Source organism: Pseudophryne corroboree, chromosome 5, assembly GCF_028390025.1.
Source record: "Pseudophryne corroboree isolate aPseCor3 chromosome 5, aPseCor3.hap2, whole genome shotgun sequence".
Lineage (NCBI taxonomy): Eukaryota > Metazoa > Chordata > Amphibia > Anura > Myobatrachidae > Pseudophryne > Pseudophryne corroboree.
The window spans coordinates 673,940,672-674,012,760 of record NC_086448.1 but is presented as its reverse complement, the minus strand read 5'-3'; positions in this window follow the sequence as shown (position 1 = coordinate 674,012,760).

Genomic DNA, 72,089 nt, shown 5'->3' with positions numbered 1-72,089 from the left:
ATCCCAGGTGCAAAAGTCTCAAGTGAATTTTCAGCAGTGTCTCAGCAATTTTTCATTTCATGTAAGAAAAAAAAAAACCCCCATAGCATAATACATATTTTTTCACTTTTAATTCAAAACATATAACACTGGACAAAAATGCACATAGGGATTCAACATATACGATTCAGTAGAACTGATAGAATAGGGGTGGCTGTATAGGAATAATTTCACAAGTTCAAGAGAAGAAAATAAATGCCAAATCTGCAGTGCACAGAATAATTCACAATAATTAAAATGTAGCCTTTATTGGTATTCTAATAAAAGGGATTTTTTTTAAAAAGTGAAAATTAAATGTTTAATAGTAAAGTAGTGTTAGAGAAAATCAAGAAAGTGTATTAAAAATGTGCTATCTGTGAAAAGTCTCCATTGTGCTCTTCCATGACTTATTCAAAAAGGGGAGAAGAAAATCTGTGTTGAATATTATAAATAAGATAGATAAGATAAATACTTTATTTGTCATTGATCAAACAATAGAATATTGTACAGAAAAATGAAATTCCCTCCAAAGCAACCATATATGCATATCAGTCAGAACAGAATAGATATTAGAACGCCCCAGTCAGGTTCATCCTTACTATAACTGAAGGAAAAAAACTGTTTCTGATCGGTTAGGTTCTGGATTTAATACAGCGGAAACGCTTATTCGAGGGTAGTAGAGCAAACAGACTGTGGCATGGATGTGCACAATCCTTTAAGAGGCTATTTCCTTTTCTCATACTATACTTAATATAAACCTCCTCTACTGTGGGCAATTCATTGCCAATAATATTCCCTGCTGTCCTAACCACTCGTTCCAACAGCTTACGATCCACTGTGGTACAATTACGGTACCAAACAGTTATGCAATAAGTTAAAACACTTTCAATTACACAACAATACAAATTCAAGGGGTACCAGATTTTTGAAAATCGGTCTTGGGGAATTGGAGATATCCATCTTCAAAGCAGTGGTCCCCATCCAAGCCTGTTAATTGCTCTTCCCAGCTAGATATCTCGGGTTCTGTCTGACTTAAGAGTTTTTGTGAGGGTATAATCCAAAAGCTGGGACTCTCCCCTTTTGGTGGACACTGGCAGCTCATATCTACTGTGCCCAGAACTAGAGATATCAGCCTTCAAACACTGGTACCTGCTCTAGATCCACACACCTAATATGCAGTTTTATATTTTCATCAGTGGATTGCTCTGGCTTCGGAACTCTGATCCCCATGACCCCAGTACCTCCTGAAAAATGGGACTCTCTAGTTTTTTATCCCTTTCAAAGTTAAGAAATCTATTTTCAGGAACTTGAGAAATCTGCAGTCAAGCAAGCTGCCCTCCCACCAGAAAATGATGAATATTAAGCCCACTCCACTATCCACCCCTCCCCTACGTATTAAACAGGGACGTGCAGTCAGGGGAGGCAGGGGAGGCAGTGCCTCCCCGGTCATACTCCCTGTCATTCCCAAGAGTTTTTACTATAAAATGATTAAAATAATACAAAGAAGATATTTATAACAAATAATCATCTTCTTTGTATTAAAGTAATCATTTGTATAGTTAGTACTCTTCAGATTTTAGGGTCTCTGTGGAACTACAGTGGGAAACTAGACATGAGGCAGCAAAAGCTCTGCCTCACGTCTCATAGATGGGGACTGCTGCAGCGCTGCCTATAGAGTGAGGCAGGTTTACACAGAAGCCCAATCACACCTGTTAAAATAGAGCCAAGTGAGGCATGCCTCACAGTGGCTTGAGCGGTGATTGGAGACCCCTCGGATGTGTCATGTGACCATCCAGGAAGAGAGAGAGCGAAGCACTGCGTTAGGAGCGTAATGGCCGAGGCTGGCCATTTTCTGCAGCCCGGACCATTGTTATAGTGAGTGCTCCGCCACTGCAACGCCGGGACCCGCTTACCGGCGGAAGCCTGGCCGTATACTGGAGGAGAGGGGCGCAGCCGCAGACCCGAGTCCCTGGACCGCCGCAGACACCGAGCTCAGTCTCTCCTTTGCCGGCTCATAATTCCAGTGGGCGAGGGACAGGAGAGCACCCCAGCACTGGCAGCAAAAGTTGGGGAGGAAACGTGACCAGCAGGTAACTCAGTAACGCATGCAGGAGAGGTTTCTGGTTGCACAGAACCCCCACCCCCCCACCCTACCCATGATGGAGTGAATTTGCTTTTTAGAGACATTCGCGATCGAAGCTACCGCTGCAGCCTGCAGGGAGCTCTTGCCAGCAAAGTCTCCCTACAGTGCCTGTGAGTGAGTGGGAGATGCTGCTCATACACAACATCTCCATACAGTATTGTCCTTCTCCCTGTGCCGCGGCTGTCAGGAACATAGATTATGCTCCACTCGGGCACTACTTTAAAGATGTTGTTGTTTTACATCTCTCTGTGTTGTTTTACATCTCTCTGAAGGTCAATTTAAAAACGTAAAGATTTAAGACCTAAAATGTTCTCCCACCTTAATTATCTGTGTTTTTATAGCTATGAGGATAAATAAGGCTTCATTACCAAAGTGTGCCTATCAGGAGCAGACTGGACACTGGGGAGATTCAAATGTTCTATGGGTGCCCGTATTTGCACATCCTCCATCACATTAGAAGTGGAGATACGGAAGGAGAGGGGACTGCTGCAGCGGCGCTACCACCAATGACATATAGCTGCTGCGGCTCCAGTCCCCCTCCCTCCTCCTCCTTCCCTGCCTCCGGCGCTGCTCTCTCCTCCAGCGCAGTGCACAGCAAAAAACTGGCGGCTTGTAATGAGTCAATTTGACTCATTACAAGCCGCTGGCCGCGTGCCCTCAGGGCAACTGCGCTGTGTGCCAGGCACACCTGGCACACAGGTAGTTACGGTGCTGATCAGTATATCTCCACTTCTAATGTGATGGGGATATGCAAATACAGGCACCCATAGAACATTTGAATCTCCACAGTGTCCAGTCTGCTCCTGCTGCGGGAGAGATGGTATTTCTATCTCTCTCTCTCTCTCTCTCTCCTGCCACAATGTGTAAAAAGGGGGACTGGCTGCCGTAATGTGTGAAAAGGGGACTCTGTCTGCCGTAATGTGTAAAAATGGGGACGCTGTCTGCCGTAATGTGTATTAAGGGGGACGCTGTCTGCCGTAGTGTGTAAAAAGGGGGACGCTGTCTGCCGTAATGTGTAATAAGGGGACTCTGTCTGCCGTAATGTGTAAAAATGGGGACGCTGTCTGCCGTAATGTGTAATAAGGGGGATGCTGTCTGCCGTAATGTGTAAAAAGGGGGACGCTGTCTGCCGTAATGTGTAATAAGGGGACTCTGTCTGCCGTAATGTGTAAAAATGGGGACGCTGTCTGCCGTAATGTGTAATAAGGGGACGCTGTCTGCCATAATGTGTAAAAATGGCGCCAATGCCGTTTCTTGCACACAGCACTAAAATGCCTAGTTACGGCACTGATACTGATGCTTGTTGCGGCACTGAGTGCTCAGGATTTTTCACACTTATCACACCCATTAGCACCAAAGCAGCTAAACCAAACTAAATTATTGGGAAAGACAAAAGAAATGTGTGAAAATCCGGACTTTGTACACATTTGTGCTCGCCCCCTCATGAGGGGGCAAGCAGAAATAATGGATGCCTGTGGTATGCGCAACCGATCAGAGCAACAATAGAATTACTCCGTTGGGCGCAGGGCACCCCAAAAAAAATTTCAATCACCCTCCTCAAATCTAATGTATATTTAGCTGGCATGTTGCAGTAACTGCTCTTTCTATTTCCAATATTATTTAGTGGCTAGTTTCAAATGACTGTTGAATAGTTTAACTTTCACCTGAACAAAGATGTTAGTAAGGAAAAGTAGCCCCTCTCAGTCTGGTTAATTCCTATATTGTAGTTTTCTGCCTTTAATGGGCAGATAGGTGGTTATATGACATCATGTGTCTCCTCTGTGGCTTTGTGACATCATATGTTTCTTCTATTGGCAGTGTGACCTCATGCAGCTTTACAGTTTTTGCCTCTGGCAGTGTGTCCTTCGCAGCCCCCGGGTATGTGTGCGCTGCGCTGTGCAGTGCGCTGTGCAGTGCGCTGTATTTGTTTGTTTAAAGATACAGTGTGTTGTGTTATATATGTTTGTGTGTCCAGTCTGTGTCTGTGAATGATATATGTGTGTGGATATATATATATATATATATATATATATATATATATAATATAGGAACCCCCACAGTAAATCCTGCGTTTGCCCCTGTACCTGGCTGATATAAGGCAATGAGTGGGCTTAGCTCTCTCATTACCTAGGTGAGAGGGCTTATAGTGTGTGTGTGTGTGTGTGTGTGTGTGTGTGTGTGTGTGTGTGTGTGTGTGTGTGTGTGTGTGTGTGTACATGTGTACCGCTCTGTGTATATGTCCATACTTCATTATTCAATTGTTATATGAGTACAGTGCCTTTTTTTTCTTTAATATATATGATCTGGTTGGGATCCTGGCAGTCACAATACCGATGCTGGAATACCGACATTACTCAGAATGCCGGCACCGGTATCCCAGCGTTTATCACTATCACGGCGCTGGGATCCCAAATGATGCTGTCACGGGCTGTTGGAGAGGTAAGTTGGGAGGAAGGGGGGTGCTAGGTTTACCCTGCAGAGCAAGGGTTAGGGTTAGGCTGCGGGGGGTGGGGAGGATTAAGGGTTAGACGGCAGGGAAGGTTAGGGTTGATCTGTGGGGGAGGCATGGTTAGGGTTAGGGGGTTCAGGGATCAGGGATAGCCTTTAAAATCAGCCAGTGTCGGTATTTTAAATATTGGAATGTTGCTGATGCATCACGACCGCTGGGATCCCATTACCAATGTATAGTGCCTCCCCAGTCATTAACCTCACTGCACGTCACTGATATTAAACACCCCCTAACACCCTGGAAGTCATGTACCAGGGCCCCTTCATCCAGCCCAATGCCCCCTTCTACAGTGTAGTGCTCTCCCTCCTGCCCCATCTGTGCAGTAAAGGAGTAATTAGCACAAATGACTGCTCCAGGTCCTACATGCTGAGCAGAAGATAGAACACCCCCTACTTTAGCGGGATATCAAAGCTGCCACTTATAGCACTCCCCTACCCCTACCGCTGGAGGATGGGTATGGGGCCCAGTGCATTGCTGTGTCCAGGGGCCTACACTGCTGTTACGACTGCCCTGTTTATACCCACTGTTGGGGTGCAGCGGGCAATCGTTTTTTGGTCTCAAAAGAACCCTCCTATCATCAATCGTCATGTCATCTTAATCTCACCTCATTCCCTTGACTGACAGGAGTTTACGAAGCTAGGGACCTGATGATGCATCTGTTGGGAGAGTGGCTCACGTCACTGATCCCATCTTTACCAGCCTAAAGTAATCGGGTGATCCAAACAAGCTGTTCGGAATCTGGATGTATGCAAGGACTAATCTATATTAGGTCTCTTATATAGGGGTAAATGTAATAGGGAGTGAGAATCAGAAAGTGAGAGATTTTGGTCAAATTCGCCTGTTTTTTTTAAAGTGGCAATCATTTACATGGCAAAACCAGGTTGATTTTGCCATTTAAATGATTGCCACTTTAAAAAAAACTGGAGAATTTGACCAAAATCACTCACTTTCCGATAGTGGGCCTAATTCAGACCTGGTCGTAAGCAGGCGTTTTTTGCACTGCTGCGACCAGGTAGTCGCCACCTACAGGGGGAGGGGGTAATCGCTGTGCAGAGGTGCGAATCGATGTGCAGAGAGCTGCACAAGCAAAAGTTTGTGCAGTCTCTGCACAGCTCAGGATTTACTCAGCCGCTGCGATGATCCGGCCTGGAGCTGACGTCAGGAACCCTCCCTTAAAACGTCTGGACATGCCTGCGTTTCTTCGGACACTCCCTGGAAACGGTCAGTTGACACCCACAAATGGCCTCTTCCTGTCAATCTTCTTGCGATCGCCGGTGCGATCGTTTTCTTGGGTAAGTCCGTCGCTCTACGGTGTTCCCCGTCGCTGGGGGGCACCGCACCTGTGGATTGCAGAGCATATGCATGCGCAGTTCTGACCTGATTGCAGCACTGCAAAAAAAGTAGCGTGCGATCAGTGTCCCTTCTCAAAGTTTGGTCATCGGACTCAGCATCCACATAGTGAAAAACACGGATCAAAATCCAAGTTCTATGTTATGTGACCCCGACTCCCATTCTATGTATAAGTATATATCAGACATTTTTGAGGATTGTAGGTCCCCTTTAGGAAATATATAGATTAAGTATCCCAAATGTGACAATAAATAGAAAGAAAATAGTTTATTGTATATACTTAATTATTAATATAAAAATATAATAATAACATCAAACAATATAATAATAATTAGTAATGTATAGTGTGTGACAATAACAATGTCCCAAAGAGGAGGTGTGTTTAATGTTAGATATTATATATTAACGACATACAATAATATCCAACACAGATTTTCTTCTCCCCTTTTTGAATAAGTCATGGAAGAGCACAATGGAGACTTTTCACAGATAGCACGTTTTTTAGTACACTTTCTTTATTTTCTTTAACACTTCTTCACTATTAAAATTTTAATTTTCGCTTTTAAAAAAAAACAACTTTTATTAGAATACCAAAAAAGGCTACATTTTAATTATTGAGAATTATCCTGTGCACCTGTTATGAGCCACGGCTGTGGCTCATTCCTGTTTTGCATGTCGGTTAGGTATTTTATGTTATACTTCTGTTTATGTTCCCCGTGGGTGTCATGGGGTGCTTGGAGCTCTCCCTTAAGGAGAGGATACTGTTATGAACCACAGGTGGTGGTTCATTCCTATTTTATGTTTATAGTTCTCTTGCAGGCCAGGATTTCCCTTTGCTCTGGTTTAGAGGATTATTGTTTGCTGTCAGTGGTCAGTCTGTGTAATTGCAGTCTGTTCCCATGTGTTCAGCCTCACCTGGCTGCTAATTGCATCTTGTCAGTTTGGAGTCATGCAACAGGGCAGCTGCATGATATAATTAATTAGGCCTCTCTGTTATATGCTGGCTAAGTGCAATTCACAGACGCTGGTGATATTTCTAGGTTTCCAGTCTGCTTGAGTTATGAGCTTGTCCCTGCTAGTTCCTGAGCTCCTGTGTAGCCGTGTCTGTCAAACTGCTTCCTGTGTCGATTCCTGTGTCAGTCCCTGTGTCGATTCCTGTGTCTGATCCCGTGTCCTGCCGTGAAGTGTTCCTGTCCAGAAGTCCTGTGGCTTTGCCTATGCCTGGTCGAGTTTCTGGCTTCTTGGTGTCCACCGGTCTGTCGTTTGGGATTCTGCCTGTCCTCCAGTTCTGAGAGTCTGTGTCGGCAGCATTGGGGGTTCCTGTCCGTTTGCCAGTATTCGTACCGGTTCCGTGAGTAGCGGCTCTGCCGCATCCGTCGGCCTAGGCCGCTGTATTCCGTTATTATTTCTGTCACTGGTGTTTTGCAGAGGGTTCTGCTTATGCTGTCACCGCCGGTACACAAAAGTATTGTGTCGGCGTGTGGTCAGCATTTCCTTTGTTGTTCTTTTCCTTTGGCGGCAAGCCGCACATACTTTGGTTTTAGGTTTGTTAGTAGCCCCTGGCCTTGTTGTTTAGTTAGAGGGCCCCTTGTTATCACCCTGTCTCGGTTCACTCTTTGTCTCTCATTAAGACCTGAGGGGGCATCGAAGTTGGGCAGACGTAATCCGCCCTTCAAACGCGGCTGCCATGGGCTCAAGCAACCATAGTCTCGCAAGAGTGTACTGACAGCACGGGCGAGACAACGGAGATAGGGCACCAGGGGCTATTCCCTTTCCATTCCCCTTTCCCAGCATTACGTCCTGGTGCTCTGGACTCACTTCATAACATCTCCCTTGTTCTGAGCACCAGGAACCTAACAGCACCGCAGATTGGACATTTCTTTTCTTCTCTTCAACTATGTGTCCATAGTAGCACCCCCACCTGTTATAATTAAACAAGTACTTGATAAATAATTTGGGGGGTTTTCAACCTTTATACACATTATCCATATGAATCAGCTTGTGTGACCCAACCCCTAGCAATGTATAGGAATATTTGCCAGGCTCAATTGGACTAGTTTTTAAGCAGTTCAAAAGGGTATGTGAAAGGTGGTGTTCACCCTGCAGCGTCCCAGGTCACTGGTTGGCTTCACTCCCCTCTGGCAATGTTTTCTTTCCAGACTCCATTTTATCTATCCTGCCAACGCGTTTCAATACCCACTGGGATCTTTGTCAAGGCAGATTCTTTGCGCTTTGTGATTTTTCCATTTTCTTAACTATACTGTTCCACAAGGGGCTGGCAACTACCAGTGCAGGGGAGGCTGGGTTTTCCTTTGTGATGAGAGTTCAAGTAAAAATAAGAATTATAGAGTGGCAGGCTAGGTACGTAAATGTATAATAAGACATAGTGTGCAAAGGTTGGCAGTACTATGGGGGTCATTCCGAGTTGTTCGCTCGCAAGCCGTTTTTAGCAGCTTTGCACACGCTAAGCCTACGCCTACTGGGAGTGAATCTTAGCATAGTAAAATTGCGAACGATGTATTCGCAATATTGCGATTACACACCTCGTAGCAGTTTCTGAGTAGCTTCAGACTTACTCGGCATCTGCGATCAGTTCAGTGCTTGTCGTTCCTGGTTTGATGTCACAAACACTCCCAGCGTTCGCCCAGACACTCCTCCGTTTCTCCGGCCACTCCTGCGTTTTTTCCGGAAACGGTAGCGTTTTTTCCCACACGCCCATAAAACGGCCTGTTTCCGCCCAGAAACACCCATTTCCTGTCAATCACATTACGATCGCCAGACCGATGAAAAAGCCGTGAGTAAAATTACTAAGTGCATAGCAAATTTACTTGGCGCAGTCGCAGTGCGGACATTGCGCATGCGCATTAAGCGGAAAATCGCTGCGATGCGAAGATTTTTACCGAGCGAACAACTCGGAATGAGGGCCTATATGCATAGCATAATAGACCACTGTAACAATTGGAAAATTAGATGTAGCAGGACAAAATTGATATGTAAGAGATAAATGATGATCACATAGAGAGGAGAGGTAGCCCAAAATGATGTACAGTAATAGCGGTATATACCCTGATACTTGGCTCAAGGATACATAGTAACATAGTAACATAGTATCTGAGGTTGAAAAAAGACAATTGTCCATCGAGTTCAACCTATTTGTGGTGTCCTATGCATGATGATTTGACTAAAATTTCTGACTGATGCTGCTGTCAGCCATTGCATTTTATCCCTATTTATAGTAACTATAATGCATGACTATGCACCATACCCCTGGATATCCTTATCCATTAGGAATTTATCTAACCCATTCTTAAAGGTGTTGACAGATTCCGCCATTACAACTCCCTCGGGCAGGGAATTCCAAACACGTATTGTTCTTACCGTGAAAAAGCCTTTACGCCGTATTGTGCGGAATCTCCTCTCCTCTAACCTGAGCGAGTGTCCACGAGTCCTCTGTGTTGATCTAACCAAAAACAGGTCCCGCGCAAGCTCTGTGTATTGTCCCCTTATATATTTGTAGATGTTGATCATATCCCCTCTTAGTCTCCGCTTTTCCAATGTAAAGATGCCTAGTCTTTCAAGCCTTTCCTTGTATTCCATCGTCTCCATGCCCTTAATTAGTTTGGTCGCCCTCCTCTGTACCTTTTCAAGCTCCAGGATATCCTTTTTGTAGTACGGTGCCCAGAATTGTACACAGTATTCAAGGTGTAGCCTCACTAGTGATTTATATAACGGGAGTATAATACTCTCGTCCCTAGCATCAATACCCCGTTTTATGCATGCTAATATCTTATTAGCCTTCTTTGCTGCAGTCCTGCTTTGGGTACTACTGCTTAGCTTGCTATCTATGAGAACACCTAAGTCCTTTTCCAGTACAGAATCCCCTAATTTTACCCCATTTAGTAGGTAGGTGTAATTTTTGTTCTTGTTACCACAGTGCATTACCTTACACTTGTCTGTGTTGAAGCGCATTCTCCATTTGGCTGCCCATGCTTCTAATTTAACTAAGTCGTTCTGAAGAGACTCGGCATCCTCCTCTGTATTTATAGCCTTACACAATTTGGTATCATCTGCAAAAATTGACACCATGCTCTCTAGACCTTCTGTTAGGTCGTTAATGAAAATATTGAACAATAGCGGTCCTAATACTGAGCCTTGCGGCACACCACTTAGCACTTCAGTCCAAGTTGAAAAAGATCCATTAACCACAACGCGCTGCTTCCTATTATCTAACCAGTTTTTGACCCAAGTGCATATTGTGCTTCCTAGCCCTGATTCTTGTAGCTTGTAGATAAGTCTCATGATGATGTCGTGTGATGTCGTGTGGTGAGGCCTTTATTCTACAGTACTCTGTATTCCCAGGTGATCTCCCATCCAAGTACTAACAGGGACCAATATAGTATTGCTTCCAATATCGGACAGAATTGGGCTTATTCAATGTGGTAAGACTGTAGGTAGATGCACTCCCCATATGCATTGGAAGAAAAATGTTGTGCCAGGTAGAGGAAGGCTGTGCAAGAAGAGCTCTCACTCACTAAGGACCAAATTCAAATTTGTACAATGGAAGTACAGTGTGATGTGGACTTATGCACATAAAGAGTCCTAAAGCACCTCTACATACTGTAGAAGGAAAATTCTCATAGGTGCTAACCGTGATATGTGTTACAACTTACTACCAAGAGGGATTCAGGTACAATTGCACAGGTATATAAAAATTAGAAAAATACATAGTTTACCAGGAGTTGTGCTATAGACAGGTCCATGTACGGACCGAGGTCAAACTGGACATGCGTTTCGCCATATGTTGGCTTGATCATCATATGAATGCGATCCCACCCACACTAGCACTGTGCGAAATCAAACCCTTCCTTGCTCACCTTCTGGAATGTCTAGTAGACTCCCATATTTTGCTGAGGTCTCCTGGACTACCAAAATAGTAGCGCAAACTCCCAGATCCTGCCTGTTTTCCCAGTGAAATGGGTGATCCATGCGTATAATGATGCGGTTCATGGTGGACATTATTATAATATCATGACCATGTCATTGTGAGCAGGGGGTGGAGTTGTGATAACCTGAATCACAACTGTCACTCACCGCGGGCAGCGGCGGCCGCGCTTGTCCCTGCGGGTGACCTGGTCTGCCCGGCGCCTCTCTTCTCCCGGCGATCTCCAGTTCCAGCGGCGGGTCGGCGCGTTCCTCCGGCGGCTTCCCGGAGCGAGGGCGCCGCCATCATAGTGAGGTCAAGGAGGCGGAGCAGGACTGACGTCACCTGCCTGCTCCGCCAATCAGGCAAGGGCGGGGAATTCAAAACCAGACGCCGGGCAGAGATCCGGTGCCTGAGTATCTTCGTTTCTCCCGCAGAAGCTGTGATTCCAGAGCTCCCACGTTCCTGTGATCTCCGTGCCTCCAAGCACCCTGTGCCTCCAAGCACCTCCGTGCCTCCAAGCACCTCCGTGCCTCCAAGCACCCTGTGCCTCCAAGCACCTCCGTGCCTCCAAGCACCTCCGTGCCTCCAAGCACCTCGTGCCTCCAAGCACTTCCGTGCCTCCAAGCACCTCGTGCCTCCAAGCACCTCCGTGCCTCCAAGCACCTCGTGCCTCCAAGCACCTTCGTGCCTCCAAGCACCCTGTGCCTCCAAGCACCCTGTGCCTCCAAGCACCTCGTGCCTCCAAGCACCTCCGTGCCTCCAAGCATTCCGTGCCTCCAAGCACCTCCGTGCCTCCAAGCACCTCCGTGCCTCCAGCACTTCAGTGCCTCCAGTGCCTCAGCATTCAGTCTCACTGTGCTCCCGGCACCTGTGTGTCTCAGTACCTGTACTACCAGCACCTCAGTGTCTCCAACACCACAGTGCCTCCAACACCACAGTGCCTCCAACACCTCAGTACCTCAGTATTCAGTATTTCTACAAGTCTTGTCTTTCAGGAAACCTTCAAGAAATTCTTCCGTGCTTCCTGCCTGCCGTCTTAATCCTGCATGAGGAAGACCTACATCCGGCCATCTCTACTGCGACCCAGTAGCGGTTCCTCTTCCCGGTCATCGGAAGAAGCCCCGAGTCCACAACACTCCCAAATCAGGTCAGCGACAGTATACTCAGGCCAGATGGACCCGGGGAATCGGAACACGGACTCAAGTGCCATCCAGAATCTGGCTTCCCGAGCACAAAGTCAGGAAGCGGCGCAAGGCCAGGTGATGCAGTACCTCCAGCAGTTGTCCGGGCGTCTGGATCAGATTCAGGCGTCTCTAGCCTCTGTAATTCCGGCACCTGTTCCAGTAGTCGCACCAGTTGCCGTTGCCAGCAATGTTCAACCATCGGCCGGTATCACCCCACGCCTTCAGCTGCCTACTCCGTCCCGCTATAATGGGAATCCTAAAAATTGTTGCGGTTTCTTAAACCAATGCGAGGTACATTTCGAGCTACTTGCACACAACTTTCCTACAGACCGGTCCAAGGTAGCATATATTATTTCTCTGCTGGAAGGGTCTGCCTTGGATTGGGTGTCTCCATTATGGGAACGATCTGATCCCATGGTTTCCAACTATACCAACTACATCACGTCCTTTCGAAGAATTTTCGACGAACCAGGCAGAATGACCACTGCTTCTTCCGACTTGCTCCGTGTTCGACAGGGCGCCCGTTCCGTGGGTCAGTACGTGGTTCATTTCCAGACCATTGCCTCCGAACTACGCTGGAATAATGATGCCCTGAGAGCTGCTTTCTGGAACGGTCTTTCCGACCGGCTGAAAGATGAGCTGGTTACTAGAGATCTGCCGGATCCATTAGAAGATTTGATTTCCCTTTGCGTCAAGGTGGATCTTCGGATGCAGGAGCGTGGAAGAGAACGTAGCCGTTCGGATCGTTCCAGGTTCCGGAATCCTACTCCTAGACCGGTGGCCTCACCTAGCTCGGACGAGCCCATGCAAATTAACCGATCCCGACTGTCTCCGGAAGAACGACAGCGTCGTCGTGAGGGTAAACTCTGCCTTTACTGTGGAGCCGCAGATCATTTTCTTAAATCTTGTAAATCCCGTCCGGGAAACGGGCAGGCCTAGCTTGTTCCGGAGGAGTCAAGCTGGGAGTTACGACAAAAGCTTCTCCAACTTCGGACTGTTTGCTTCCTGTAACTCTAGTCTCCGATTCAGTCTCCAAGTCTTGTGAAGCCCTGTTGGATTCCGGGGCTGCGGGGAACTTCGTATCTTCCTTCTGTGCCCAAAGCTTGGGTTTAAAGTTACGGCCTATCGAGCGGCCAATTTCACTGACGGCTATCAACGGGACTAGAATTTCCAAAGGTCTTATAATGTGGCGCACGGGGCCAGTTAAGCTGCAGGTCGGGGCTCTACATCAGGAAGGTCTGGAACTCTTGGTAATCCCAGAAATGCACCATGATCTGGTTCTTGGAATGCCTTGGCTAAAAAGTCATAATCCCCACATCGACTGGAAGTCTTCACAAATTCTGTCCTGAAGTTCCTTTTGTCACACTAATTGTCTCACTCCTGTTTGTCCGCTCCGTGTCTCCTCCAAGACGGATGAAGAGCACATTCCGGAGGCGTATCAAGGGTACAAGGACGTATTTTCGGAACAAGCAGCTGATCTGTTACCACCTCATAGGCCTCGGGACTGCCCTATTGACCTTGTCCCAGGGAAGACGCCACCCCGTGGTCGCACATATCCTCTGTCACTTCCCGAGACTCAAGCTATGTCGGAGTAATATTAAGTCCAATCTGCTCAAGGGATTTATTCGCCCCTCTTCCTCCCCTGCTGGAGCGGGCTTCTTTTTCGTGAAGAAAAAGGATGGGGGGTTGAGACCATGCATCGACTACCGCGGCTTAAACGATATTACTATCAAGAATAAATACCCCTTGCCACTAATCACAGAGTTATTTGATAGGGTTCGTGGTGCCCGCATTTTTTCCAAACTCGACTTGAGGGGAGCTTATAATCTTATACGCATCCGAGAAGGGGATAAATGGAAGACTACCTTCAATACCCGAGATGGGCATTACGAATACTTGTGTGATGCCGTTCGGTCTCAGTAATGCTCCCGCTGTTTTCCAGGGATTTGTCAATGAAATCTTTCGTGACATGTTATATCAGAGTGTTGTGGTATATTTGGACGATATACTGATCTTTTCCAAGAATCTTGTCGAACACAGGACTCAAGTCAAAGAGGTGCTCCACCGTTTACGAGAGAATCATCTCTATGCCAAGCTTTCCAAATGTACCTTAGAAGTAACATTAATTCTGTTCCTCCGTTATATCATCTCGGGGACGGAGCTTCGCATGGATCCGGAAAAGCTGTCTGCCATTCGTGACTGGACTCAGCCTCTTTCTTTGAAAGCAATACAAAGGTTTCTGGGCTTTGCGAACTACTACAGGAAATTCATTAGGGGTTTCTCCTAGAGATGAGCGGGTTCGGTTTCTCTGAATCCGAACCCGCCAGAACTTCATGTTTTTTTTCACGGGTCCGAGCGACTCGGATCTTCCCGCCTTGCTCGGTTAACCCGAGCGCGCCCGAACGTCATCATGACGCTGTCGGATTCTCGCGAGGCTCGGATTCTATCGCGAGACTCGGATTCTATATAAGGAGCCGCGCGTCGCCGCCATTTTCACACGTGCATTGAGATTGATAGGGAGAGGACGTGGCTGGCGTCCTCTCCGTTTAGATTATAAGAGACTGAGAGAGATTTACTGGAGCTGACTAGGAGGAGTACTGTTACTGTAGAAGTGTAGAGACTGAGTGGAGAGAGTTTACTAGTGAGGACAGTGCAGTTTACTTTATAATCCGTTCTCTGCCTGAAAAAAGCGATACACAGCACACAGTGACTCAGTCACATACCATATCTGTGTGCACTGCTCAGGCTCAGGCCAGTGTGCTGCATCATCTATTATCTATATATAATATTATATATATCTGTCTGACTGCTCAGCTCACACAGCTTATAATTGTGGGGGAGACTGGGGAGCACTACTGCAGTGCCAGTTATAGGTTATAGCAGGAGCCAGGAGTACATAATATATTATATAGTGAGTGACCACCAGACACACAGTGCAGTTTATTTAATATATCCGTTCTCTGCCTGAAAAAAGCGATACACACAGTGACTCAGTCAGTCACATACCATATCTGTGTGCACTGCTCAGGCTCAGGCCAGTGTGCTGCATCATCTATTATCTATATATAATATTATATATATCTGTCTGACTGCTCAGCTCACACAGCTTATAATTGTGGGGGAGACTGGGGAGCACTACTGCAGTGCCAGTTATAGGTTATAGCAGGAGCCAGGAGTACATAATATATTATATAGTGAGTGACCACCAGACACACAGTGCAGTTTATTTAATATATCCGTTCTCTGCCTGAAAAAAGCGATACACACAGTGACTCAGTCAGTCACATACCATATCTGTGTGCACTGCTCAGGCTCAGGCCAGTGTGCTGCATCATCTATTATCTATATATAATATTATATATATCTGTCTGACTGCTCAGCTCACACAGCTTATAATTGTGGGGGAGACTGGGGAGCACTACTGCAGTGCCAGTTATAGGTTATAGCAGGAGCCAGGAGTACATAATATATTATATAGTGAGTGACCACCAGACACACAGTGCAGTTTATTTAATATATCCGTTCTCTGCCTGAAAAAAGCGATACACACAGTGACTCAGTCAGTCACATACCATATCTGTGTGCACTGCTCAGGCTCAGGCCAGTGTGCTGCATCATCTATTATCTATATATAATATTATATATATCTGTCTGACTGCTCAGCTCACACAGCTTATAATTGTGGGGGAGACTGGGGAGCACTACTGCAGTGCCAGTTATAGGTTATAGCAGGAGCCAGGAGTACATAATATATTATATAGTGAGTGACCACCAGACACACAGTGCAGTTTATTTAATATATCCGTTCTCTGCCTGAAAAAAGCGATACACACAGTGACTCAGTCAGTCACATACCATATCTGTGTGCACTGCTCAGGCTCAGGCCAGTGTGCTGCATCATCTATTATCTATATATAATATTATATATATCTGTCTGACTGCTCAGCTCACACAGCTTATAATTGTGGGGGAGACTGGGGAGCACTACTGCAGTGCCAGTTATAGGTTATAGCAGGAGCCAGGAGTACATATTATATTAAAATTAAACAGTGCACACTTTTGCTGCAGGAGTGCCACTGCCAGTGTGACTGACCAGTGACCTGACCACACTGACCACCAGTATAGTTAGTAGTATACTTATATTGTGATTGCCTGAAAAAGTTAAACACTCGTCGTGTGACTTCACTTGTGTGTTTTTTTTTTTTTTATTCTATAAAAATAAAACTCATTCTGCTGACAGACAGTGTCCAGCAGGTCCGTCATTATATAATATATAATATATACCTGTCCGGCTGCAGTAGTGATATATATATATTTTTTATATCATTTATCATCCAGTCGCAGCAGACACAGTACGGTAGTTCACGGCTGTGGCTACCTCTGTGTCTCTGCACTCGGCAGGCAGTCCGTCCATAATTGTAATACCACCTAACCGTGGATTTTTTTCATTCTTCTTTATACATACATAGTTACATAGACATCTTCTCTTTATCAACCAGTCTATATTAGCTGCAGACACAGTACAGTACGGTAGTTCACGGCTGTGGCTACCTCTGTGTCTGCACTCGGCAGGCAGTCCGTCCATAATTGTATACCACCTAACCGTGGTTTTTTTTCATTCTTCTTTATACATACATAGTTACATAGACATCTTCTCTTTATCAACCAGTCTATATTAGCTGCAGACACAGTACAGTACGGTAGTTCACGGCTGTGGCTACCTCTGTGTCTGCACTCGGCAGGCAGTCCGTCCATAATTGTATACCACCTAACCGTGGATTTTTTTCAGTCTTCTTTATACATACATAGTTACATAGACATCTTCTCTTTATCAACCAGTCTATATTAGCTGCAGACACAGTACAGTACGGTAGTTCACGGCTGTGGCTACCTCTGTGTCTGCAGTCGGCAGGCAGTCCATAATTGTATACTAGTATCCATCTCCATTGTTTACCTGAGGTGCCTTTTAGTTGTGCCTATTAAAATATGGAGAACAAAAATGTTGAGGTTCCAAAATTAGGGAAAGATCAAGATCCACTTCCACCTCGTGCTGAAGCTGCTGCCACTAGTCATGGCCGAGACGATGAAATGCCAGCAACGTCGTCTGCCAAGGCCGATGCCCAATGTCATAGTACAGAGCATGTCAAATCCAAAACACCAAATATCAGAAAAAAAAGGACTCCAAAACCTAAAATAAAATTGTCGGAGGAGAAGCGTAAACTTGCCAATATGCCATTTACCACACGGAGTGGCAAGGAACGGCTGAGGCCCTGGCCTATGTTCATGGCTAGTGGTTCAGCTTCACATGAGGATGGAAGCACTCAGCCTCTCGCTAGAAAAATGAAAAGACTCAAGCTGGCAAAAGCAGCACAGCAAAGAACTGTGCATTCTTCGAAATCCCAAATCCACAAGGAGAGTCCAATTGTGTCGGTTGCGATGCCTGACCTTCCCAACACTGGACGTGAAGAGCATGCGCCTTCCACCATTTGCACGCCCCCTGCAAGTGCTGGAAGGAGCACCCGCAGTCCAGTTCCTGATAGTCAGATTGAAGATGTCAGTGTTGAAGTACACCAGGATGAGGAGGATATGGGTGTTGCTGGCGCTGGGGAGGAAATTGACCAGGAGGATTCTGATGGTGAGGTGGTTTGTTTAAGTCAGGCACCCGGGGAGACACATGTTGTCCGTGGGAGGAATATGGCCGTTGACATGCCAGGTGAAAATACCAAAAAAATCAGCTCTTCGGTGTGGAGGTATTTCACCAGAAATGCGGACAACAGGTGTCAAGCCATGTGTTCCCTTTGTCAAGCTGTAATAAGTAGGGGTAAGGACGTTAACCACCTCGGAACATCCTCCCTTATACGTCACCTGCAGCGCATTCATAATAAGTCAGTGACAAGTTCAAAAACTTTGGGTGACAGCGGAAGCAGTCCACTGACCAGTAAATCCCTTCCTCTTGTAACCAAGCTCACGCAAACCACCCCACCAACTCCCTCAGTGTCAATTTCCTCCTTCCCCAGGAATGCCAATAGTCCTGCAGGCCATGTCACTGGCAATTCTGACGAGTCCTCTCCTGCCTGGGATTCCTCCGATGCATCCTTGCGTGTAACGCCTACTGCTGCTGGCGCTGCTGTTGTTGCCGCTGGGAGTCGATGGTCATCCCAGAGGGGAAGTCGTAAGCCCACTTGTACTACTTCCAGTAAGCAATTGACTGTTCAACAGTCCTTTGCGAGGAAGATGAAATATCACAGCAGTCATCCTACTGCAAAGCGGATAACTGAGGCCTTGGCATCCTGGGTGGTGAGAAACGTGGTTCCGGTATCCATCATTACTGCAGAGCCAACTAGAGACTTGTTGGAGGTACTGTGTCCCCGGTACCAAATACCATCTAGGTTCCATTTCTCTAGGCAGGCGATACCGAAAATGTACACAGACCTCAGAAAAAGAGTCACCAGTGTCCTAAAAAATGCAGCTGTACCCAATGTCCACTTAACCACGGACATGTGGACAAGTGGAGCAGGGCAGGGTCAGGACTATATGACTGTGACAGCCCACTGGGTAGATGTATGGACTCCCGCCGCAAGAACAGCAGCGGCGGCACCAGTAGCAGCATCTCGCAAACGCCAACTCTTTCCTAGGCAGGCTACGCTTTGTATCACCGGTTTCCAGAATACGCACACAGCTGAAAACCTCTTACGGCAACTGAGGAAGATCATCGCGGAATGGCTTACCCCAATTGGACTCTCCTGTGGATTTGTGGCATCGGACAACGCCAGCAATATTGTGTGTGCATTAAATATGGGCAAATTCCAGCACGTCCCATGTTTTGCACATACCTTGAATTTGGTGGTGCAGAATTTTTTAAAAAACGACAGGGGCGTGCAAGAGATGCTGTCGGTGGCCAGAAAAATTGCGGGACACTTTCGGTGTACAGGCACCACGTACAGAAGACTGGAGCACCACCAAAAACTACTGAACCTGCCCTGCCATCATCTGAAGCAAGAAGTGGTAACGAGGTGGAATTCAACCCTCTATATGCTTCAGAGGTTGGAGGAGCAGCAAAAGGCCATTCAAGCCTATACAATTGAGCACGATATAGGAGGTGGAATGCACCTGTCTCAAGTGCAGTGGAGAATGATTTCAACGTTGTGCAAGGTTCTGATGCCCTTTGAACTTGCCACACGTGAAGTCAGTTCAGACACTGCCAGCCTGAGTCAGGTCATTCCCCTCATCAGGCTTTTGCAGAAGAAGCTGGAGGCATTGAAGAAGGAGCTAAAAGGGAGCGATTCCGCTAGGCATGTGGGACTTGTGGATGCAGCCCTTAATTCGCTTAACAAGGATTCACGGGTGGTCAATCTGTTGAAATCAGAGCACTACATTTTGGCCACCGTGCTCGATCCTAGATTTAAAGCCTACCTTGGATCTCTCTTTCCGGCAGACACAAGTCTGCTGGGGTTGAAAGACCTGCTGGTGACAAAATTGTCAAGTCAAGCGGAACGCGACCTGTCAACATCTCCTCCTTCACATTCTCCCGCAACTGGGGGTGCGAGGAAAAGGCTCAGAATTCCGAGCCCACCCGCTGGCGGTGATGCAGGGCAGTCTGGAGCGACTGCTGATGCTGACATCTGGTCCGGACTGAAGGACCTGACAACGATTACGGACATGTCGTCTACTGTCACTGCATATGATTCTCTCAACATTGATAGAATGGTGGAGGATTATATGAGTGACCGCATCCAAGTAGGCACGTCACACAGTCCGTACTTATACTGGCAGGAAAAAGAGGCAATTTGGAGGCCCTTGCACAAACTGGCTTTATTCTACCTAAGTTGCCCTCCCACAAGTGTGTCCTCCGAAAGAGTGTTTAGTGCCGCCGCTCACCTTGTCAGCAATCGGCGTACGAGGTTACATCCAGAAAATGTGGAGAAGATGATGTTCATTAAAATGAATTATAATCAATTCCTCCGCGGAGACATTGACCAGCAGCAATTGCCTCCACAAAGTACACAGGGAGCTGAGATGGTGGATTCCAGTGGGGACGAATTGATAATCTGTGAGGAGGGGGATGTACACGGTGATATATCGGAGGGTGAAGATGAGGTGGACATCTTGCCTCTGTAGAGCCAGTTTGTGCAAGGAGAGATTAATTGCTTCTTTTTTGGGGGGGGTCCAAACCAACCCGTCATATCAGTCACAGTCGTGTGGCAGACCCTGTCACTGAAATGATGGGTTGGTTAAAGTGTGCATGTCCTGTTTTGTTTATACAACATAAGGGTGGGTGGGAGGGCCCAAGGACAATTCCATCTTGCACCTCTTTTTTCTTTTCTTTTTCTTTGCATCATGTGCTGATTGGGGAGGGTTTTTTGGAAGGGACATCCTGCGTGACACTGCAGTGCCACTCCTAGATGGGCCCGGTGTTTGTGTCGGCCACTAGGGTCGCTAATCTTACTCACACAGTCAGCTACCTCATTGCGCCTCTTTTTTTCTTTGCGTCATGTGCTGTTTGGGGAGGGTTTTTTGGAAGGGACATCCTGCGTGACACTGCAGTGCCACTCCTAGATGGGCCCGGTGTTTGTGTCGGCCACTAGGGTCGCTAATCTTACTCACACAGCTACCTCATTGCGCCTCTTTTTTTCTTTGCGTCATGTGCTGTTTGGGGAGGGTTTTTTGGAAGGGCCATCCTGCGTGACACTGCAGTGCCACTCCTAGATGGGCCCGGTGTTTGTGTCGGCCACTAGGGTCGCTAATCTTACTCACACAGCTACCTCATTGCGCCTCTTTTTTTCTTTGCGTCATGTGCTGTTTGGGGAGGGTTTTTTGGAAGGGACATCCTGCGTGACACTGCAGTGCCACTCCTAGATGGGCCCGGTGTTTGTGTCGGCCACTAGGGTCGCTTATCTTACTCACACAGCGACCTCGGTGCAAATTTTAGGACTAAAAATAATATTGTGAGGTGTGAGGTATTCAGAATAGACTGAAAATGAGTGTAAATTATGGTTTTTGAGGTTAATAATACTTTGGGATCAAAATGACCCCCAAATTCTATGATTTAAGCTGTTTTTTAGTGTTTTTTGAAAAAAACACCCGAATCCAAAACACACCCGAATCCGACAAAAAAAATTCGGTGAGGTTTTGCCAAAACGCGTTCGAACCCAAAACACGGCCGCGGAACCGAACCCAAAACCAAAACACAAAACCCGAAAAATTTCAGGCGCTCATCTCTAGTTTCTCCACCATTGTTGCGCCCATTACTGCCCTGACGAGAAAGGGTTCTAATCCAAGTTTGTGGCCTCCGGAAGCCATTGAGGCTTTTTCCCACTTAAAGTTAGCTTTCATGACGGCTCCAGTTCTCCAACAACCAAATTTCGATGAACCTTTCTTCCTAGAGGTTGATGCATCTTCAGTCGGGGTTGGGGCTGTTCTCTCTCAGTACTCCTCTGATAAGAAATTACATCCGTGTGGCTTCCATTCTCGTAAATTCTCTCCGGCCGAACGAAATTACACTTTTGGAGACCAGGAACTCTTGGCAATTAATTCCGCCTTGGAAGAGTGGAGATATCTTTTGGAAGGGGCTAAACATGTGTTTACCATCTACACGGATCACAAAAATTTGCTGTACATCAAATCCGCACAATGCTTGAATCCTCGCCAAGCGAGATGGGCACTTTTCTTTTCTCGATTCTCGTTTGTTATCAAGTACCGGGCTGGGACTCTCAATATTAAAGCAGATGCGCTTTCCCGTTCACAAGCTTCCACAGACGAGGATGAATCTCCTGAGCGGGGTTTAATTCTAAATCCAGTTTCTGTCTCTGCTGCTTTAACTACTCCAGCTCCTCCTCCTGGAAGAATGTCCGTACCAGCTAGATTCCGGCCAAGAATACTACAGTGGGTACATAACTCCAAGTTTTCCGGTCATCCCGGTGCCCAGAAGATGTACAAGTTTCTGCAAAGGTCTTACTGGTGGAACACCATGAGGAAGGATGTACAAGATTGCGTTAATTCTTGTCCACAATGTACACAACATAAATCTCCTCGTCTGCCTCCTGCAGGGTTACTTCGTCCTTTGCCTATCCCTGTGAGACCCTGGACTCACATTTCCATGGACTTCATCACTGACTTGCCCTGTTCCAAGGGTTGCAACACCGCTTGGGTAATCGTTGACCGTTTTTCGAAGATGGCACACTTCGTGCCTTTGACTGGTCTCCCGACAGCTCCGAAACTGGCTCTACTGTTCATCCAAGAACATTTTCGATTGCATGGGTTGCCACAAGAAATTGTTTTTGACCGTGGAGTACAGTTCACCGCCAGGTTTTGGAAAGCCCTCTGTTCAACTCTACAAATTAAACTTAAGTTTTCGTCCGCTTATCATCCCCAAACAAATGGTCAAACGGAACGAGTCAATCAAGATCTAGAGACTTTGCTTCGTTTGTATCTCTCCCCTTCACAGGACAACTGGGTGGAGTTGTTGCCTTGGGCGGAGTTTGCCCATAACCATTTGTTTCATTCTTCCACTGGGGAATCACCATTCTTCGTCAACTACGGGTTCCATCCACGTGTTTCAGAATTTCCAAGCCTTCCGATAGAAGAGGTTCCAGCTGTAACGTCCACTCTACGACACTTCGGACAAATTTGGAGAAAGGTTCATGCTAATCTTAAGAAGGTTTCAGTCCGGTACAAGTTCTTCGCAGATAAGAAACGGCGAGCCGCACCTCAATATAAAGTTGGGGACAGGGTATGGCTGTCCACACGTAATCTCCGGTTGAAGGTGCCCACCATGAAGTTTGCTCCAAGGTTCATCGGTCCTTACCCTGTGCTACAAGTCTTAAATCCTGTGGTCTGTAAACTGGGTTTGCCTTCCCACCTTCGAATACCTAACGCCTTTCATGTTTCTCTACTCCGTCCCCTCATTCTGAATCGGTTCCACTCAGCATCCCCTAGGCCAACGTCTGTAGTGACAGAAGCTGGAGCGGAGTTTGAAATCAAAGCTATTCTTGACTCTCGTTATCTTCATAAAAAATTACAGTACTTGGTGGACTGGAAGGGTTATGGTCCTGAGGAGAGAAGTTGGATTAAGGCTACTGAAGTAACGGCTCCTCGACTGGTTCGGATCTTCCACTCCAGACATCCAACTAAGCCCGGAAAGTGTCCAGGGGCCACTCCTGGAGGAGGGGGTACTGTCACTCACTGCGGGCAGCGGCGGCCGCGCTTGTCCCTGCGGGTGACCTGGTCTGCCCGGCGCCTCTCTTCTCCCGGCGATCTCCGGTTCCAGCGGCGGGTCGGCGCGTTCCTCCGGCGGCTTCCCGGAGCGAGGGCGCCGCCATCATAGTGAGGTCAAGGAGGCGGAGCAGGACTGACGTCACCTGCCTACTCCGCCAATCAGGCAAGGGCGGGGAATTCAAAACCAGACGCCGGGCAGAGATCCGGTGCCTGAGTATCTTCGTTTCTCCCGCAGAAGCTGTGATTCCAGAGCTCCCACGTTCCTGTGATCTCCGTGCCTCCAAGCACCCGGTGCCTCCAAGCACCTCCGTGCCTCCAAGCACCCTGTGCCTCCAAGCACCTCCGTGCCTCCAAGCACCTCCGTGCCTCCAAGAACCTCGTGCCTCCAAGCACCTCCGTGCCTCCAAGCACCTCCGTGCCTCCAAGCACCTCGTGCCTCCAAGCACCTCCGTGCCTCCAAGCACCTCGTGCCTCCAAGCACCTCCGTGCCTCCAAGCACCTCGTGCCTCCATGCACCTCGTGCCTCCAAGCACCTCCGTGCCTCCAAGCACCTCGTGCCTCCAAGCACCTCGTGCCTCCAAGCACCTCCGTGCCTCCAATCACCTCGTGCCTCCAAGCACCTCCGTGCCTCCAAGCATTCCGTGCCTCCAAGCACCTCCGTGCCTCCAGCACTTCAGTGCCTCCAGTGCCTCAGCATTCAGTCTCACTGTGCTCCCGGCACCTGTGTGTCTCAGTACCTGTACTACCAGCACCTCAGTGCCTCCAACACCACAGTGCCTCCAACACCACAGTGCCTCCAACACCTCAGTACCTCAGTATTCAGTATTTCTACAAGTCTTGTCTTTCAGGAAACCTTCAAGAAATTCTTCCGTGCTTCCTGCCTGCCGTCTTAATCCTGCATGAGGAAGACCTACATCCGGCCATCTCTACTGCGACCCAGTAGCGGTTCCTCTTCCCGGTCATCGGAAGAAGCCCCGAGTCCACAACACTCCCAAATCAGGTCAGTGACAACAACGTACTATCAGCTGGGGGTATGTTTACTAAGGTGCCGGTTTTTAGAAGTGGAGACGATGAACATAGCAATTAATCAGATTCCACGCAGAGGCGGAACTACCGGCAGTGCAGGCAGTGCACTGCACTGGGGCCCGCCTCTGTCCAGGGGCCCAAGCATGTAATGAGTCAAACTGACTCATTACATGCCGCTGTGCGCTGCGGGCAACCGCTGCCCGCAGCGCACAGCCGCCCGGCGAAGAGAGGAGAGGAGAGGAGCAGCGGTACTACAGACGGGGGAAGGAGGAGGAGGGAGGCTGAGAAGGGAGCCGCAGCAGCGCTTTGTTACTGGTGGAGGCGCTGCTGCTGCTGCCCCTCTGCTTCCCTATAGGCTGTCTTCCGAGAACAGCCTATAGGGAAGCAGAGGGGCAGCAGCAGCAGCGCCTCCACCAGTAACACAGCGCTGCTGCGGCTCCCTTCTCAGCCTCCCTCCTCCTCCTTCTCTCCAGCCCGGGAATCGTCTCTGACGCTGCACCGAGGAGCCTGAGCCAGCGGAGAGGGTAAGTATAATTCTTCTTTCTTTCTTTCTTTCTTTCTTTCTTTCTTTCTTTCTTTCTTTCTTTCTTTCTTTCTTTCTTTCTTTCTTTCTTTCTTTCTTTCCTTCTTTCCTTCTTTCCTTCTTTCTTGTGCCTGCCTGCCGCAATGTGTAAAAATGGGGGACTACCTGCTGCACTGTGTAAAAAGGGGGGACTACCTGCCGCAATGTGTAAAAAGGGGGGCATACCTGCCGCAATGTGTAAAAAGGGGGGACTGCCTGCAGCAATGTGTAAAAAGAGGGGATTGCCTGCCGCAATGTGTAAAAAGGGGGGACTGCCTACCGCAATGTGTAAAAAGGGGGGACTGCCTGCAGCAATGTGTAAAAAGGGGGGACTGCCTGCCGCAATGTGTAAAAAGGGGGGACTGCCTGCAGCAATGTGTAAAAAGGGGGGACTGCCTGCCGCAATGTGTAAAAAGGGAGGACTACCTGCCGCAATGTGTAAAAAGGGGGGCATGCCTGCCGCAATGTGTAAAAAGGGGGGACTGCCTGCAGCAATGTGTAAAAAGGGGGGATTGCCTGCCGCAATGTGTAAAAAGGGGGGACTGCCTGCCGCAATGTGTAAAAAGGGGGGACTGCCTGCAGCAATGTGTAAAAAGGGGGGACTGCCTGCAGCAATGTGTAAAAAGGGGGGACTGCCTGCCGCAATGTGTAAAAAGGGGGGACTGCCTGCCGCAATGTGTAAAAAGGGGGGACTGCCTGCCGCAATGTGTAAAAAGGGGGAATCAGCCTGCCGCAATGTGTAAAAATGGGGGACTGCCTGCCGCAATGTGTAAAAAGGGGTAATCTGCCCGACGCAATGTGTAAAAAGGGGAATCTGCCTGCCGTAATGTGTAAAAAAGGGGGACTGCCTGACGCTATGTGTAAAACAGGGGGACTGCCTGACGCTATGTGTAAAAATGGGGAATCTGCCTGCTGCTATGTGTAAAAATGGGGAATCTGCCTGCCGTAATGTGTAAAAATGGGGACGCTGTCTGCCGTAATGTGTAACAAGGGCACGCTGTCTGCCGTAATGTGTAACAAGGGCACGCGGTCTGCCGTAATGTGTAACAAGGGCACGCTGTCTGCCGTAATGTGTAAAAATGGGGACGCTGTCTGCCGTAATGTGTAACAAGGGCACGCTGTCTGCCGTAATGTGTAACAAGGGCACGCTGTCTGCCGTAATGTGTAACAAGGGCACGCGGTCTGCCGTAATGTGTAACAAGGGCACGCTGTCTGCCGTAATGTGTAAAAAGGGCACGCTGTCTGCCGCTATGTGTAACAAGGGCACGCTGTCTGCTGTAATGTGTAAAAAGGGCACGCTGTCTGCCGTAATGTGTAACAAGGGCACGCGGTCTGCCGTTATGTGTAAAAAGGGCACGCTGTCTGCTGTAATGTGTAAAAAGAGGAATCTGTTCGCTGTAAGGTGTAAAAGGGTCTCTACCTGGTGTAGTGGTGCTACAGTGCGGCGTAATTTGAATAATGGAGACTACTGTGTTGGTATTATTTTGTGGCCACACCCCTTCCCCACGAAGCCACGCCACTATGTATTTTTGCGCGCGCCTACGGCGCGCACTGCCCCTGGGGTGGACTTGGATGGGGGGGGGGGGCCCAAAGCATTTTGTCGCACCTGGGCCCACCGCTTGCTTGTTCCGCCACTGATTCCACGTATCATTTATCTAGCACTTTCTAGAATATAATAGCTAGAATCTGATTGTTTGCTATGAGCAACATCTCCACTTCTAAAAACCATCACTTTAGTAAAATACACCCTGGAGGGGTTATGTGAAATCAGACAGAAGCTGCCAGATAGAGCTGCTAACAGTCATCATTATCACTCTGCATAGTTGTATCAGCTGTCCAGCACTTGCAAGAGATATGCCTAATTATGTTATAGTTACTCCCCTACTATCCTCATACTTGCTATTCTTACATGCCTCCATTCCTCATCCTCAGGTGTATGAGAGGTAAAAGTCAACTGGTTACATACAGTACATGGATGTATGAATGGCTACTTTTGAAAAAGCACTTAAGGGAGATTGTGAAAGCAATACCTAAGAGCGTGGCAGTAAAGTGGATGTGAGAGGTGTGTCTTAAAAATAGAGATGAGCGGGTTCGGTTTTACTCGGATTTACTCGGTTCTCAAAACGGCATCTTATTGGCTCACAGATGCCACGTGTTTTGGATAACCGATAAGAAAAATCTGGATAAAACCAAACTGGTGTTAATTCTGGCATTACATCCGAACCCGCTCATCTCTACTTAAAAGTGACCTACATCCAAATGTAAACAAACCCCAAAGCAGTTATAGATTTGCAGCATATTACATATGGGTCTGGTATGCAAGGTCGACATTAACTAGGTTGACAGGGTCTCTATGTTGACAGGGTCTCTAGGTCGACATGGTCTAGGTCGACAGGTCAAAAGGTCAACATGCGGTTTTTATGTTTTTTTGGTGTTGTTATCTCTGTACAGTGACCGGGAACCCCAATTAGAGCACCATGTCCCTTCGCATGGCTCGCTCCGCTACTGCTGGAACATTAACTGTGAAAAAGGTAAGAGAAAGAAAAAAATTGTGAAAAACTCATGTCGACCTGTCAACCTAGAGACCCTGTCAACCTAGAGACCCTGTCGACCTAGTTACTGTCGACCAATAGTGGTTGACCTAGTTACTGTCGACCTAGTTACTGTCGAGCTAGAGACTGGATCCCATTACATATATTGCAGTTGTTGCTCAATAAGATCTAGTTGATAATCATATAAGTGGTCATGTGAAAACCTTATTTGATAAGGTATGTAGCCATAGAGATCATTTTTGTCTTAAAACCAAAGCAGAGACATGGAACTGATGACCACATTTGAACATGTTTACCTCTGGTTTCTTTTTTTGTGTGCAAATTTCCCATTAGGGGGGTAAGGTGCAATCAGGGAGATTCCTAAAATTTTCAGGGAGTCAGGGAGGTTACTGCTATTTCAGAGAGTCTCCCTGACATTCAGAGACAGTTGGCAAGAATAATCTTTTGTAGTAATAATAATAATAACTACATTTGGAGCCCCTTAATCTTCTGATATAATGAGTAACTGAGCCCCTTATAATACTCAGAATATACAAGTGATGCCAATATATGTACATCGTCTTACAATAATACAACAGTATAAATGTTGAGATATGTTGTCATTGCTTATGAACAGTGAGCAGTGAGCACTGATTAACAGCAGTCGTTTTAGTATTCATAAGGTAAACCTGTGTGTGTCATAAGTAGAGATGAGCATGTTCGGTTCTCAGAGTACCGAACCCTACCGGACTTCACCATCCGAGCCCGGATCCGAGTCAGGCTCGGGTTTTCCCGCCTAACTCGGAAACGAGAATGAGGCAAAACGTCATCATCCCGCTGTCGCATTCTTGCGGGTTTTGGATTCCATATAAGGAGCCGCGCGTTGCCGCCATTTTCACTCTGGCATTGGAGAGTGTAGAGAGAGGATGTGTCTCCGTCCTCTCAGTGTCCTCAGTGTCCGTGTCTTCTGCTGCATCAGTCCAGTCACTTTGGTTGTATCTGCCATATGTCCAGTGCTGCTGTATAAGTCACTTACAGTGTTGCTGTGTTGTGCTGCATCAGTTCAGTGGTGGTGTATTGTGCTGCATCAGTGCAGTCACAGTGGTGGTGTCCTCTGCTGCCATATGTCCAGTGCTACTGTATAAGTCCAGTCCATTGCATTGGTGCTGTGTTGTCCTGCATCAGTCCAGTGGTGGTGTCCCTGTGCTGCCGTATATGTCCAGTGGCACTGCCGTATATGTCCAGTGATCCTGCCGTATATGTCCAGTGATCCTGCCGTATATGTCCATTGATATGGCCGTATTTGTCCAGCGGTACTGCCGTATAAATCCAGTGATCTTGACATATAATTCCAGTGATCCTGCCATATAATTCCAGTGATCCTGCCTTATAATTCCAGTGATCCTGCCATATAAGTATAGTGATCCTGACGTATATGTCCATTGAAACTGCCGTATATGTCCAGTGGTACTGCCGTATATGTCCAGCGGTACTGCCGTATAAATCCAGTGATCCTGCCATATAATTCCAGTGGTACTCGCGTATAAGTCCAGTCCAGTGATATTGCCGTATATATGTCCATTGATACTGATGTATATGTCCAGCAGTACTGCCGTATATGTCCAGCGGTACTGCCATATAAATCCAGTGATCCTGCCGAATAATTGCAGTGGTACTGGAGTATAAATCCAGTGATCTTGCCGTATAATTACAGTGGTACTGGCATATAAATCCAGTCCGGTGATACTGCCGTATATGTCCAGTGATACTGCCGTATATGTCCAGCGATTCTTCCGTATATGTCCATTGATACTGCCGTATATGTCCAACGGTACTGCCATATAAATCCAGTGATCCTGCCGTATAAGTCCAGTGATCCTGCCGTATAATTCCACTGATCCTGTCGTATAATTCCAGTGATCCTGCCGTATAATTCCAGTGGTACTGGAGTATAAATCCAGTAATCCTGCCGTATAATTACAGTGGTACTGGCGTATAAGTCCAGTCCAGTGATACTGCCGTATATGTCCATTGATACTGCTGTATATGTCCAGCGGTACTGCAGTATAAATCCAGTGATCCTGCCGTATAATTTCAGTGATCCTGCCATATAATTCCAGTGGTACTGGTGTATAAATCCAGTGATCCTGCCGTATAATTACAGTGGTACTGGCATATAAGTCCAGTCCAGTGATACTGCCGTATATGTCCAGTGATACTGCCGTATATGTCCATTGATACTGCCTTATATGTCCAGCGGTACTGCCGTATATGTCCAGTGGTACTGGCGTATAAATCCAGTGATCCTGCCATATAATTACAGTGGTACTGGTGTATAAGTCCAGTCCAGTGATACTGCCTTATATGTCCAGTGATACTGCCATATATGTCCTTTGATACTGCCATATATGTCCAGCGGTACTGCTGTATATGTCCAGCGGTACTGCCGTATAAATCCAGTGATCCTGCCGTATAATTACAGTGGTACTGGCGTATAAGTTCAGTCCAGTGATACTGCCGTATATGTCCAGTGATACTGCCGTATATGTCCATTGATACTGCTGTATACGTCCAGCGGTACTGCCATATAATTCCTGTGGTACTGGTGTATAAATCCAGTGATCCTGCCGTATAATTACAGTGGTACTGTCATATAAATCCAGTCCAGTGATACTGCCGTATATGTCCAGTGATACTGCCGTATATGTCCATTGATACTGCCTTATATGTCCAGCGGTACTGCCGTATATGTCCAGTGGTACTGGCGTATAAATCCAGTGATCCTGCCGTATAATTACAGTGGTACTGGTGTATAAGTCCAGTCCAGTGATACTGCCTTATATGTCCAGTGATACTGCCATATATGTCCTTTGATACTGCCGTATATGTCCAGCGGTACTGCTGTATATGTCCAGCGGTACTGCCGTATAAATCCAGTGATCCTGCTGTATAATTCCAGTGATCCTGCCGTATAATTGCAGTGATCCTGCCGTATAAGTCCAGTGATCCTGTCGTATAATTCCAGTGATCCTGCCATATAATTCCAGTGGTACTGGCATATAAGTCCAGTGATCCTGCCATACAGTGGTACTGGCGTATAAGTCCAGTCCAGTGATATTGCCATGTATGTCTAGTGATACTGCTGTATATGTCCAGTGATCAGTGCCGTAACTATGTGTGTGCGCAGTGGGCATTGCACACAGCGCACTAAACCTAAGGGCGCATCGCGTGCGCTGTGACCCCTAATTGGCCACCCTATATGCATTGCAGAGCTGTCTGCTGTAGGCAGCGTCAGCGGACGGACTTTTAAATTTTATTTATAATGCAGAAAACCGCCGGCTGATGCTGCCCGGACAGGACTCCACAATACAGTACTTAACTGCCAGGTGCCGCGTCTCATTTGTGTGGTGGACGGCTCCCTGCATGCTGCCCAGAACTCCACCTCCCACACAGATCCCTGGCCAATGGCAATGGGGTGGGTCGGCCAACGAATGTCAGGCATGGACTGGAGGATTGTGCGGGAGTTTGGACAGAGGAGGAGGTGGACAGAAGAGGTTTCAGCAATTAGCAGTGCAGGTAAATGTCTCTTCTTGCCCACATGCACACCCCCCCCACTCCCCGCAATCACCCCCCCCCTCCAGAGCATCAGCACCATCAGTATCCCCATAACAATCACCCTCCCTTCAGTCACTGCCCCCTAATAGCACTCCATCTCCCCCTTAACTCTGTGATGACACAGATGATATGCCACATATTATATGTAGTTTAGGGACACATACTCTATAGTTGCTGTGATCACCTTATGGGGTTGTGTAGAGAATGCCTGCGGTCGGGATGCTGCAGTCAGATCCTGACGATCAGAATCCCAATAAGTATACTTACCTTCTCCAAATGTTCCCCTAATCCTCCCTGCAGCCTTAACCTAACCCTCCATGGTGGTGAGTGACCTAACCCTCCCTCCCTACAGCCTAAACCTTGCCCCCCTCCCCGCAGCCTAACCCTAACCTTCCTCCCAGCAGCCTAAACCTAACCCCCTGGGGCGCAACCTAACCCTTACCCTCCCCCCGTAGCCTAAACCTAATACCCCAAGCCACCGTCTCTCCCCCATGGCTTACACCTCCAGTGTCCCATTAATTGCTCGTTCAGGATCCCGGCAGTCTGGATTCCGGCACCGGGCAACTGACCCTACTTGGGATGCCAGTGTCGGCATTCCAAGTAGTGTCGGGATCCTAAGGTCAGTATGTCGGGATCCTGACCACCAGGATCTTGACTGGATCCCCCTCATGTAGTGTATTGGCTTTTACTATATTATTTGAATTATTATAAATATTGTACTCTGTATTAATAAAAATTGCTTGGCCCTGCATTTTTAATAATTCTAACTCTGCCTGGGGGGGGGGGGGGCGCCAATGCTGTTTCTTGCACACAGCACTAAAATGTCTAGTTACGGCACTGCCAGTGATACTGCCGTATAAAGATGGGTCCACGGTTATCTTGGCTAGTTTGCTGCGCCTAGGCACAACATGGTTTATTAACATAAACCCTTCATCTATTGTTCTCAGCTGCAATACAATACAGAGGACAATACAGCAGGGGAGTAAGTCATTACAGCAGGGGATCAAATCCGACCGCCCAGTCTCAGTTAATCCTATTAAAGGTCAAGATAAACATGGACCCATCTGTATGTCCAGCGGTACTGCCGTATATGTCCAGCGGTACTGCCGTATAAATCCAGTGATCCTGCCGTAAAAGTCCAGTGATCCTGCTGTATAATTCCAGTGATCCTGCCGTATAATTTCAGTGGTACTGGCGTATAAATCCAGTGATCCTACCGTATAATTGCAGTGATCCTGCCATATAATTCCAGTGATCCTGCCATATAATTGCAATGATCCTGCCGTATAATTCCATATAAATCCATATAATTCCGTATAAATCCAGTCCACTGGTGCTGCCATGTAAATTCAGTGGTGCTGTCCTGTGCTGTATATTATTTACTCCAAATAAAGGGGTTATTAATATTTAATCCAAATAATGTTCACATGGTTTGCCCTGTGTGGTGTAGAGGTACGCTCTCCTGTACCGCATATTGTTATATAACTCCAGAAAAATAATGGAGAACAAAAATTTGTAGGATAAAATAGGGAAAGATCAAGAACCACTTCCTCCTAGTGCTGAAGCTGCTGCCACTAGTCATGACATAGACAATGAAATCCCATCAACGTCATCTGCCAAGGCTGATGCCCAATGTGATAGTAGAGGGCATGTAAAATCCAAAAAGCCAAAGTTCAGTAAAAAGACCCCAAAAAAGAAATTTAAATGGTCTGAGGAGAAACGTAAACTTGCCAATATGCCATTTACGACACAGAGTGTCAAGGAACGGCTAAGGCCCTGACCTATGTTCATGACTAGTGGTTCAGCTTCACATGACAATGGAAGCCCTCATCCTCCTGCTAGAAAAATGATAAGAGTTAAGCTGGAAAAAGCACAGCAAAGAACTGTGCATTCTAAGATACTATCACAAATCCCCAAGGAGAGTCCAAGTGTGTCGGCGGTTGCGATGCATGACCTTCCCAACAGTGGACGGGAAGAGGTGGCTCCTTCCACCATTTGCAAGCTCTCTGCAAGTGCTGGAAGGAGCACCCACAGTCCAGTATCTGATATTCAAATTGAAGATGTCACTGTTGAAGTACACCAGGATGAGGATATGGGTGTTGCTGGCGCTGAGGAGGAAGTTGACGATGAGGATTCTGATGGTGATGTGGTTTGTTTAAAGCAGGCACCTAGGGAGACACCTGTTGTCCGTGGGATGAATAAGCCCATTGTGATGCCTGGGAAAAATACCAAAAAAGCCACCTCTTCGGTGTGGAATTATTTCTCCACAAATCCGGACAACAGGTGTCAAGCCGTGTGTTGCCACTGTCAATCTGTAATAAGTAGGGGTAAGGACGTTACCCACCTAGGAACATCCTCCCTTATACGTCACCTGCTGCGCATTCATCAGAAGTCAGCGTTAAGTTGTGAAACTTTGGGTAAGAGCGTAAGCAGTCCATGACACCTAAATCCCTTCTTTCTCTTGTACCCAAGCTCCTGCAAGCCACACCACCAACTCCCTCAACATCAACTTCCTCCTCAGTCAGGAACGCCAGTAGTCCTGCAGGCCATGTCACTGGCAAGACTGACGAGTCCTCTCCTGAACGGGATTCCTCCAGAGGATCCTTGAATGGTACGCCTGCTGTTGCTGCTGCTGTTGTCGCTACTGGGAGTTGATCGTCATCCTAGGGGGAAAGTCGAAAGACCAGTTGTACTACTTCAACTAAGCAATTGACTGTCCAACAGTCCTTTGTGAGGAAGATGAACTATGACAGCAGTCATCCTTTTGCAAAGCGGATAACTGAGGCCTTGACAGCTATGTTGGTGTACGACATGCGTCCGGTATCTGCCATTAGTTCAGTAGGACTTAGAGAATTGTTTGAGGTACTGTATCCACGGTATCAAATCCTATCTAGGTTCCACTTCACTAGGCAGGCGATACCGAGAATGTACAGAGACATCAGAAAAAGTGTCCTCAGTGTCCTACAAAATGCAGTTGTACCCACTGTCCACTTAAACACAGAGATATGGACAAGTGGAACAGGGCAGACTAAGGACTATATGACCATGACAGCCCACTGGGTAGATGTATGGCCTCCCGCAGTAACAACAGCAGCGGCACCAGTAGCAGCATCTCGTAAACGCCAACGCGTTCCTGGGAGAGTGGGGAAGTACGATTCAAGTGGCTACGGTTTTGTTTTGCCACATTAAGCATTTCTACCATATTGGAATAGATGTTTTGTTTTATGCCCATTTCAGATGAAAAGGGTAAAAAAAAAATAAGGAAAATGTTCACTTCCACTACTGCTTATACAGTAGTTACAATAACAAAATAAATGTTTCTACAAGAAGTATCAAGGGACCAACTGGAATATGCCCTACAGCCATAGTAGTTATTTTTGGAGACATTTATCAGTCATCTTTCATAAACTTTGAGTCTTGGAAAAGATCTCTAAAGTTATGGACCACAGCTACTTCCCAATTCATCAAGTTGAGGCTGGTTATTTTGCAAGACAAAAAAGCTGATCAGAAAGGCTATAGAAGGAAAGAACTGGCCATTGACAAGCTGTGTAGTAGGTATGTACCAGGTAATGTGGTCTCTGCTGGTGATGAAAACTAGGACATTTTCTGCAAGTAATTTATATGATACAATATGGGGTAGATTTACTAAAACATCTAAAAAAGAAACTGGAGGTGTTTCCCACAGCAACCAAACAGATTGTAGAGGGTATATTTACTAAACGGCAGGTTATTAGAAATGGAAATGTTGACCATAGCAACCATTCAGATTCTATTTATCTAGCACCTTCTAATCTAGAAGATAATAGCTAGAATCTGATTGGTTGCCCAAATGGTACTGAGGTCTAATGTGTGCGAAGAAAACTTCCCCACAATAATACATCACCACCAGGAGGAATTGTTGACACAAAACATTATAAGGCCATGGATTCAGGTAGTTTACACCAAATTCTGTCCCTACCAACTGCATTTCACAGCACAAATCGGGATTTGTCCGATGTGGAGACATTTATTCTGATCTTTAATTAACTAGTTTTGGTGACCCTGTGCACACTGTAGCTTCATGGCCTGAGTCAGATATGTATGCTATTCCGATAGTTGGCCAATGTATGTATTACTGCACATGCATCTGTGTCTCATGGCGCATGCATCCCGATGACTCTGCGATATTGCTCACAGCGAAGATTTGCCACAGACTGACAGTTAGGGATCGTTTGTGAGTGGTAAAAGGTGTGTGGGCCTAATTCAGAGTTGATCGCAGCAGCAAATTTGTTAGCAGTTGGGCAAAACCATGGGGGTCATTCCGAGTTGATCGAACGCTGCAACATTTTGCAGCCCGTGCCATCAGATAGACGCCGCCTATGGGGTAGAGAGAGGTAGATTTGGGTGGGGTGTGTTCAATCTGAAATCTAAATTGCAGTGTAAAAATAAAGCAGACGGTATTTACCCTGCACAGAAACAAAATAACCCACCCAAATCTAAAGGGCCCTACACACTGCGTGATGCGCCGCCGAGGTGCCCGACGGCGGATACAGCCGACGGGCTACCCGGCAATGCTGGGGGCAGTGATGGGGGAGTGAAGTTTCTTCTCTCACCCCGTCACCCGTCTCAATAGCAGTGCAGGCAATTATGGTCGAGATCGTCCATATTGGCCTGCATGCACAAGCGACGGGTCACCAGCGATGAACGAGCGCGGGGCCGCGCATCGTTCATCGCCAGTGCCTCCACACTGAAAGATATGAACGGTATCTCGTTCATTAATGAACGAGATCGTTCATATCTTTCACTCATGTCGCCCAGTGTGTAGGGCCTATAACTCTCTCTGCAAATGTTATATCTGCCACACCTGCAGTGCACAAGGTAGTAATTAAGACCTGATCGAAGCAGCAAATTTGTTAGCAGATGGGCAAAACCATGTGCACTGCAGGGTAAAGGGGGGGGGGGGGGCAGATATAACATGTGCAGAGAGAGTTAGATTTGGGTGGGGTGTGTTCAATATGGAATCTAAATTGCAGTGTAAAAATAAAGCAGCCAGTATTTACCCTGCACGGAAGCAATATAACCCACCCAAATCTAACTCTCTCTGCACATGTTATTGCTTTATGGAATCATATTTATGAATATTAATATTTAATATAACATATATGGTTATTAATATATGGATATATTTAAATTAATATGCGTTATCATATATATCTGCAAATATATTATGTCAGGCTTACAAATTAATTGGCTGATAAATATATGCAGTCCTTATATATATATGACTTATGAAATTATGAAGTTAAGATTCCTTAAAGAGAGTTCAAGCTTGAATATTACCGCTCTTTTTATATGATTCTTTATTTACAGGCAGATCAAATCGTACAGAATAAGATATACACAGTAGTGATATATATACTAATTATAATTATATTAAGCTATGCTATGTTTCCTTCGTTACATAACATAAAACAACATGACATAAGTTTCACAAACAGTTTCAATTATTATCATATTTATACTTGCAAGTTAAAGATTGCCATCCCAAGAATCATTCCTTCTGCATGTTCTCCATGACTTCTCCTCCTGACTGACTTCCTTCCTTCTCCTTCTTCTTCTCCCTCTCCCTCTTCCTTCTAACTCCTAACTACAAGTCTGGTCCTTTTATCTCATATTTTACCAATTCAAACTATCATATTCTCATAGTTTCCAATGGAATAGGTAATTATAGGTTTGTCAGATTCCAAGGTGTAATAAAACAAACATTGAACTGGGCTGTCGTGTCCTGTTCATGGAGGCATGGTGTCATAAAAGTGTGGTGTCCACACTGCCTTAAGCAAGTATAGTATTGTAAAATCTGGAATGTCTTTTCATCCAAAGTTCTGTTGTATTGACAAGTTTTCCTGGGGTCGGTTACACAATGTTTTATCAATGGATGTGATCTCTTTTCATAGTAGTTAATTTATGCTCCCTAGCTTTTAACATTCACTGGACAATAGACAAACCAGTAGATTCTGATCTACTGTAAGCACACCTGTGAATTCCAATGACCAACAGAGCTCTGTCACATACCTATTATCATTTATGGCCTAATACCTTTTCTCTACAATGACTCTTGATCTTACTGTAACCTCTCTGGCCTTATTTATGACTAGAGCAGAATAAACCTGTTCCCTACACTATTTTATTACCATCTTGCAGTAAAACACAAATATACAGTATATCTATATAAACACATACACAAACCTAATCTCTTAAATCAGCTAAACATTACCTCATACATTCAAACTTATTTCATATCTATTCCTTACTATATATATCCACTATACTGTCCACTATGGTAACATCGCCTATTTATAATGAATTATATTTTGATTCAGACAACATCTATTGCCCTAATATTAGACTAAGTGCAGACAATTACCTATAAGGCAACAGTCGCCCCCTTGTGGCCATGAGAAATTATTTTGATTGGCCACACATTAAACTAGCGTAATTGCTTCCAAATACATTTCAAAATATTTCTTCAAAACATAACTTTTGTTGTAACCCTAATATATACCATAAGTGTAATAATAATAACCATTATGATTTTAAAAATCTCTAAAAATTCTTAGCTTACCTAACCTTATTCTACTTTTAACTAAAGCAGACAAGACTGAGGTTTTTATTCAGTATTCATGAGGAAAACTAATTTCTACAGACATTTGGAATACCATAGCCCAATTGTAGACCTTTTTTCTGTATCTGGATCAGTACGTTTGGACATTTTTGCTGTTCTTGGCTGTAGCAATTTACTGGGAGAGTAATGTCATCTGCGTGGTTTGCTTGCCATTGGAGACGTATTACGTTTGCATCATGAAGGCAGTTGAAGTAGAATTCTTCATAGCAGCTGCTCCTTTGCTTGCCATTTCGCTGTTTGAGGCAGAGGGCTGTGTACGTCGAGTGCTGTGTCTTGAACATTCAGTACTTGTGACGACCCTCAGTAATGGTCTTTAGCCTTGTGCGTCCTTTAAATGTTTTTCCAATGCCGCAGTTGTGACAAGTGTCCATATTGCTTTTGCACAAACAGGTTGTGATTTTGAATAGAACAGGCATATATGAAACAGTCTTTTTTTTTTTTTCTCTTTCTTTCTTTCTTTCTTTCTTTCTTTCTTTCTTTGCTTGTTAATAGTAGGTCTTAATTGTCTTCGGGCAATAGTACCACAAATGGCTGTGAGTAGTACACCTACTCTGTTCTGTATTTCCTCACTGAATAAATTACCATGCAGTCTTAAGTCTCCTTATTCTACCTTGAACCTATTTATACATCTCAATCTTAAATAACCCTATACCAGTTTAACCCATATAAAGGCGTTTTCTATCCTACCTATATTTTGACTAATAATTATTTAAAATGCTTTTGATGTGTATATAGTAACATGCTATCAATACAATAAATGAATACAATTTTGCTTCAAATAGATATTAAATATCATTTAGGAATGGCTTTGACTAAATCTAATTCCATCCAGTATTATTTTAATTACTTCTGAAGCTTTTACGAAGGAAGCATAGGTAGTATCTACTGTGTAATATAAAAAAAACCATAAAATATTTACAAGGTATATAATACAATGATATCAAATATATATATATATATATATATATATCAGACAAATGTCTACATATATATTTGATTAAGGTATATGAAGGGATGAGACAGTTCTGTATAATCACAGTGATGAGAGGTGCTGTACACTGTTGTGGGGGTGTACATGTAGTTTGAAAGACAAGTAATGATTACTTGTGATGAAAGGGTTAATGAAAACCTTCCCCTTTCTTGTGAAACTGGAAAACTCCTTGAGGATTTGTCCATATATCAGTCTTTAGGGATGCTATGTAGATTTTGCTGGATAGCAGCGATGAAAGGGTTAATGAAGACCTTTTCCCTTGTAAATTGGAGTCTTTTTTGGAGTCTTGCACCATTCTGTATACAGGTTGCCAGGATTACTATGAATCAAACAAAAATACATACAATGACTATCACAGATATTTATACAGTGATTTAACATAGCTTGCTATGCATTCTGTCCTATCTGCTGCATGTTATCAGGTACAGAATTTACAAATGTGTCTTTAAAGATTGAATAACAAACAAACAATTGTTTCTGGCCTGTGCCAATCTTTCCTGTCACATTGTGTGTCAATGACAGCACAATTGTCGCTGCAGATATGATGCAGGTTTAATTTGGAAACTGTGGCTGTTTGAACATCAAAGCAAACAATGGCTACATTGGATCTAACAAGTAAAGGAATGATACTACCGTATTCACTTGTGACCATACTCCCTTGTGACGCAGTCTGGTCCCAGACTGTCTTCAACCATAGCGTTTGCTGCTTGGCATGGCTCCTTAGTCTGGAAGAATCTTGGAGCTTCTGAAAAAACCTACTTTTGTGGGGAGAGAAACTTGTTAGACTTTGCCAAATATGTATTGCAGGTCCCAGGGCTTTCTGTCTTTCCACACCTGTAATAAAATGGTTATGGCACCAGAGCATAAAAACATTCTCATCCTGGTGATACTTTTTGTCATTGTTAATTGGTGTGTGGTTTGCAGAATGACACTCTGCATGTGGTCTCTCTGAGAGCATGCAAACATTTGCACCATCACTAGATGTCTCTGAGTGTTGTGTGGGGGTTACAAAAGTTTGGGAACTTTGTTTGTAAACATGCATTCCTGAATTAATTTCATGGATTTCCCCTTTAAACATGTTTCCAGGTGAATACATTTCAAGGTTTGCAACTCTGGTTGCCATGGGAGTTTTCACCATGGGGAACTTCTCCACCCCTGTGTGCACTGTACTGCTGCTATCAGTGTTTAAATCTGCTGACAATTCACCTTTGCCTAAGGGCATAACAAATTCTTCATTTACATTGGGAACTCTGAGAGTGTATTCAGCAGAATACTCATAATCTGAGTTACAATAATCTTCCCCTTTAGTAGAAACAGTATAGGGGACATCTCCTATTGCTGCTACCTCCTTTACATTAATGTGCTGTCTGATGATAGACACATCCTGCACATTGCTACTTTCTTCTTTTACCAAAGAGGCTGTTCTGCTGGTGGTCTGTGTGACCATAGCAGACTCTGTGTGCTGCACATGGACAATGCTGTCCTGAGTCTCACCTACATCTACAATGTTCTCCCTTGTACTTTCTTTTATCTCCTCCTGAGAGGTCATGACAGTTTGCTTACAATCTGCCAGGCTTTTTGCTTCTGCCCCAAACTTTTTCTGTTTATTTTTCTGTTTAAGGGACTTAAATAATGAATGCATTTTTGCATTAATGGTCAGGCACGCCTTACGAAGACGAGAACCTGATTCTTCTTTACATTTCTGTTTGGCTTCTAAAGCCGCAGTTCTGCGCATTTTTCTTAATGCTACAGAAAACTTTTGCATTTTTAACATTGCAATCATTTACAATGCTAAATTTTTATATTCCTTGTTTTTGTACTGACGGTATCCTCTCCTTAAGATTGACCGGTGTCTTAAGGTTAAACTCTAATACCTGGTACATTTATACATTTATTTGGAAATACTCATTTCCACTGTGCACATTTTCTATTCTAGGCCTTTAAATTCTTTATTCTCATTTGTAACCTATTCCACTGTGATCTTGTACTTTGCCAGCAGGCTTATAGCCATTGGTGCTGCTTCCTAATAGATATTATGTTAGTTAAAATAACGTATATTGCACTAACACATTTATCCTAGGTTATACAGAATACAAAATTGACATTACACAATGGTAATAAATTTTCATAGATACATCCCCACCGTGATTCTGCAGATTTGGTAGCCAGCTTATAGCATTTGCTACTCCTAATAAATATTATAAATCAGATAATCAGATTCAGTAATAACAAGTCCCTTCGTGGTCGCCAATATTGCTTTATGGAATCATATTTATGAATATTAATATTTAATATAACATATATGGTTATTAATATATGGATATATTTAAATTAATATGCGTTATCATATATATCTGCAAATATATTATGTCAGGCTTACAAATTAATTGGCTGATAAATATATGCAGTCCTTATATATATATGACTTATGAAATTATGAAGTTAAGATTCCTTAAAGAGAGTTCAAGCTTGAATATTACCGCTCTTTTTATATGATTCTTTATTTACAGGCAGATCAAATCGTACAGAATAAGATATACACAGTAGTGATATATATACTAATTATAATTATATTAAGCTATGCTATGTTTCCTTTGTTACATAACATAAAACAACATGACATAAGTTTCACAAACAGTTTCAATTATTATCATATTTATACTTGCAAGTTAAAGATTGCCATCCCAAGAATCATTCCTTCTGCATGTTCTCCATGACTTCTCCTCCTGACTGACTTCCTTCCTTCTCCTTCTTCTTCTCCCTCTCCCTCTTCCTTCTAACTCCTAACTACAAGTCTGGTCCTTTTATCTCATATTTTACCAATTCAAACTATCATATTCTCATAGTTTCCAATGGAATAGGTAATTATAGGTTTGTCAGATTCCAAGGTGTAATAAAACAAACATTGAACTGGGCTGTCGTGTCCTGTTCACGGAGGCATGGTGTCATAAAAGTGTGGTGTCCACACTGCCTTAAGCAAGTATAGTATTGTAAAATCTGGAATGTCTTTTCATCCAAAGTTCTGTTGTATTGACAAGTTTTCCTGGGGTCGGTTACACAATGTTTTATCAATGGATGTGATCTCTTTTCATAGTAGTTAATTTATGCTCCCTAGCTTTTAACATTCACTGGACAATAGACAAACCAGTAGATTCTGATCTACTGTAAGCACACCTGTGAATTCCAATGACCAACAGAGCTCTGTCACATACCTATTATCATTTATGGCCTAATACCTTTTCTCTACAATGACTCTTGATCTTACTGTAACCTCTCTGGCCTTATTTATGACTAGAGCAGAATAAACCTGTTCCCTACACTATTTTATTACCATCTTGCAGTAAAACACAAATATACAGTATATCTATATAAACACATACACAAACCTAATCTCTTAAATCAGCTAAACATTACCTCATACATTCAAATTTATTTCATATCTATTCCTTACTATATATATCCACTATACTGTCCACTATGGTAACATCGCCTATTTATAATGAATTATATTTTGATTCAGACAACATCTATTGCCCTAATATTAGACTAAGTGCAGACAATTACCTATAAGGCAACAGTGTTATATCTCCCCCCCCCTGCAGTGTACATGGTTTTGCCCAACTGCTAACAAATTTGCTGCTGCGATCAACTCTGAATTACCCCCTGTGTCAGAACCAGCGACTATGTTCTTGTACGCAGTTTCACTGGTCCCGGTGTCTTAGTTCCATCAGCAGTTCTGATTGGCCATTGGCTTATTCAGACGGCTAAAATTCGACTGATCTACATCCAATGCTGCATCTTTGTATGCAGTTGCTTGGATTTGCAAAGCCGCCAGTGGGCGCCACAATACACACCCAGGCAGCTTTATCATTTGCATATTGTCGCACAGTATCTGCATACAAAGATGCAGTGGCATCTCTGATCTCTGAATTAGGGGGGTAATTCCAAGTTGATCGCAGCAGGATTTTTTTTAGCAATTGGGCAAAACCAAGGCCCTCATTCCGAGTTGTTCGCTCGCTAGCTGCTTTTAGCAGCATTGCACACGCTAAGCCGCCGCCCTCTGGGAGTGTATCTTAGCTTAGCAGAATTGCGAACGAAAGATTAGCAGAATTGCGAATAGAAAATTCTTAGCAGTTTCTGAGTAGCTCCAGACTTACTCAGCCATTGCGATCAGTTCAGTCAGTTTCGTTCCTGGTTTGATGTCACAAACACACCCAGCGTTCGCCCAGACACTCCCCCGTTTCTTCAGACACTCCCGCGTTTTTCCCAGAAACGCCAGCGTTTTTTCGCACACGCCCATAAAACGGCCAGTTTCCGCCCAGAAACACCCACTTCCTGTCAATCACACTACGATCACCAGAACAATGAAAAATCCTCGTCATGCCGTGAGTAAAATACCTTACTTTTGTGTAAAATAACTAAGCGCATGCGCTCTGCGAACCTTGCGCATGCGCAGTAAGCGACTAATCGCAATATAGAGAAAATCGGCAACGAGCGAACAACTCGGAATGACCACCCATGTGCACTGCAGGGGAGTCAGATATAACATGTGCAGAGAGAGTTAGATTTGGGTGCGTTATTTTGTTTCTGTGCAGGGTAAATACTGGCTGCTTTATTTTTAAAAAAACAACAACAGCAAAATCCCGGCGCCTTTATTGCCCAGAAAAAACCTAGCAGCCTTCCCAGGGGTAATTGGTTTAAAAACCCCTTTTTTTTAACAGGAAAAAATAGAAAAAGACAATGGGAGGCGCAGATTTAATCTGTTTGCAGATTTTATTATATGATTATTATATATTAAAGCACAAATTCATACCGGCCGGTATGAGTAAATTACATATATTTAGACATCTCAATAAAAGTATTAACCTTAAAAGACCACAATATATTCCTCTCAAACCTATATAGGAGTAAATGTACTACAGGTGGTACTTTATATTGCCTCTCCTAATAGCTCACTTGCTACCTAGTTAATATATACCATGGAAACAATTAGAAGTGCGCTTCAGCAACACTTTCCTATGTACTTGCTATTAGTCTGTGATTTAAATACTGTAGTTGAATGTCTTGTTTATCAAACAATTCCAATGTTCCATGCAAATGTTGTATGTATTCCTGTATGTCCATACAATATGTTTATGGAAAGTTCGAAGCTCTTATACAAACAATCCAAATCACAGCGTGATGGTACTTATTGAGCAAACCTGTCACGACTCCCAGCAGGGTAAGCTATTCATCCTCCCGGCTATTGGTCTCACTTTCAGCCTTGTCTGGAGTTCATGGAACAACTCACTTCGGATGTTGTCCCTCCCGGCTGTTTGTGTAGCCTCAGCCTTATCCGGAGTATAGTTACCCTTCTGCTCTTCTAATCACTTTTTAGCAATAGATCACTCGTCAGCCGGCCGGCTAGTAGTTATGCAGCACTCGATCCCGTCAGTGGGAGAAAAACACAGACGCGTTTCCCCGCCTTCCAACTTCGGCGGCTTCCTCAGTGTGAATGGCTCTCCCTGGCCGCACGGCTTTTTAAACACAGATATTTTGCACAGCTCGTGCTGACATTAACATTATGCCGTTCACGCCTCATTTCAACAGCTGTCACCTGTACTTGTATATAATTACTTCGCTCCTTTTCTAGATCACAATGTCCCATCTAATTTCATCCTAATAGCCGCATCAATTGCACTTATTCCTGGTTGTAATCACTTAAACCTCCAGGTACTATGTATAACTATTCATATAACACTAAAAAACAATATAAATGAATATATATACATACAGGTGATTAGACTTATTTATTCTGCATCACTGGTTGCTATCCCCTTTATTTAATTTATATTGAAATGGAATATATGTTCCCCTTCAAAATACAAGACTTACCCTATTGTCCACTTTAAAACATATTTACATATATCTAAAGAGTTATATCCTACATATATAAACATAGATATCATTTGTCATTATTCATTCTTCATTATTCGTTTTTATATAATTAATTCATATCTGCTACGTATGCAACAATAAAAATAATAATAAAAATCTCCTGACACATGAAATCTTATTTATATACCACCCATTTACTTTCTATATTGCATTCATTCTATACTTCAAGTGCACAAAAGTTATTCTAAAATGGATGGTATATAATAATTCTATCAATTTTCATTTCTATTATCATTATTACTTTCTATTTTAATCTATTATAATCAACTAGATCTATTTACCATACATATGATTACATTATATCTACATTTTTATACTCCATTCAGTTCTATCATGTCATTAAGACCTGAAGGGACCATTGTATCCATTCTAAATGTCCAATATGCTTCTCTCCTTCGGAGTCGGTCAAATCGGTCTCCCCCCCCTATTTGTTACCTTAATATGTTCTATACCTATCATTTTAATATTTTCTACCTTAGAATTCTGACAGTTCACAACATGATCTGACAATGGATGTTTTTCTCCTTTAACAATATTTCTCCTATGCTCCATATATCTAACATGAAGGGTCCTAGTGGTTCGGCCAATATATTGTTTACCACATTGGCATGAGATAAGGTATATAATGTAAGTAGACATACAATTCATAAATTCATCTATGGGGAATATTTCCCCTGTTCTAAAGGACTGAAAGCTAGAGCTTTCCTAGGTACATTTTTGCAGGATAGACAATTTGTTTTTCCGCATTTGTGGTATCCTACTGGTTTAATCGGGAGCCATATATTTTGCATACCTATTTCCAGTTTCTCTTTATTGACATAGTGACTGGGCACCAGTTTATTTCTTAGGTTATCCGCCTTTCTAAAGATGGTCGGTCCCTTTGGATTTATCTGTGGCTTTAAATGTTCATCTAAAAGTAGCAGTGATGTATTCTTTCTTATAACTTGGCTGATCTTATGTGCACAACTATTATACTTTGTAGCAAATGCTACACACCTATCTTCATTTTTCTTTTTCTTATCAACCTGACTACAATCCCTTGGTCTCAGCAATGACTCTCTATCAATTCCTTCTACTTCTACCATCGCTGTCTCTAATAAATTCTGTGGATAGCCCTGTTCCCTAAATGACTCCATAAGTTTTTCTGCTTGTTCGCGATATGTACTTATCGAGGTGCAATTTCGCCTCAATCTGACAAACTGACCCCTGGGAATATTGTTCTTCCAGCATTTCTTATGAGAACTGTTATAATTAAGGTATCTATTTTGATCAACCTCCTTTATATATGTTTTAGTAATTAGTTCGTCATCCTCCACTGATAGCTCTATATCCAAGAAACTAATATTAGTGTTGCTATAATTAAATGTAAATTTAAGATCATAATCATTAGTGTTTAAACTATTTGTGAAAACATGCAGTGCCTCCAAACTCCCACCCCAAATTATAAACAAATCATCTATAAACCGGCCATAGTAGACCAGATCCGCCCCGAGTCCCGCACCCCAAATGTGTTGTTCTTCAAATGCTCCCATATACAGGTTAGCGAAACTCGGAGCGAATCTGGCCCCCATAGCCACACCCCGTGTCTGCAAATAATATTTAGTGTCAAAAATAAAATAATTATGTGATAATATAAATGTAATTGCTGTTAATAGGTAATCACGTAGAGAGTCAGAGATATCCCCCTGTTTTAGATATCCATCAATAACTTCAATTCCTTTTTTGTGTGGTATATTTGAGTACAATGCCTCAACATCGCATGTTAATAAATAATAATTCTTTTTCCATGTTATTTGATTAATATTATTCAAAAAATGCTTAGTATCCTTTAAATGAGATCTCAACCTCTCCACATGTACCTGTAAAAAGTGATCAACAAAAAAAGATAAATTGCTAGTAAGGGACCCCACACCTGAAATAATAGGTCGCCCCGGTGGATTGATTAGTGATTTATGTATTTTTGGCAAATAATAAAACGTGGCAGTGATGGGATGTGCACAAACTAAAAAGTTAAATACTTCCTTGGATATAGCTCCATCTTCTAGAGCTTCATCTAACAGTTCCAGATATTGTTTTTGATACAGGGCAGTGGGGTTGGAATCAAGCCTGTGATAGAAATCCACATCAGACAACTGTCTGTAGCATTCGACAGTATAACTCTCTACATCCAGGATCACAACCCCACCGCCCTTATCTGCAGGGTTAATAACAATGTTTTTATCACTTTGCAATGATTTTAATGCCTTCCTCTCCCCAGGGGTCAGATTGTCACAATACTTAATATCTTCTGAGTTCTCACAGATCTCCCTAAAACTGGCCAGGGTTGATCTGTAGAAACTATCCACAAACGGACCCTTGTAAGACAAGGGATAAAAATCAGTTTTCTTTTTAAAGGGATTGATTTTAATATCATAGATTGGAGTCTCTCTTTCCATATTTTGATCATTTGTAGCACCCTCCTGTTCCAGGCATTCAAGGATCTCCCTCATTTTATCATGATCGTGTTTAAAAAGCCGTGCGGCCAGGGAGAGCCATTCACACTGAGGAAGCCGCCGAGGTTGGAAGGCGGGGAAACGCGTCTGTGTTTTTCTCCCACTGACGGGATCGAGTGCTGCATAACTACTAGCCGGCCGGCTGACGAGTGATCTATTGCTAAAAAGTGATTAGAAGAGCAGAAGGGTAACTATACTCCGGATAAGGCTGAGGCTACACAAACAGCTGGGAGGGACAACATCCGAAGTGAGTTGTTCCATGAACTCCAGACAAGGCTGAAAGTGAGACCAATAGCCGGGAGGACGAATAGCTTACCCTGCTGGGAGTCGTGACAGGTTTGCTCAATAAGTACCATCACGCTGTGATTTGGATGTTTGTATAAGAGCTTCGAACCTTCCATAAACATATTGCTTTATTTTTACACTGCAAATTAGATTGCAGATTGAACACACCCCGCCCAAATCTAACTCTCTCTGCACATGTTATATCTGCCTCCCCTGCAGTGCACATGGTTTTGCCCAATTGCTAACAAAAATCCTGCTGCGATCAACTTGGAATTACCCCCGAGGCCCTCAATTTCCTGTTCCTCTGACAGGGGTGGCACCCAGTACGGTCTCCTGCTGCTGTAACCCATCTACATAAAGGTTGGACAAATTGTGCATTCAGAGACGATCTGATGTAACATTGCACTATGGGGGTTATTCAGAGTTATTATCAAACCCAAAAAGTTATTTGGGCAAAACCATGATGCACTGCAGATGGGACAGATATAACATGTGCAGAGAGATATAGATTTGGGTGTGTTGTATTGTTTCTACACATGGTAAATACTGGCTGCTTTATTTTTACACTGCAATTTAGATTTCAGTTTGAACACACCCCACCCAAATCTAACTCTCTCTACACATGTTATATCTGTCCCATCTGCAGTGCATCATGGTTTTGCCCAGTTGCTTACGTTGTTGGTTTTCTTATGTTGTACAGTACTGGGTGCCTCTTTACTTTTACTTTATATTTTTGGAATATTTCTATAGTTCAACATCTGGAAAGGTACATGAAATGAAATACCATAATGGAGTAATTTGTATGATTTATTTTCCTGGTTGCTTTTACATGAAATCTGGTTATATTCATACTAAACTGTGTTCATTGTTTCATGGTACTTCATACTATACTAGTATTGCGGTCCTGCCATTCTCCGGGTTACTTGCTGTTGTACCTGGCATTGACAGGTTTACTACCCTCCTCCTATCTCTCTCTCTCTTTCTCTCTCTCTCTCTCTCTCTCTCTCTCCCCCTCTCTTATCCCAATTTTTTCCCTCAACATGTCTCTCCCCCTTTTTCACTGTCTCTTTCCTTTCATCTCTGTATGGGCCATTCCATGAAAATGAGTAAAAATGTCCCATACGTAACACTGTAAAATAATCTGTAGCTGTGTATCTTTTTAGTTTTCAACATAGGTTGTCAAGTAAGTTACATTATAGCTCTTTGTCATAGGTTTTCATAAAGAAAATAACACCAGCTCAGTGGTTTCCAAACTTTTTTGAATCACGGCGCCCTAGAATATCAGAATTTTTTTCACGGCACCCCTAGGTCAAAATTTTCTTTTTGTTAAATTTAGAAAGAAATATTACATTAAGTAGATCGCGTTTATATGTCATCCTTAGGGTCAGTTGTGTGGTGAGGGACAGGATTCGCTTCTGTTTGTCCACATAGTTTATTACTGGCAGCCACCAGCACTGGTTTTGCCTATTATATTGACCATGAATAATTTGAATTGGTCCTGGACCACCAACCCAGGGCACCCCTGCAAGTGTCCCGAGGCACCCCAGGGAGCCACGGTACACAGTTTGGGAACCTCTGTACCAGCTCCTAATTTGGAGTTGAGGGGAATTAATAAGTAGAAGTTTTCCTTTACAATGTTCCTGTGCTGTACATGACAAGTACATTTTGTGATATTGTGTTGGGCATAATGGAGAAGAAAAGGAAATTCTACCTAAAAAATAAACCTAGTTAGGTACTTTAATATTACATCAATTAAAAAAACAAAAAACTTCCATGTGTTAAGTTTTAACAAAAATTATATGTTAAAACGTGTACAAATGTCCCGTACGTGACAGTGGAGTGGCCCATATGTGAAAGCTACAAACAGAAAGCACATAATGCTAATTGTATAATACAGGTTGAGTATCCCATATCCAAATATTCCGAAATACGGAATATTCCGAAATACAGACTTTTTTGAGTGAGAGTGAGATAGTGAAACTTTTGTTTTCTGATGGTTAATGTACACAAACTTTGTTTAATACACAAAGTTATTCAAAATATTGTATTAAATGGCCTTCAGACTGTGTATATAAGGTGTATATAAAACATAAATGAATTGTGTGACTGTACACACACTTTGTTTAATGCATAAAGTTATTAAAAATCTTGGCTAAAATGACCTTCAGGCTGTGTGTATAAGGTGTATATGTAACATAAATGCATTCTGTGCTTAGACTTGGGTCCTATCACCATGATATCTCATTATGGTATGCAATTATTCCAAAATACGGAAAAATCCGATATCCAAAATTCCTCTGGTCCCAAGCATTTTGGTTAAGGGAGACTCAACCTGTAGTTTAAATATTTAACAAGGGAAGTAAGGATTTGGCAATAGGTAAGAGGGGTTGGTCTTCAGGTTGCCGAATGTCTGGATCCCGGTGCACAGTATACCAGCGCCAGAATCCCGACACCCGGCATACCGACAGATATTCTCCCTCGTGGGGGTCCACGACACCCCTGGAGGGAGATTAACCGTGCCCACAGCGTGGCGAGCGCAGTGAGCCCGCAAGGGGCTCATTTGCACTCGCCCAGCTGTCAGTATGCCGGCGGTCGGGCTCCCGGCGCCTATGTTGGTCGCTGGGAGCCCGGCCGCCGGCATACCATACTACACCCGTAAGAGGGAGTAGTTCCTACTCATTTAATCTGTAAAGACTTCCTTTATAGGATGGCTTGAATGTTTTTTTTAAAGGGCAATCACTCACAAGGCAAAACCATGCAATCTAATTGCGAACGCATCGGATCTAAGGTTGACTCCTGGCTGCCGCCCCCACAACGCCAAACCTCTGATCCTGCATCGGCCTCGTCTGACAATCACATTGCAGTCGCATCCATGTGCATGGCCACTGGCAAACTGCGCTGCGGCCCACATTAGCAGCCAGGTCTGGATGACCCTCCCAACTTTTGTGTCACTCTTGGGTGTCCCCTGAAATAAGGAGGCATGATCATGTGGCAAGGTGGCGTGGTCTCACTGCAAATGACGCCTCCATCTTTGTTATAATGGGGACATGCCCAGTGCTCCGGAAAGCTGCTTCCCTCCCCCATTAATAGATGACGCACTCATTTGCCACTTCAGGGATAGGGTTTGTGGAGCTATTCGTCAATGGGGTCCTGCAGACATGGGGGTTGGGAGTAATTGAATTTGGGATTCTATTACCACTTTGGGGGGAGGGGTGAGAAGCAATGCCACTATGGCAGAGGTTCTCAAACTCGGTCCTCGGGACCCCACACAGTGCATGTTTTGCAGGTCTCCTCACAGAATCGCAAGTGAAATAATTAGCTCCACCTTTGGACCTTTTAAAATGTGTCAGTGAGTAATTAATACACCTGTGCACCTGCTGGGTTACCTGCAAAGCATGCACCGTGTGGGGTCCTGAGGACCGAGTTTGAGAACCTATGCACTATGGCATTCATTATCACTGGGGAATCTGTTGCCACTGGGGGTGGGGGTATAAACTGCAATGGGGACTTATTGACATGGAGGGGTGGAGAAGTTGTGTTATATATTGTACCTCTAGACTATTTTTTTTTCTAAAATATAAAAAAATGTTTTTACTAATGTTTTAAAGTCAAAATCGACAATTTTTTTAGGTGACTTTCTTTTGGAAATTGGTTAAATCTCTCCTAATTAACACTCCCTCTGGTGGAAGAAGTACAAAATGACACATGGTAATTAGCCTTGGAAAATATAGGATTTAGCAACACTTTTAAAACCATCGCTACTGGCTTAGCTTGTATAGAAGTTTTCCATCAAAAATAAATGTGATTCTGAATTTAATGACAAGTTACTGCAACTGCACATATTTATTCAGATTTATTTGTGGAATTAGGATGGGTACATACTTGACGATGTGCACCTGATATATCGTTTAATCTGGCAGATCGGACGATATATCGTTCACATCGTACAGTGTGTATTCACTATATCGGTAATGATGAGCGCTCCTGTAGGTCGTTAACGATGTACAATATCTTTAGTTTTCATCTTGAAATCTAAAGATATTGCACAAGACTGGATGTGGCCGGGTGCCGTCATCCAGTATAGCAAACAATATTGTTCAGTGTGTATGAACAATATCGTTTGCGGGTGAGGAGGAGGGGGGTATCTTGCACGTTGTCACATCTGATGTGCATTCGCAAGTGTATACCCAGCTTACAATAGATTGGAAAGGACAACAAGAGATCTCAGAAACTGAATATAAGGCACTGGCAACACTACTTGTTCCCTAATTATTGCTGAAGTTTATGTAATACATATTATAGCAGTGTCAGCAAGATATTATATTCTTACACTCAGTGCCGTAACTAGGCATTTTAGCGCTGTGTGCAAGAAACGACATTGGCGCCCCCCCCCCCTCCCATGTAAGACAGGGGCAGTGCGCGCCGTAGGCGTGTGAAAAATATATAGGGGCGTGGCTTCATGGGGAAGGGGCGTGACCACAAAATAATAGCAATTCACACTACGGTGCACAGTAGTCTCCATTATTCAAATTACGCTGCACAGTAGCGCCACTACACCAGGTAGAGCCCCTTTTATACATTACAGCAGACAGCGTCCCCCTTTTTACACATTACAGATGACAAGTCCCCCTTTTTACACATTACGGCAGACAGCGTCCCCTTTTTTACACATTACGGCAGACAGCGTCCCCTTTTTTACACATTACGGCAGGCAGCGTCCCCTTTTTTACACATTACGGCAGACAGCGTCCCCTTTTTTACACATTACAGCAGACAGTGTCCCCTTTTTTAACATTACGGCAGACAGCATCCCCTTTTTACACATTACAGCAGACAGCGTCCCCGTTTTTACACATTACGGCAGATGGTGTCCCCCTTTATACACATTGCATCAGCCAGCGTCCCCCTTTTACACATTACGGCAGCCAGTACCCCTTTTTACACATTGCGGCAGCCAGGCCCCCTTCTTACATATTACGGCAGATGGTGTCCCCCTTTTTACGCATTGCGGCAGCTAGTCCCCCTTTTTACACATTACGGCAGCCGGTGTCCCCCTTTTTACACATTACGGCAGCCAGACTCACTTTTTACACATTACGGCAGCCAGGCCCCCTTTTTACATATTACGGCAGACGGTGTACCCCTTTTTACACGTTGCGACAGCCAGTCCCCCTTTTTACACATTACGGCAGCCAGTCCCCCTTTTTACACATTGCGGCAGCCAGTCCACCTTTTTACACATTATGGCAGATGGTGTCCCCCTGAGAGAGAGAGAGAGAGAAAGAGAGAGAGAGAAATAGAGATACTTACCATCTCCCCGCTGACAGGCTCCTCGTGCTGGCAGCTCCCTCGGTGCAGGCATCGGACAAGCAGGAGGAGGGAGGGGGACTGGAGCCGCAGGAGCGCTATTTCATTGGTAGTAAGCGCCGCTGCAGCTGTACCCTCTCCTTCCGTATTGGCTGCCCGGCGCTGCTGTGGATGCTGGGATGGAGGAACCGCATCCCAGCATCCACAGCAGCGCCGGGCAGCCAATACGGAAGGAGAGGGGACAGCTGCAGCGGCGCTTACTACCAATGAAATAGCGCTGCTGCGGCTCCAGTCCCCCTCCCTCCTCCTCCTTCTCCGCTGCCCGGCGCTGCTCTCTCCTCCCTCCACAGCGCGGCGGCGCAGGGCCCACACAGCAGAGGCGGCATGTAATGAGTCAATTTGACTCATTACATGCCGCTGGCCGTGCGCCCTCAGGACAACTGCGCTGTGGCCAGGCCCACTTGGCACACACGTAGTTACGGCCCTGCTTACACTACTCATTCCTTAATCATTGAAGTTCATGTAATACATATTATAGCCGTGTCAGCTAGATATCATATTCTTACATATAACTATTTTTATTTTTTAATTCCTACAGACTGTCATGGAATCACAACCATGACTGCATGGAAGTCAAGTCACATTTTCACTTGACTGACACTTTTCTTTAATTCATAACACCTTTTAAATAAAATATAATAATATAACCTATGCATATGATAGTGTGTGTTATTCTCTCCATTATGCATTAATTAATATGCAGTCACTATTAGGCTCATTCAGGTGCGGTTGTTCTTGCTGATGCTGTTGCTTTTTCATATGCAATTGCAATTATATGCTAATATGGGCAGAAGCTAACCTGAGTATAGGGACGCCCACTGCTGTTGCATCATTTTAGCATATAATTGCTGATACATCCGTACCATTGTCGCAAATCAGGCCATGTCAGAGAGTCTTTAGTGCCTCTGGGGATGTGCAGGCTGAGCTGCTCTCCTGGGACGCAGAGGGTTCTCCTTAGCAAGTAAGATCGCAACTGCTAATTTATGCAAGCCCAGAAAACGCTGTCTGAACGGCCATGACACGCCTGCTTATACCCGACCACTCCCCGTTACCACCCCCAAACGCTCTCTTCCTGTCACTCACTTTGTGACAAATTCCTCTGTGCGATCGCAATTCACTGTGGCTCAGATACATGCGCAGTAAGAAAACATTGACTTATGTGCGTATAATAGTCACTTTGGTTCCGCACCTGAGTGAGCCTTTATATAAAGAATGATGATGATGATGATGATAATAATAATAATAATAATAATAAAAATTATATCCTTAGTCACTAATCGCACAAAGGAATGAGTATCTACATCTATCTGTATCTTAGTATCTGCATCTGGCTTGCCTTGTAGACTCTCTTATTCAAAACTCAATTTGCATCTTGTATTTCATTATACACTATAAAGCAGTATGAGGTGATCCACAGATTAGCTGTCCCCGCAATTCCTTGCACCTCTACTTTCTTTGCACTGCCGAATCTGATTCCACAGTGATACTGTGCATTGTGAACTTGGAGCAGAAAAGGGTGGAGAGATTCGATCAGAACCCCTTCACAACCGTAGGAATGACAAAGGGTGCAGGAACAAACATCTTCTGAATATGGCGAAGGTTTACCACAGTCAGGCTCTTAAAATGAGTATTTTTGGAGGTTGATGACTTTAGGTCCCCATACTAGTGTTTGAGGCAGGGGCTGGCTGGCAAGTGACCACTGCTTTTCTACCAGAGCATGACAATGGAAAAATGGACATGGCAAATAAACTGTAGGCATGGTTTATCTGACTACCCCTCTGTTGCGTTTCATTGACATTGCATATCTTTCTGATTGCCATTTCCATTGCCCCAAGCATAGCTCTTTGATTGCCCCACCAATAGCCATCACTGTCCACCTCAAAGCACTCACTGACCCCCTCATATCACTCACTGACACTCCTCATAGTTCTTTTCAATGTCCACCTCACAGCACCCCCACTTCAAAGTCGACTTCAAAACACTCCCCTCCCCTTCACTGTCCACATTATGGAACTGTTCTGACCCTTTAATAACCACCTCTGGCCCAGGGTCTACTAGCACCCTGTGTAAGAAATTTTGAAGACACATTTCCAAATAAATTCCTAATTAAAACTTAATTTCTGCTGCGGGGTAAACTGGGCTCCACAAGGAATAGACATAGGGGTGTAGAGTAGGATCTTGATCCGAGGCACCAAGAGGCTCAAAGCTTTGACTGTTCCCAGAATGCACAGCGCCACCTCCTCTATAACCCCGCCTCCCTGCACAGGAGCTCAGTTTTGTAGTTGGTGCTGCAGTAAGCAGGCACATAACAGAGGGGCTGCTCCAGGCAGCCCTAAGAAGAGCTTTTTTTGAAGAAAAAAGTGAAGACTTCAAGGGCAGCAGCAGTGGTAAATGTCAGAAGACATTCACTGCTACAGCTACAGCTCTCCCCAGTGGCGCTGTACACTCCCGAGCCCTGGTTGCCGGGAAACTACAGCAGGAGGCTCCGGTTTTCTTCACGTCAGGCACACACGACTGGGGCTCTCCGGGATCGCGTGGCCGCGCTTCGGGAGGTGGTGAGTGGGTCCCGCTTGCGGGACCCGGTCTTTATCGCGATCCGGCGTGGTCAGTGGGAGGCAGGCCGCGCTCGCTGGCGGTGGACACTGTGGCAGTACAGGCGATCCCACTAGATCACCAGGGCATGGGTGCAGGTCAGGTTTTCTCTCTAAACCATTTTCAGTAGCCCACAGTACCCGGTGGTTTTGCCAGCAGGGGGATAAGGCTTAGACCTGAAGCCCCTCCCCCAGCCCCATGGCGCCATTTCCCGCAAATGTTCCCACCCTGGAGCTGCATATCTCCCTCACTCCCTGTCAGTGTCTGGGCGCCATTATCCCTCAGCTTCACTGTTCTTGGGACTGCTTGGGCAAATCCTCCTGTGTAAAGCCGCCTGGTTGTCAGTGCTGTGACTTTACATGACACTTAAGTATTCTACCTGCCTTTTTAGACAGTGCTAGTTAAGAAAGAGTGCATTTAGTCAGGGTTTTCTAGTACAATTACCCTGTGATATACATCCAGTACTTACTGTGTAGTGTTATATCTATTGACTATATAGCTATATATATAAGCTAGTCCAGTGCAGTAATATTGTTAGTAATAACCTCTGCATTGTACAAACTGTGACTATATGTGTGTGCATTAGATAGCTGAGTGGTGTCCATTTTGTGTCTTTCACTCAACTTGCTATCCCTATATTCTATAACCTGAGGGGGCTTGGTGCGTCAGGTTTTACATTTATATATGATTTTCACAAAGATATACTTTAATACGTATTTTTCTCTGTGATTTAGTCACCATATCTCTCCTTTATCTCTGCTAGTGCTGACTACACTGCGCAGGGGTTTGGGTAAGAGGTATTGTGCTGCTGCCAATTGTACTGTGTTACCTGATACTGCAAGTTATATCATGTCTGCTTCTGAGGGTAACAGTTCTGGGGCTGAACACACTGCCGGTTTTGCTGAAGCCACAGATCACTATGACGGGAATATAGCAGCTGTGGGCTCTGGTTCTGGGGGCTCCTTGCCCCCAGTGGGACTGTGGCAACGGAGGTACATAATGACCCACCGTGGGCCGCCTTTTCCACGCTTCTGCATACGCTAGTTCATAAACTAACACCCCCTATGGGACCCCCAATGCCGGTACAACCGTATGTGGTCCGTGCAGCTAACCCGCCGTGGGCGGACGATTTATCTGCTCAATTGAAGAAGTTGAACCAGTCCCTGACTACAAGAAAGTATGACCATCGCTCGCCTAAGTCCAAGAGGTCCTCTAAGTGAGCGCTTGTCTCCTCACAATCCACTACTGTCACTGACACCTCGTCTGATGAAGACGGCACTTACACTGACCCCACAGGTTCTAACTCAGCTACTGCTGATGGGGAGGGTAGTTCTCATGTGGATGTTCCTGATCTTTTGGAGGCTATTAAATTAATTCTACAGATTACGGATGATCCCGAGCCATCCGTCCCTCCTAAGAAACCAGATAGGTTCAAGCGTCAGAACAGAAGGTGGTTAAATAAGTTTTACCTCACTCTGCTCACCTAGTGGATATACGTCAGGAACCCTGGGAAAACCCGGGTACGAAGTTTGTGCCTCAAAAGAAGATGCTGGCTCGCTATCCCCTCGCGCCAGAGCTGTCTAAGAATTGGGAAACGCCTCCTCCAGTAGACTCACATGTGGCTAGGATGGTGGTTTCCTCAGCTCTGCCTGTCACTACCGTCGCGTGTCTAAAAGAGCCTACGGATAAACGTGTGGAGAGTTGTCTTAAAGCGATCTACACCCTCACGGGTGCTGCACAAAGGCCCACTATTGCAGCAACATGGGCTGAAGATGCTATTGATGCATGGGCCTTGGAGTTAGAAGCTGAAATCTCTTCTGACCATGCTAGACAATGCTTGTCATATATTGTCACAGCTTCTCGCTATATTAAAGTGGCGGCTTCTGATGCCGGTATCCTAGCAGCCAAGGCCTCTACTACGTCAGTCCTGGCTTGCCAGATATTGTGGCTGAGATCCTGGTCTGTGGATCTGGACTCTAGAAAAACCCTGGAGGTACTCCCTTTCAAGGGAGATATTCAGTTTGGGGAGGACTTAAATAAGATAGTGGCTGACTTGGCTACTGCCAAACTGCCTGTCTGCCAAGTACCGCTCCTTCTGTGTCGAAGGCCAAAGGTACTTCCTTTTGCCCCTTTCGTCCTTCAGGTAAAACAAAAGGTCAGGCGTACAACAAGCAGGTCCGCACTTCCAAACCTGGTAAGCCAAATTCATAAAGAGCCTGGGCGGCCCGTCAGCCAGCTTCCAAGGCCGATAAGCCTGCCGCATGACGGGGCGGGCCTCCCCCTGGGGGATCCCAGGGTGGGGGGCCGGCTTCTAGGGTATACCCAGGAATGGTTGAAGACCACTTCAGATGCCTGGGTACGGGAAATCGTCACTTGAGGTTACGCCATAGCCTTCAAAAACCGACCCCCTCATCGATTTTGCCAGACAGACGTCCCATTGAACCAGACAAAGGCAAACACTCTGCAATCGGTGGTACAGACCCTCCTGGATACAGGAGTCGTAGTACAGGTGCCTCTTGCGCAGAGGGGCCGGGGGTACTATTCTCCGCTGTTTCTAGTCCCGAAACCGAATGGGTCCTCCCGGCCCATTCTCAACCTCAAGGCATTGAACAGGTTTGTGAAGGTTTCCAAGTTCCGTATGGAAACCCTTCGCTCTATAGTTCTGGCCTTGGAACGTGGGGACTACATGGTCTCCCTGGACATACAGGATGCTTACCTGCATATTCCTATAGCAGCGTCACATCAGCAATACCTGAGGTTTGCTATTGGCAACCTCCATTACCAGTTTCGGGCGTTATCTTTTGGTTTAACAACGGCTCCGCGAGTCTTCACAAAAGTTATGGCGGTGATGACGGTGGTACTCCGCCGTCAAGGGGTCAGGATACTGCCGTATCTGGATGACTTGTTAATCCTGGCAAATTCCCCAGAACTTCTCCTGCGTCATCTGGATATGACGGTCCAGTTTCTACAAGCCCACGGGTGGCTCATCAACTGGAAGAAATCCTCCCTGGTCCCTGCTCAGAGCATGGTGCATCTGGGAGCGCTATTGGACACTCACAACCAGAGGTTGTTCTTGTGTCAGGAGAAAGTCCTGAAGCTTCAGGACAGGATTCATTGCTTCCTTTCTCATCCGCAAGTGTCGATACATTCGGCGATGTAGGTGCTGGGCCTCATGGTATCAGCATTCGACATGGTGGAGTATGCTCAATTCCATTCTCGTCCCCCACAGAGGCTGATTCTAGCCAATTGGGATGGCCTGCCTCACCGGATCAGGTCTCAAATGATCTCATTGACTCCGGAGGTCTGTCTGTCGCTGCTCTGGTGGCTCCGAGACCAACAATTGTGCAGAGGCCATCCCTTCTGGATATCCAACTGAGTCCTGTTGACGACAGATGCCAGTCTAAGAGGTTGGGGCGTGGTTCTGGAGCAACACTCCCTTCAGGGTCGGTGGACCAAGGAGGAGTCCCTCCTCTCAATCAACATTCTGGAATTGCGGGCGGTCTTCAATGCATTGAACCTAGCCCAGCATTTAATTCAGAACCGTCCTGTTCAAGTGCAGTCGGACAACGCCACCACAGTGGCTTACATAAATCATCAAGGTGGCACTCGAAGCCGTTTGGCAATGAAGGAAGTCTCACGGATTCTACATTGGGCAGAATGCCATCTACCGGCCATATCGGCAATATTCATTCCGGGAGTCCTGAATTGGGAAGCGGACTTTCTCAGTCATCAGGACGTACATGCCGGCGAGTGGGGCCTCCATCCAGAAGTGTTTCAACTCCTAGTGGAAAAGTGGGGCCTTCCAGATGTGGATCTGATGGCGTCTTGACACAATCACAAAGTTCCGGTCTTCGGAGCAAGGACAAGGGATCCTCAAGCAGCATTCGTGGATGCGCTGGCGGTACCGTGGAGGTTTCGGCTGCCGTACGTGTTCCCTCCGGTGTCACTCCTGCCCAGGGTAATTTCGGAAGTTCAAGCAAGAAAAAGGAATTCTGCTTCTCATAGCTCCAGCGTGGCCCAGACGGCACTGGTTCTCAGACCTGCAAGGCCTATCGTCAGAGCGTCCGATTCTACTTCCACAACGCCCAGACCTCCTCAGGGCCGCTGTGTCTACTGGGACCTAGCCCGGCTGTCTTTGACGGCGTGGCTCTTGAAGCTTCCGTCTTAAGAGCTAAAGGGTTTTCTGAGGCGGTTATTCAAACTATGTTGCAGGCCCGGAAACCAGCTTCGGCTCGGATTTACTATAGGGTCTGGCATTCTTACTTTGTTTGGTGCGCATCTAACGATTATGACGCTTCCAAGTTTAGTATAGCCAAGTTGTTGGCTTTTCTTCAGCAGGGCCTGGACTTAGGCCTGCGTCTGGCCTCCCTCAATGTTCAAATATCTGCCTTGTCGGTGTGGTTTCAGAGGAAGATTGCGACCTTACCTGATGTGCATACCTTTACTCAGGGCATGTTGCGTATCCAGCCTCCCTATGTCCCGCCTGTGACTCCTTGGGACTTGTCAGTGGTTTTGGAGGCGCTACAAGAGTCTCCGTTTGAACCTCTTGGTTCAGCTGACCTTAAGTGGCTTTCCCTTAAGGTGGTGTTTCTGCTGGCTATTGCTTCAGCTAGAAGAGTGTCGGATTTGGGGGCCTTGTCCTGTAGTTCCCCATATCTGATATTTCACCGTGACCGGGCGGTTCTTAGGACTCGTCCCGGATATTTACCTAAGGTGGTTTCTTCGTTCCCCCTTAACCAGGAGATTGTGGTTCCGGCACTTGTTTCTCCTGATCTGTCTCCCAAAGAGCGGTCTTTGGATGTGGTACGGGCTCTCCGTATCTACGTGAAGAGAACTGCTTCTATTAGGAAATCTGAGTCTCTCTTTGTGCTGTTTAGATTTCACAAACGGGGCTGGCCTGCTCACAAGCAAACTTTGGCCAGATGGATTAGAATGGTGATTGCACATGCTTATGTGAGGGCTGGTCTATCAGCTCCTGCTCACATAACGGCCCATTCTACTCGGTCTGTTGGACCTTCTTGGGCGGCCCGCCGTGGTGCGACCCTAGAACAATTGTGCAAGGCGGCTACGTGGTCCTCTGTGAACACGTTTATAAGGTTCTATGCCTTCGATACTGCCACTTCCCAGGATGCTTCCTTTGGATGCCGGGTTCTTGTGCCCACTACAGTGCGTCCCCTCCCATAAGGAACTGCTTTAGGACATCCCCTATGTCTATTCCCTGTGGAGCCCAGTGTACCCCGCAGCAGAAAATGAGTTTTATGGTAAGAACTTACCTTTGTTAAAACTCTTTCTGCGAGGTACACTGGGCTCCACAAGGCGCCCACCCTGACGCACTTAGCTTCTTTGGGTTGGTATGGCATTAGCCGCTGACACTTCTCCTGTCGTGAGAGTGTGGTGTATGTGGCTACTAACCATTGTCGTCTCTTTTCCTGCTACTGCATTGGGCTGGTTAACTAAAAACTGAGCTCCTGTGCAGGGAGGCGGGGTTATAGAGGAGGCGGTGCTGTGTATTCTGGGAACAGTCAAAGCTTTGAGCCTGTTGGTGCCTCGGATCAAGATCCTACTCTACACCCCTATGTCTATTCCTTGTGGAGCCCAGTGTACCTCGCAGAAAGAGTTTTAACAAAGGTAAGTTCTTACCATAAAACTCCTTTTCTGCTGCGGGGTACACTGGGCTCCACAAGGATTATCATCGGGGTGTAGAGTAGGATCTTGATCCGAGGCACCAACAGGCTCAAAGCTTTGACTGTTCCCAAGATGCACAGCGCTGCCTCCTCTATAACTCCGCCTCCGTGCACAGGAGCTCAGTTTGTAAGTTGGTGCCATGCAGTGAGCAGGCAATCAACAGGAGGCCATTTTATAAGCTAATTTCTGAAGAATAGAAGAAATTTGAAGACTTCAAGGGCTGCAGCTTTATTGAATGTCAGTCAGACATCCTTTGCTGCAGCTCCATCACTCCCCCAGCGGCGCTGTACACTCCCGCGCCCTGGTTACTGGGTAACTACAGCGGAGGCTCCAGTATACTTCTGGTCAGTCACACACACTCGCTGCTGCCCTCCGGGATTGCGTGGCCGCAGGTACAAGGGGAGGTAAGCAGTCTCTTTGGCCTGCTGTAATCGCGATCCGGCGCGGCCGTGGGAGGCACCTGGCGCGTGCTGGCGTGGACACTGTAAAGGGCTGCCACTCCACTAGCCATCGGGACACAAAGCACAGGTAGGGGTTTTTCTCTATAAAACCCTGTTTTTATTACAGCCCACAGTACCCGGTGGGGAAGCCAGCAGGGGGATAAGGCCTAACCTGTAGCCCCTCCCCCAGCCCCATTTGGGTAAATGTTCCTGCCCTGGAAATGCATATTTCTCCCTCACTCCATGTCAGCTGCCATCACACGGAGCTGCGCTGTTCCTGGGACTGCTGGGGCAAATCCTCCTCTGTAAAGCCGCCTGCTCACCAGCACTGTGCATTTTACAGGACACTTAAGTATTCTACCTGTCAAGGGACAGTGTTAGTTAAGAAAGAGTGCATACATTCAGGGTTGTGTGGTACAAACACCCTGTGATATACATCCAGTATCTACTGTGTTTTGTTATATCTACTATTTACATATATAGCTATACAGAGTATTACTTTGTATTTCTATTCCAGTGCAGTTTTATGGTTTAATATAATTTCTGCATTGTTCACTTATGACTATATATGTGTGTGTGCATGTAGCTGCTGCGTGGCTGCCATCTCAAGTATTTCACTCAGCTTGCTATTCCTATATTCTGTAACCTGAGGGAGCTAAGTGCGTCAGGTTTATGGAATGGTATAGGTATTTCACAAGATATACTTACTGTGCAGTGGCGCACGCAGGGGGGGTTTCTGAGTACCCAGAAACCCCCCCTGTTAGGTCAAATTCTTGTTTTCAGAGACAGAAACAGCTTTGTCTCTGTCTCAATACAAACCGCGATCGCGACTGCTACCGCGATCGTGATAACAGCTTCAGCGCGCCGCTAATGTGCTAAAGTTCCCTGAACTTCCGCCGCACGTGCAGCGCACAGGAGGACTAGGCATCGTCATGCATGGTGCGGCTGCTTCCGGAAGATGGAAGGAGGCCCGCATCAGAGACCCCACCAGCAGAGAGAACAGACCGGCAGCCACACAGAGAGCCCCCTCCAGCCGGCACACTCACCCCTCGGTGGCCGGCGTGGAGTGCAGGACTGCAGTCAGCGACAGTGAGTCACTGTCACTCCTGCTGCAGAAATCCCCGCTGGATATAACAGGCTCCTCTGATGGGAGCCTTCACGGACACTGCCTGTCAGACTCCGGCAGCTCTGAACACACAGCAGCCCTCCCCCATGCTGGGAACAGGGGAAGGGACACAGTGCACAGTGCAGTAGCGTCTGAAGGAGGGTGAGCTGGCCTGTGATGATTGAGAAGGTATGCTCCCCCTGTACAACGTGTGTGTGTGTGTGTGTGTGTGTGTGTGTGTGTGTGTGTGTGTGTGTGTGTGTGTGTGTGTGTCAGTGTGCATCTGGTCCCAATACAGTGTGTGTGTGTGTGTGTGTGTGTGTGTGTGTGTGTGTGTGTGTGTGTGTGTGTGTGTGTGTCAGTGTGTATCTGTTCCCTATACAGTGTATGTGTGTGTGTATATCCAATCCATTTACTGGGCACACTTTATTTTAAAGACGCCATGTACATGCTATACACGTGTGTGTGTGTGTGTGTGTGTGTGTGTGTGTGTGTGTGTGTGTGTGTGTGTGTGTGTGTATGTGTGTATATATATATATATATATATATATGGTAAACAAATGGAGAGCACACTTGTAAGTGGTTAAAAAGCTCAATCTTTACCTAAAACATATGCTCATGTACATTCAAATTTAAAATGAACAGCATGAATGGATCGCTGCAACTTAGCTGCTCCGGTTGTAAGGCATACTTGTCTCAGCATCCGCTCTGGTCTCGGCAGATGACGTCACAGCGTCCACGTCTAGGCCATGTCCAACGCATTTCGTCCAATGGGGGACTTTGTCAGGGGGAATGTACGTGAGCATATGTTTTAAGTAAAGATTGTACTTTTTAACCACTTACAAGTGCGCTCTCCATTTGTTTACCAGTTGTTCTTGCGATATTCGGAGAAATTGGAGGGATCAGAGTGACATTTTAAACTCTGGAGCCTGAAGGACTTTGTGTGCAAGGACTGATTTGTGTGTATGTATGTGTATATATATATATATATATATAAAATATAAGAGTCTATGAGGCAGCACTCCCATATGTAAATAACAGCGACAATGCCTTCCGATGGTGCCCGCCGGCCAGGAGCCCAAATATAGCAAGTGGTGTCGGTGGCACTCAGGTAAAGAAAAGTCTTTCACTACCTTAGTGTCGCCAACACTGCTTCCTATATATGTATATTTTACATATATATTTAAAATACGGACCCCCCCCCCCCCCTCCCCCCAAGTAAATCCTGCGTTTGCCCCTTCTGTGTATTTTTCTTTGTGATTTACTGTATAGTCACCATATATCTCTTGGATTTCCAGTTTGTGCTGACAGGAAAGTCACACTGCACTGGGAGTTCTTGCTAGGTATATCGATGCTAAGATTGTACTAAGGGGGTAATTCCAAGTTGATCGCAGCAGGAATTTGGTTAGCAGTTGGGCAAAACCATGTGCAATGCAGGGGAGGCAGATATAACATGTGCAGAGAGAGTTAGATTTGGGTGTGGTGTGTTCAATCTGCAATCTAAATTGCAGTGTAAAAATAAAGCAGCCAGTATTTACCCTGCACAGAAACAAAATAACCCACCCAAATCTAACTCTCTCTGCACATGTTATATCTGCCTCCCCTGCAGTGCACATGGTTTTGCCCAACTGCTAAAAAATTTCCTGCTGCGATCAACTTGGAATTACCCCCTAGGTTGCCTGATATTGTGCTTATCATTATGTCAGCTACACGAGGCAACGGAACTGGGGCTTCTCCCACATTGCGTGGTGGTGATGCTGTAGTCACTTTTGAGGATAACATGGCAGCAGAGAGTTCAGGTTCAGAGGGTTCCTTACCCCCCAGTGGATCTGTAGCACCAGGGGTAACTAAAGCCCCACCTTTGGCTACCTTCTCCACGTTGTTGAATACGCTGGTAACTAAACATACGCCCCCTGTGGGACCTCCTATGCCACTGCAGCAATTTATGGTCCCTACAGTCAATCCGCCGTGGGCGGATCAAATCTCAACACAGTTGAACCGATCGCTGACTAAAAATAAGTCTCACTCTCGCCCACCTAAGACTAAGTCATCTTCTAAACGGGCCGCTACATCCTCACAATCCACCGCTGTCCCGGACACATCCTCTGAGAAGGATGTGTATATACTGCCACCACAGACATTGACTCTGATGCTTCTGATGGGGATGGGAAGTCACTGGTGGATGTCCCTGATTTGATTGAGGCTATCAGGCTCATTCTTCAGGTCTCTGATGAACCTGAGCCTGCGGCTGTCTCTAAAAATCTAGACAGATTTAAACGTAAGAATGTGGATAAACAAGTTTTACCTCATTCTCAACACCTGGCTGACATACGTCAGGACTCCTGGGAAAATCCGGGAACGAAATTCACACCGCATAAGAGACTGTTGGCTCGCTATCCTCTCTCTCCGGAGCTATGTAAAAATTGGGAAACTCCTTCACCTGTAGATTCTCATGTGGCACGCATGGTAGTTTCCTCAGCTCTGCCAGTAACTACCGTCACCTCTCTGAAGGAACCGACAGATAGACGTGTGGAGGGTTGTTGAAAGCGATTTACACCCTAACGGGGGCTGTGCATAGACCAACCATTTCAGCAACTTGGGCTACTGAAGCAGTTGAAGCATGGACTCAGGACATGGAGGCTGAGCTGCCTTCCAACACTTCTGATCATGCTAGACCAGGGGTTCTCAAACTCGGTCCTCAGGACCCCACACAGTGCATGTTTTGCAGGTAACCCAGCAAGTGCACAGGTGTATTAATTACTCACTGACCCATTTTAAAAGGTCCACAGGTGGAGCTAATTATTTCAATTGCGATTCTGTGAGGAGACCTGCAAAACATGCACTGTGTGGGGTCCTGAGGACCGAGTTTGAGAACCTGTGTGCTAGACAATGTCTCTCATATATTGCCACGGCTTCTCTGTACCTTAAGGAGACGGCTTCCGATGCCGGGGTGCTGGCGGCCAATGCTGCCACTATGTCCATTTTGGCTCACCATATCCTTTGGTTGAGCTCCTGGTCGGTGGATATGGATACTAAGAAAACCCTGGAGGTGCTTCCTTTTAAAGGAGACAATCTTTTTGGCGAAGACCTAAATAAGACCTGGATAGTCAAATCACAGGTGGTTTGTCAACTGGAAGAAATCATCCCTGGTTCCTGCTCGGAGCATGGTACACCTGGGTGCGTTATTGGACACTCACAACCAGTGGTTGTTTTTGTCTCAGGAGAAGGTCCTGAAACTTCAGGACAGGATTCGATGCTTCCTATCTCATCCGCAAGTGTTGATTCTTTCAGCAATGCAAGTGCTAGGTCTCATGGTGTTGGCTTTTGACATGGTGGAATATGCTCAATTCCATTCTCGCCCTCTGCAGAAGTTGATGCTGACCAAGTGGGACGGCCTGCCTCACCGGATCAGATCTCACATGATCTCCTTATCTCTGGAGGTCCCCCTGTCACTGAGCTGGTGTCTTCAGGACCATTGATTGAGAAGGGCCGTCCCTTCTGGATATCCAACTTGATCCAGCTGACGACGGATGCCAGTCTGAGAGGTTGGGGCACGATGTTGGAACAACACTCCCTTCAGGGTCGGTGGACTCAGGAGGAGTCTCTACTCCCGATAAATATTCTGGAACAGTGGGCAGTGTTCAATGCGTTGACAATGGCACACCATTTGATACAGAACAGACCTGTTCAAGTACAATCGGACAACGCCACCACGGTGGTGTACATCAATCATCAAGACGGCACTTGAAGCCGCATGGCAATGAGGGAAGTATCAGGAATTCTTCAGTGGGCAGAATGCCATCTGCCAGCCATATCCACAGTGTTCATTCCGGGGGTCCTAAACTGGAAGCGGACTTTCTCAGTCGTCAGGACATACACGCCAGAGAATGGAGCCTCCATCCAGAGGTGTTTCAACTTCTCGTGGACAAGTGGGGCCTTCCAGATGTGGACCTGATGGCATCTTGACACAATCACAAGGTTCCAGTCGTCGGAGCAAGGACAAGGGATCCTCGAGCAGCGTTCGTGGATGCTCTGGCAATTCGATGGAACTTTCAGCTGCCGTACGTGTTCCCTCCGGTGTCACTCCTGCCCAGAGTAATACGGAAGTTCAAGCAAGAAGGAGGAAACCTGCTTCTGGTAGCTCCAGTGTGGCCCAGGCGGCACTGGTTCTCCGATCTACAGGGCCTCTTGTTGGATCACCCCTTCTACTTCCACAACTACCAGACCTCCTCGTTCAGGGCCCTTGTGTTTACCAGGACTTGGCCCATCTGGCTTTGACGGCGTGGCTCTTGAAGCTTCCATCTTGAGGGCCAAGGGTTTTTCTGAGGCGGTCGTTCAAACTATGTTGAAGGCCTGTAAGCCAGCTTCTGCTCGGATTTACTATAGGGTCTAGAATGCTTACTTTACTTGGTGTCATAATCATGACGTTTTCAAGTTTAGTACGGCCAAGCTGTTGGCCTTCCTACAACAGGGCCTGGACTTAGGCCTTCGTCTGGCCTCCCTCAAGGTTCACATTTCTGTCAGTTTGGTTTCAGAGAAAGATTGTTGCCCTACCTGATGTTCATACATTCACTCAGGGCGTATTGTGGATTCAACCTCCTTATGTACCACCTGTGGCGCTTTGGGATCTGTCAGTGGTTCTGGAGGCCTTGCAAGAGTCTCCGTTTGAACCTCTTGCGTCTGTGGACCTTAAGTGGCTTTCCCTTAAGGTTTTGTTTTTGCTGGCTATAGATTCAGCTAGAAGGGTGTCGGACTTAGGTACCTTATCCTGTAAGTCCCCCTATCTGATTTTTCACCGTGACCGTGCGGTTCTTAGAACACGTCCAGGTTATTTACCCAAGACACTCCTTCCATCTTAACCAGGAGATTGTGGTTCCAGCCTTTAATTCTCCTGAGTTGTCATCTAAAGAGCGGACTTTGGATGTGGTACGGGCTCTCCGTATCTATGTGAAGAGAACCTCCTCCATTAGGAAATCTGATTCTCTTTTTGTAATGTTTGGCTTTCACAAACGTGGCTGGCCTGCTCACAAGCAGACCTTGGCCAGATGGATTAGAATGGTGATTGCATATGCTTATGTACAGGCTGGCCTTCCAGCTCCTGCTACCATTAAAGTCCATTTTACTTGGTCTATAGGACCTTCTTGGGCGGCACGCCGTGGTGCGACCCTTGAACAATTGTGCAAGGCGGCTACGTGGTCCTCAGTGAACACGTTCATAAGGTTCTATGCCTTCGATACTTCCGCCTCCCAGGATGCTTCCTTTGGATGCTGGGATCTTGTGCCCACTACAGTGCATCCCCTCATATAAGGAACTGCTTTAGGACATCCCCGATGTTAATCCTTGTGGAGCCCAGTGTACCCCGCAGCAGAAAACGAGATTTATGGTAAGAACTTACAGTTGTTAAATCTCTTTCTGCGAGGTACACTGGGCTCCAGAAGGCGCCCACCCTGACGCACTTAGCTTCTTTGGGTTGGTATGGCATTAGCCGCTGACACCCTCCCCTGTGGTGAGTGTGTGGTCTATGTGGCTACTCATGTTTGTCGTCTCTGGTACCTGCTACTGCATTGGACTGGTTAACGAAACTGAGCTCCTGTGCATGGAGGCGGGGTTATAGAGGAGGCGGCGCTGTGCATCTTGGGAACAGTCAGAGCTTTGAGCCTTTTGGTGCCTCGGATCAAGATCCTACTCTACACCCCGATGTTAATCCTTGTGGAGCCCAGTGTACCTCGCAGAAAGAGATTTAACAACGGTAAGTTCTTACCATAAATCTTGTTTTATTTATTACTATTTTTATTATTAACAAACACACATTGTGCCCCACAGGGATAAAACACACACACACATTGGTTCCTACAGGAAATTAAGATTTTAATTACCTACCAGTAAATCCTTTTCTCAAAGTCCGTAGAGGATACTGGGAATCCATTTAGTACCATGAGGTATAGACGGGTCCACTAGGAGCCATGGGCACTTTAAGAATTTGATAGTGTGGACTGGCTTTTCCCTCTATGCCCCTCCTACCAGACTCAGTCTAGGAAACTGCCCGAGGAGATGGACATACTTTGAGAAGATATAAAAGGATAGTGGAGAGATTCCAAACCAGCACACACAAACAAGAGGAAAGCCATGCTAACCAAACTGGAAACAGGAACAGCAACAGCTGGACCAAACAACAATACTTAACCAAGTAACAGTACAGGAAAAACGAAGCACTGGGTGGGCGCCCAGTATCCTCTATGAAAAAAGGATTTACCGGTAGGTAATTAAAATCCTATTTTCTCTTATGTTCTAGAGGATACTTGGGATCCATTTAGTATAATGGGGAAGTACCAAAGCTCCCAAACCGGGTGGGAGAGTGCTGAGGTTCCTGCAGAACTGATTGACCAAACTGAAGGTCCTCAGAGGCCAAAGTATCTAACTTGTAGAACTTTGCAAACGTGTTCGAACCTGACCAAGTAGCTGCTCGGCAGAGCTGTAAAGCCGAGACACCCCGGGCAGCCAACCAAGAAGATCCCACTGACCTAGTCGAGTGGGCTTGTACAGATTTAGGAACCGGCAATCCTGCCGTGGAATAAGCATGCTGGATAGTGAGCCTGATCCAGCGCGCAATTGACTGATTTGAAGCAGGACACCAAATCTTATTAGGATCGTAAAGAACAAACAGCGAGTCCGATTTCCTGTGACAAGCTGTTCTCTTCACATAGACCTTCAAAGCCCTCACAACATCCAAAGACTTTGAAGTAGCAGAGGTATCGGTAACAACCGGAACCACAATAGGTTGGTTGATGTGAAATGCAGACACCACCTTAGGAAGAAATTGCTGACGAGTCCTGAGTTCAGCTCTGTCCTCATGGAAAATTAAATAGGGGCTCTTGTGACACAACGCCCCCAGCTCCGATAGATGTCTTGCTGAAGCCAAGGCCAACAGTGTGACGGTCTTTCACGTAAGATATTTTATGTCTACCTTCTGTAACAGTTCAAACCAGGCCAATTGGAGGAACTGCAGCACCAAATTGAGATCCCAAGGTGCCGTGGGAGGCACAAAGTGAGGTTGGATATGCAGAACACCTTTCAAGAACGTCTGGACCTCAGGGAGAGAAGCCAATTGTTTCTGAAAGAAAATGGACAAGGCCAAAATCTGGACTTTTATGGAGCCCAGACATAGGCCAACAGCCACACCCGACCGCACAAAAAGCAGGAAACGTCCCAGATGAAAATCTACCACAGAATATTTTCTGTTCTCACACCAAGAGAAGTGTTTCTTCCAAATACGGTGGTAATGTTTAGATGTTACCCCATTCCAGGCTTGGATCATAGTCGGGATGACCTTGTCAGGGATGCCTCTCCTGGCTAGAATCAGCCCCTTCAACTTCCATGCCGTCAAACGGAGCTGTGGTAAGTCTTGATAGACAAACGGGCCCTGTTGCAGAAGATCCTCGCAAAGAGGTAGAGGCCACGGATCTTTGAGGAGCATCTCCAGAAGGTCCGCGTACCAGGCCCTTCTAACCAGTCCGGAGCAATGAGAATTGCTTGAACCTTTTCCATTTTTATTCTTTTCAGAATTCTTGGGATCAGAGGAAGTGGAGGAAAACGTGTTTCCTCCACTTCCTCTGATACACCCATGGAGTCATCTGATCGTCCACTGCGACTGCCTGTGGGTCTCTCAACCTGGAACAATACCGCTTGAGCTTCTTGCTGAGATGAGAGGCCATCATGTTGATTTGCGGCTATCCCCATCAACATGTCAAGTACCTGAACACTTCCGGGTGAAGGCCCCACTCCACTGGGTGCAGGTCATGTCTGCTGAGGAAGTCTACTTCCCAGTTGTCTACTCCCAGAATGAAGACCGCTGACAATGCCACAGTGTGTTTTTCTGCCCATAGGAGAATTCTTGACAACTCTGACATTGCTGCTCTGCTTTTCGTTCCGCCCTGCCGGTTTATGTACGTCACTGCCGTCACATTGTCTGACTGGACCTAAATGGCCTGTTTGTGAAGAAGATATGAGGCCTGCAGAAGAGCGTTCTATATGGCACTGAGTTCCAGAATGTTGATTGGAAGGACGACTTACTGACTTGAGCATCTTCCTTGAAACTGCTCCCCCTGGATGACTGCTCCCCAACCTCTGAGGCTTGCATCGGTGGTTAGCAGAACCCAATTCTGAACCCCAAACCGCCGGCCCTCGAGTAGGTGAGAAGTCTGTAGCCACCACAGAAGGGAGATCCTGGCCTTTGGCAACAGACGGATCCTCTGAAGCATGTGAAGATGTGATCCAGGCCATTTGTCCAACAAATCGAGCTGGAAGGGTCTTGCATGGAACCTGCCATACTGAAGATCCTCGTAAGAGGTCACCATTTTCCCCAGAAGGCAAATGCATAGATGCACCGATATCCAGGTTGGCTTCAGGACTTCCCTTAACATCGACTGGATTACCAAAGCATTTTCCAACAGAAGAAAAACTTAGCTGCAAGTTAATTGGGGTCACCCACAAGAGTGACCCCAATTAACTCGCGGTTAACCGCAGACCGCAAAGTTCCCACCATTAGTTTTAATGGAGCACCGCTACGCTACATTGTAACCAGTGCGCTCCTCCTGATTGGCTGTGCACTCCTGCCCTGTGTCAATCAGGAGAGTGCCATGACGTGGCGCTCCCTGAGTGGCTGGCAGGACCCTCTTTGACAGGAGTCATGGGGGGTCCCGCCAGTTGGGGAAAGGGGTTCCATGCGTAAACATGGGACCCCTTTCAGTTCGTGGTTCGGGTATTTCGTTTTTTTATTTTAACAAGTACGTGGATTACAACTAGAAAGAAGAGGACCGATCTACACAGGATTGTTTGTAATTATGTATTTTATTTACAGGTACCCCATGGATTCTACTGGAGAAGAGGACCAAGGAGCTCCGTGTCAACATAGGTAAGTATGTATGTAAGTGTGCATGTATGTACATTAAAGTTGTACTTTCACGATGTCTGTGTTTTGTTTTTATTTGGGTATTTTTTTGTAGTAGAACTACAGGTACCAGCGGGGCAGTTTTTTCCTTGCATGCTGGTACTTGTGGTTCTCCAAGTACCAGCTTGCGGGGAGGCTTGCTGGGACTTGTAGTTCTGCTACAAAAAACAATATTCTTATTTTACACAAAAGGCTATCAGCCTCCCATCCACCGCCCACGGATGGGGGGGACAGCCTCGGGCTTCACCCCTGGCCCTTGGGTGGCTGGAGGGGGACCCCTTGATTTAAGGGGTCCCCACTCCTCCAGGATACCCTGGCCAGGAGTGACTAGTTGGGGATGTAATGCCAGGGCGCAGGGACCAATATAAAAGTGTCCCCCGGCTGTGGCATTATGTCCCTGGCTAGTGGAGCCCGGTGGTGGTGTTAAAAATACGGCGGACCCCTAAATTTTTTGTCCCCGTATTTTTTGCACCAGGACCAGGCGCAGAGCCCGGTGCTGGTTGTTTAAATA